The following is a 56,209-nucleotide window of genomic DNA, read 5'->3' as shown; positions in this document are numbered from 1 at the left end:
CGCAGTACATCTTTATTTGTTTGTCAATACAATCTACCACTTTCAAGCCGGGTATAAATTTCTTTAACCATAATTCCTGCCCCGTGGCTTCATAACATGCTATAAATTTTGCATACATCGTGGATGATGCAACTATGGTCTGTTTGGAGCTTCTCCACGAAATAGCTCCCCCTGCAAGGGTGAATACATATCCAGATGTGGATTTTCTATCATCTTTATCTCCCGCAAAATCTGCATCTGAATACCCTCTTATCTCTAGGGAATCAGATCTTCTGTATGTTAGCATGTAGTTCTTTGTGCCTTTCACATAATGCAATGTCTTCTTTACCATTTTCCAGTGTTCAAAACCTGGATTTTCTTGATATCTACCGAGTACTCCGGTGATAAATGCTAAGTCAGGGCGAGTGCACACTTGTGCATACTGTAGGCTTCCAATGGCCGAAGCATATGGAACCGCTTTCATTTGATCGAGCTCGTATTGATTTTGGGGACTTTGATGTTTCCCAAAACTGTCGCCCTTGACTATAGGGGCAGGTGTGGCACTACACTTATGCATATTATACTTACTTAGAATCTTTTCTAAATAAGCCTTTTGTGATAGTCCTAATACTCCATTGTTCCTATCTCGGTGAATTTCTATACCCAAAACATATGACGCTTCACCAAGATCTTTCATATTAAAATTTGAGGACAAGAACTTCTCTGTCTCTTGCAGTAGACTAACATCACTGCTGGCAAGCAGAATATCATCCACATACAAGATTAGGAAAATATATTTCCCACTTTTAAACTTTGCATAAACGCAATTGTCCTCAATATTTTCTTTAATCTCTTAATTGTCTCATTGAACTTTAGATACCACTGTCTGGAGGCTTGCTTTAATCCATAAATGGATTTCTTTAGGCGGCATCCCATTTCTTCCTTGCCTTCCATGATAAAACCCTTGGGTTGTTTCATGTAGACATTTTCTTCTAAATCCCCGTTTAGAAATGCCATCTTTACATCCATTTGATGCAACTCTAAATCAAAATGTGCAACTAATGCCATTATGATTCTGAAGGAATCCTTACATGAGACCGGAGAAAATGTCTCATTGTAATCTATCCCTTCTCTTTGTGTAAATCCTCTTGCCACAATACGTGCTTTATAATTTTCGACATTCCCATTGGAATCATATTTTATTTTGTAGACCCATTTGCAGCCCATTGTTTTGGCTCCTTTAGGAATATTCTCTAAGTCCCAAACATTGTTGGTACTCATCGATCTCATTTCGTCTTCCATGGCCTCCACCCACTTTGATGAATCTGGGTTTCTCATGGTTTCTTCATATGAAGTAGGATCACCTTCCATATGAACTGTTTCTGTGTTGTAAACTTTGTAATCAGTCGAAATGGCTGATTTTCTAGCTCTTGTAGACCTTCTAGGGGCCTCAATCTCTGCAGCATTCTGTTCCTCAACTTGTGGCTCAGCTTCAGGAGGTGGCTGTTGTTGCTTCCTTTCATGCTCAACAAATGGTTCATTCGGCTCCTGACGGATAGGTTCCGAATTTTCACTCATCGTTGTCATGGGTGGAGTCACAACAGGCGCTTGCACCACAATCGCAGGGATCGTTGGTACAGGTGCACATGGTAGCGCAAAAAATGGCTCCTGAGTCATCGGATTAGGTGCATGCACCCTCTTCTCCTCAAGATCAATTTCCCGAGCTACCATGCTCCCCCTCATCATTGTCTTCTAAGAAGACAGCATGTCTCGTTTCCACAAACTTTGTGTATTTCTCTGGACAGTAGAAACGATAACCTTTTGACTTTTCAGGATAGCCAATAAAATGGCAGCTGACTGTTTTGGTATCTAACTTTGCGATATTTGGATTGAATACTTTGGCCTCAGCAGGGCTCCCCCACACTTTCGGGTGGTTTAGAGAAGGCACTCTCCCTGTCTATAGCTCATACGGTGTTTTGGGCACCGATTTTCTTGGTACTCTGTTTAGAATGTGAATATAGCGGTTTTTAACGCCTCAATCCACAATCCCAATGGTAGGGTGGAATAGCTCATCATACTGCGCACCATATCCATAAGGGTACGGTTGCGCCTTTCAGCTACCCCATTCTGCTGAGGTTCGCCCGGCATCGAGTACTAGGCGACTATTCCAGTCTCCTGTAGGAACCTTGTAAAAGGTCCAGGGACTTGGCCATATGGAGTGTGTCGACCGTAGTACTCCCCTCCACGATCAGACCTGACTATCTTTATTCTTTTATCATGCGCGCAGTACGAGGTTCACCGCGTTTGCCGTACGCCCCACCGACATACCAATCCGATCAAGGGTTAGCGCTGAGCCGACGGGAAGCTCCACCGCCGCCACCGCTCATCCACGCCAACGCCGTCGCCACCATGTCGACCTCATCCGGTTCCTCCTCGAAGGGAGAAGGTATGTCTCCCACTCCCTCTCGACCTCTCTCAGATCTTGCAGTACACATACAGATATTGTATCTACCCGCACGGATGCTACTCTAGTTGATCCATAGAAGCTAACAGCATAATCACATAGCCAAACAATTTTCGAGATTCGGACGGGGCATGTGCCCCAGTTTGCTTTCCTATGGGGTGCCTCCAAATGCACAAAAAATGTTGAAAACTAAACAGTTTACCACGTTCGCCATAAAATGCCAAATCCATTTCTCATATCGTTAATATATATCTCCGCGGTATTTCTCAATGAGGGCTTTAAAGATAAATCCCCCGTGATTCATTTGGACGAAGCTTTTTTTTTTGCATCGATAGTTATCACATTATAATATTTCTAGTCTTGAAGTGCAGAATGAGGCTTTACTTCTGAAATAAGTGCAGAATGAGGCTTTACTTCTCAAATATCGTCAGAAGTGTTACTACCTCCGTGTTTACTAAAACGGCTTATATTATGGAATAGAGTGATATATATGGTCTTTAGGTACACCTAATGTGGAATTCTTACAATATAGTGGTAGAATCCCTTCAAGCTATGGATGCTTGTGGTGGTGGAAGGATGCTTTCAAGTTATCTCTAATTTATAGATTACACAATGTGAGGTCATTTCTAGACTTTCAGTTTTGCTATGGATAAAGAACTCTGCCTCTCATTTATATCCCCAAGCTATTTCCCTTTTGCTAGAGCTGAGGATGTCTTTGCACAACACTTTCTTGACCTCCGTTGAGCTATCTACAAACTTAGATTCGTCTCTCTCCTCAGGCTTTGGATGAGCTGAGGGATCTTCAGTCCCACGTGGCTCACATTTCTCTGAACACTCAGGAGCATGATAAGTGGGCATATGTGTGGGGCTCTGAAAAATTATAATGCCAGAACTGTTGCGGTGTCAGACTGATGAACCTTTCGCATCCATCCATCCACGATGAACAAAAATGGCCGGTGAACTTTCTTCTGCAGCCAAGGTGTTGGGCTGCGCTGCAACTGGGTATTCTGGCAGTGTTGCTGCAGGAACCAGGAGCTGAGGAAGATGGACATGCATGGCAATGTGAGAAACCAGAAGGAAGAAGGTTCATCAGGGCAGGATTACAAGTGGCAACCAGGCAGGCAGGAGACCATAATGGCAGCACTTCCGAAACAGAAAGGCCTCCCCTCGTTTCTGAAACACCTCATGCACCTTGATGAACATCCATGATTATGATATCTAACTACCTGAACTGATAGTAGCATTGAAAGAAGCGACGGTCGATGCGTACTGTAGCCTGATGGAGGGCCTTCAAAGAAGCTGGATCTGCTACAGTCGCCCTGGAATGCAACGGGTACTGGCATCTAAAACGGGACAGACAGCTTGGAGGGCCATTTGGGTGTTGTTCCTCCTGCATGGACACTGTAGCCTGATGGAACTGGTCCGGATGAAAGATTGAATGCTGCAGCTACCGTTTGTCACTGTCATCGTCGACGTGATGCAAAAATAATCGCATGTCCATGTGCGAGCAGGTGAAGGATTGAGAATTCAGATTTGCGTGCGTGTGTGGTACAGGAGGAAGAGGTTATCATCGGTGAGATGTTTGAAGAAAACCCGTGTTATTAATCACAAAAAAGAAGGCCAAGGCATGTTTGGAGGGCCATTTGGGTGTTGTTCCTCCTGCATGGACACTGTAGCCTGATGGAACTGGTCCGGATGAAAGATTGAATGCTGCAGCTACCGTTTGTCACTGTCATCGTCGACGTGATGCAAAAATAATCGCATGTCCATGTGCGAGCAGGTGAAGGATTGAGAATTCAGATTTGCGTGCGTGTGTGGTACAGGAGGAAGAGGTTATCATCGGTGAGATGTTTGAAGAAAACCCGTGTTATTAATTAAGCACAAAAAAGAAGGCCAAGGCATGTTTGTTCAGCCAAAAATTAAGACGCCGTTGCCGGGGATCGAACCCGGGTCACCCGCGTGACAGGCGGGAATACTTACCACTATACTACAACGACTCAATTTGATTGAAGTTTAAATGTTTCTAATATATATTTGAACTTCTTATCTGGCAGTGAGGAAAGTCTCACTAACAAGGGATATAGGCAATCATCAGGTGGAAACATCAAGAATTGTGATTCCCTGTTTGGACCTTGAGAAGTTTCCTTTTTCCTATTTGCCATTCGGTCTAATTTTGTTCTTAATAGATAGGGTTGTTGTTAGTTGACTCGTTGCACTATAGAGACACAAGTGGGTCATCTTTGGGTACCCTCTATCCTTCTTCTTTTTTTGGTTTTTTAATGAACTAACCTTTCCTAATTGATAATGTCATTGAAAAAGTCATTTCATTTTTCTCTATCTAAATACGGTAGAGTGTACCCTAAAGATGACATACTTGCTTTTTTTTTTTTAACTCGCACTTGCATCTTGCTGATATGCTGCCGAAATGGCAGAGGACTATGCCCCGATGGCCAAAGCACACTACAGCTAGGCTTGGGAAGCCATGACCACATGACTAGATGACTACAAGAGCGCCACCTTGCACCGCCAATTACAATTATTACACTATATTAATATGCAATATTTGTGATACAAAATTGTTTAACATACTCCCTCAGGTACTGTTCAACATACTCCCTTGTTAGTGAGACTATGCAGACAATGCACACTATTAATATGCAATGCAGACAACATCTAGGCTTTGGGAGTCATGAACACATGAGTGCCACCTGCACCACCCGTTACAATTATTACACTATTAATATGCAATATTTGTGATACAAAATTGTTTAACATACTCCCTCAGGTATAGTTTACAGTGCATGCAGTTAGTTTAAAAAACTTCGCCCATTAGTTTGATCAACAAAATATAAATTATATATCCCAAAATTATGACATTGGATACTTCTTTTGAATATGAATCCAGCAGTATATATGGCATATATCTTACATTTTGGTGATAAAATTAGTGATCACAAAGTGTCATTGAAGAAGTGTGGTTTCAAGCCCGTACGGCAATTGTTACAGACTGGAGTTTCATTGTTCCATTTAAACTTCTATAAATGTGAGCACAGCTCCAACATCCGCAAATTTGCGTGGAAGCAAACTCAAACCAAAAAAATGGTCAGTTCAAAATTAATAGAAACAGACAGCCGACTTCAAACATTGCCAGTTTCACAAATCTAGTTTCTTCTCAGCTTCACCGATGACCTGCAGTTGCTCGAGGAAAGCAGTGAGTTTTCTCATGTCCTCCTCTTGGACATTCGGTGGAGCCTTCTCTCTGTAACCAGATGCGTCCATCTTCTGGGAAAGGGCATGCTGCAGCCTGCGTGCATGGATAAGAAACAAAGTTATTACCACCTTAGCGCTGAATATTTACTGTCGAAAACGGTCTGACATAAGGTATGAAGGCTTTACTTTTGAATTTCATCTCTCTTTTTCCTTAGTTTTTCGAGCTCCACTTCTGCATTCAGAGCCCCTTGAAGCTGAAGGTATACAGTCAGATCCTTGTTCACAACAGCAGTTGAACAGTCCGGTGGAGTTTCATCACTCTCTGTCAGAATCTGAAAAATTTCCAACATCAGATCAGTACTTTTCGTCAACACATGAAAAGGCTGAAATCAACTAGGTGAACTGATTATCTGGCAATAATCAAGTTATTTGAGATAATATTTAACATAAATTTAAATCCATAAAGGAGAAACTGGTTGCAGATTGTAAGAAAAGAATGCCCAGACATTACACTAATAAAACAGAAACAAAACAATTAAATTAAGAAATGTAAGGTAAAAACCTTGAGCGATGATACAGAAGAAAGAGACACGGCTAGAGATTGATAGCATTGAACAGTGGCAGCAATATCTTGTCCTCGGCAAAGTGCAAAAGCAGGTCGCCTGCTCATGAGAAAATAAGCAATAAGACAATATTTTTTGCAAGCACTGGCATATATCATGCATAGTATAGAATAAATATAAATCCCAGTTAGACGACCATATATACACACCTTTCATTTGTATCTGTTGGTGGCTTCAGAGATCTAAGTTTGTTCACAGTATCCAAGACAACGTCAATTTCACTTTCAAGTTTATCATCTGCCCATTCCTGTCAGAAACAACAATAGTTTTCCACTGGTAAATAGGTATTCAAATGTGACGTCGTATGTATTTACAGTAAGGCATGCAAAATTACCGTAATAACAGATGGATATTCCGTTATCATAATGGAATTTTTCCTGCAAGATTCTTTGGGCTGAGGAAGACGCTGCCAGAGTTCTTCTGTTACATAAGGCATGAATGGGTGGAGCAGGCGCAAACCAGTGTCGAGGCAAACCCATAGGGCATCTCTACAAGCAGCTCTTGCTGAATCGAACTCTTGAGAGTCATTGAAGAAGTACGGTTTCACAGCTTCTATAAATACATCACATAGCTGGTACTGCCACCATGAGTATATAGCAGACGTTGCATCAGCAAACTTGTATGCTTCTAATGAGGTTACAGTCTTGCCAATAGCCTTATTAAGTACTGAGAGTATCCATTTGCAGATTGGAGGCATTGGAGACACGACAATAGTAGCCGGTGGAGTGTAATGATCACCAAGCTTGCCCATTGCAAATCGAATGGCATTCCACAATTTATTGCACCATTGCCGATATCCAACAACCCTCTTGATATCCAGATTTATCTTGTCAGACTGCAAAACAGAAGAGATCCTATAAAAAGATGAACCAGAAGCTTAACACAACAGAAACTCAAATGGGTTTGACTATAACCTGGGAAGTGTAAGAAATCAGTGCGAAACGTAGCGCATCAGTGCCACATTCAGCAATGCCATCAGGAAAATCTTTCTTCTTCCCTTCTCTTGCAATGATTAGTTCATTTGGATCCAGGTTGCCTTCTTCCAAACGTTTGAGGAGCTCTTCAAGTGTCGCACCATTTATCACCTCGAGGGGGTCAACGACGTTACCAAGTGACTTGGACATTTTGCGGCCATGTGCATCGCGGATCATAGGATGCAAATAGACCTGCGAAAGAGGGTGCAATCATGACCAAGGACGCAAGCCAACTAAAGCATATATTCAACTACAATTTCCCATGTATTCTAGGGTAGTTTAAAACTGAACTGAAGCTTAATTAGGCTGGTTAATAAGTAGTTTCAGAAATAAAAGGTAAAGTTGACGAGTTTATGCATTTAATACAACATGATAGTCTCAATCAAGCATATGGTACCCTCCGCCAAAGGAAGATGATGACAAACTGCGAGTAACTTAGTTGAAAATTAACTAGCTACACAGAGTTCATTCAGGAAGTTTCTTGGTCCATTCAACAAGTATCTGGGGACCTTATAGTGCACTATATTGTTACGCAATTACACTCGTGAAGGTAACCTTGTTTATCACATCCACATACTCATATTGCCAAGAACAAAGGTATTCATATGCATAACTTTTTATAAGCTACAGAGTTCAATCAGAATTAAACTAGAATAACCAGTAGAGACAAATGGTAGAGCAGCAAATAATGCAAAATGGGGTGGTTCGTTAATCCATTCGACAAAATATGTAGAAAATATATGTTACATAATTTTGTCAGGAAATGATGCCTATGAAGTAACTGCAAATATTAAATGTAGTCCCTCCATTGTCTATAGGGTTTGTCAAAATTTAGATGTATCTAGATGCTATTTAGTGTCTACATACATCCGAATCTAGACAAATTTCAGATAACTTTCGTGGGACGGCGGGAGTAGGTTGCTTCAATTTTGGACATTTGAGATTTTAACATAGTTGTACAGTTACACTAAAGCACAGTTTCAGCACGTTGAGGCCTCAAGGGAGCATATAAGGCAGAGATAGCTATCAGCTAAAGAGTATACAGCATGAATCAGATATGGTATATTAGATCACAACAATTGTGTAACACAGTACAGTTTAATTGGCAGAAATAGTTGTGAGATTACCTTCTGAAATGGCACATCGCCACCAAGTTGCATGCCCATCATAACCATCCGTGCCACCCAGAAGAAGAGAATATCAAGTCCAGTTTCAAGTACTGAACCAGGGTAGAAAGCACGAAGATCAGCAGTATCATCTGGCCAACCAAGGACTGTCAATGGAAAAAGACCAGATGAAAACCACGTATCCAGAACATCAGGATCTTGATTTAACTGGAATTTCTTTCCCGGATACTTTTTCTGTGCCTCAAGGATCGCATCACACTCATTTCGTGCGACTATCCAACGGTCATTGTCGGATCCCAGATCATTCAATTGATCATCCTCTAGTGTCACATACCACGCAGGCACACGATGTCCCCACCAGAGTTGCCTTGAAACACACCAATCACGTATATTTTCAAGCCATCTGCAAGGACAATGGTGGACAGATCATGTTTCTTCACATTTTATTACTTTGTTAGGAAATCTGCAAGAGGTGGCACATTCCTGAACTAGGCAAAAGAAGACAAAATATACCTGTACCAGTCTTGTTCATATTGTTGCGGAATTATCTCAATTTTTCCAGACCTTACAGCATCAAGACCTGACTTTGCCATCGTATGGCAATTGACAAACCATTGGGGTTTTAGCATAGGTTCCACTATATCATTACTTCTTGAACAATGGCCCAAACTCATTTCATTCTTCTTTGTTTCCTTGTACAAGCCCTTAATTAGCAGAACAAAACATTGTTACTCCAGAACTCAGAACTACTCAGGTAAATCCAAATTGAAATGAAATAAGATAAGGAAATGCAAGAAAGATAAAGTCTAAAGTGATAAAATATCAAAGATAATAGTTGATCACTGGTTTCCACAGGTATGCAAATTAAATTTCAACGAAATGAGAGCAATTATTATGGATATGCAATCAAAATGGCATAACTGAACAAGTCTTCAAGCAACATATACATAAAGTACCAAAAGACATACTTCTCAGAAAAAGGAATGTTGTACAATCTCCAGTACTGAGGTTATGGACTAAATTAACCAAAACAGTTAAGGAAAATCATGTCAAAAGTAGATGTTTTAATTCAAGAATCAATATAGCTTACATGAGCTGTTCTTTGTAGCAAGTGTTGGCAACATAGAATTGTGAATATTACGCTACAAAGTTCACAATATTTAAATGTAGTGTCCTTGGCATTCCAATAAAGTTTTGTATGCATATTGACATCACACAAAAAAATTATACTAAACCAGCAGTCCACCACAATGATCCAATAACCATTCTTTAAATGCTACTACCTCCGTTCTAAACTACAAGACATTTTGGTAGACATAGGCCAGACTTTGTTTGATTATAGGGCCAAACTGAGGATGTGACGATGGAAACAGCAAATGCGGACCATCGGATGATTAGAATCAAATGGCTGAGAATAAGTGATGATGTGGATAGGCTACCATAAATTACTCTTAGTGGGGGTTTACTTTATAAGAAGATATAGATTTGGAACAGAGGTTATAGATCATAAACTTTATGCACTAACTAAATGAAACTGGTAATACCTTTTCCTTCAGTGCATCAATAACAGCAACCCGAGCAGCAAATCTTGGCATTCCTTCAAATTGTACACCTCCATTGCTGTTTATGTTTCCATCGTCTGTGAAGATATTGATGAACTCCAGGTTGTGTCGTTTTCCAACCTCAAAGTCATTTGGATCATGAGCAGGTGTAATCTGCATACGATGCACGCAAGAATAAAAGCTAAGAGGGTAACATATGCACGAGTCCAACTAGGAAAAAAGATATTCTCCCTCCAACCCAAAATAATTTGCTCAACTAAAATGCATCTATATACTTCCGTGTCTAGACAAAGTTGAGAAGTTGAGCAAGTTATTTTGAGACGGATGGAGTAGATAATTAAGTCAGTCCTTGGCATTATAACCTACCTTGACAGCCCCAGTACCAAAAGTGGGATCCACTAACACAGCATCGCAGATTATTTTGAGTTTTCGGCCATTGAAGGGGTGAATTGCATGCTTTCCATGCAGACGAAGGCGCGCCGCTGTCCTTGCCCCTCCATATCCGGAGCCGGGCAAGCTTGTCGTAGTAGAGCTTGTTGTAGTACGAGAAGTCGTCGTGCTAAGGTCCCAAAGAACCAGCGCACCAGAGCAGCAATCGCCGCCAAAGATGACAACTGTTGATCGGAACAGACCGACCTAAAACCACACCAACGAACATGAAAACCGATCGGATCCCGCGAGATCCATCGGGCACATGACTCCGCGCGCCCTCCGTTGATGCTAGACGCACCACTAGAGCGAGGATAGAGCGGGGAGAACCTTATTCTGACATCAAGATGGAGCCGCCGCCTCACTATCTCGAAGAAGACACTGAAAATAACCTAACAAAGAACGAGAACCCTCCCGCCGACGAGAGGCCGTGGTCCGCCACACCTCCAAGACCCTAAGGCCACCTGAGACGAAGCGGATCAGCAGCGTCGCCGGCAGGGGACAGAACCCTAGATGGGTTTAACCTCTTCCTCCTGTACACACCCACACAAATCTGAATTCTCAATCCTTCACCTACTCGCACCGATTATTTTGCACGTGGACGATGACAATGACAAATGTTAAAGCATCCCAGCGTTGGGGCTCCCCAGGCCGAAATCCGGCCATATTTAGCGTCGGATGGATGTAATTTTTGGCCTGGGAAGTCCATTTTCCCAGCGGCGAGCCTAGGATGGATGAACTTTTTTGATAAATAACGGTGAATTCGGACAAAACAAAGCGAAATTCGTTTAAACATAAGCGAAATTTAAAGATTTAACATACGTAGGCGAGTTTGTACATATATAGGCCGAATCCGTACATATATTTGAATTCGGCCAGATGGAAACATAAACTAAAAGTAATAAACTACTACATGTCGTCGTTGCTCGAGTTCCCGGCGTTCGACGTTGCCGGCGGCATCCCCAGGGGGGAGTTGCCGCCTTCGATGTGCGCGAGCACACGGGCGAGCGTGCGGCCCGGCGCACCCCACCAGCAGCGGCAACCGGCGGCGTTGTTCGCTGGAGGAGGGGGAGGACCGTCGTACGCTGCGAGTTCCCGTTCGTGCCGGAGACGGAAGAACTCGTTCCAGGCGTCGTAGTTGTTGGCGCGGTATCGCTCCTCCGCGCGCTGCTCGTCGGTGAAGGTGACCAGCACAGCATCGATAGCGGCGTCGAGCTCGTCGCCTCCCACCGGAAGTGGCGGGATCGGGACGCCCTCCGGGCACGCGGAAGTCCGGCGGAGCCGGGTAGCTCGCCATGTGCAGGAGTCCCGCCTCCCACTGGTGTAGGGAACGGCGGCCAAAGCCGTTGTTCGCCACCGTGGCCCGCCATTGCTCGCTGGTGGAGGTGGATTGGGAAGAGAAGACAGGGCTGGGGAGAGGAGGGAGACGGCGGTGGTGAATGCGGCGAGACACGGTAGGTTCCGCGATAAATAGAGGGAGTCGCGCGTGAATCCGAGGCGACGGCGCGTGGAAGCAACGCGTCCGATGAAGTCTGACCGGCGGCAGGCTTTTGAAGCGCGCGGAAGACGATTGGCCTCTGTCGCCAACAAGTCGGGGCCACCATCCGCGCGGGAAGTTTTCTCGACGTTTCTCGCGCTTTCGTTTCGTCCGGAATCCCCGAGGGCTCCCCGGGGGCCGGGATGACCTGGGCTCGCCGGACGGATGAAAGCCCAAATTTTGGCGAAAACGAGGTTCCAGGGGCACGGCTGAACCGTTTTCGTCCATCCAGATGAAAAAAAAAAGATCCAAATTGAAAGCCCAAATTACTTCTTGAACAATGGCCCAAACTCATTTCATTCTTCTTCGTTTCCTTGTACAAACCCTTAATTAGCAGAACAAAACATTGTCATTCCAGAACTCAGAACTACTCAGGTAAATCCAAATTGAAATGAAATAAAATAAAATTAGGAAAGGCAAGAAAGACAAAGCTGCATTATAGCCTGACATTCTCCGCCAGCGTATCATAGCATCCTGCATTGTTAAGAAGTGCAAGGAGATTAAAATCATTGTGTCCTGAACGGGCAGTGTTAAGATGGCATATAGGTATCTCATCTCTGAAAGTGTGACCATGAATACCTCTGCTTCCGCTCCCGTTCCAGCTCCAGCTCCTTGTCGTCAAGCTGCTGCTCGCATCAGCAACACGAGTCAGAGAGAGAAATCGGATGATGGCGGGGTTACCTTCTCCATGGCGAGGGGTCGGGGCGGACTGCGCGGTGGGCGGCGAACTGGCGGTTGCCGGCGTGGGGGGTGCGGCGGCGGCGGCGCTGTGCCTTGCGCTTGCGGGCTTGCGCGCGGCTGCCGGCGCCCGAGGTCGACGATGCGGCGGGGTTGGCCGGGTGGGGTGGAGCCGACGCGCGGTGGTTTGGCGGCGGCGCTGGTGCCGGCCGGCGCCTTGGGTTGGAGATGTGGCGGAGGTAGCGAACTATGGCCAGCCATTCCATCTGGACAAATCGACATACGCCGTGCCGAACTGTCCACAATTATAAAAAAAAAACTCTGGTTTTTCAAAAAAAAAAGGATAGATTATATGCGCTAGTCGGCGCCGTCGCCAAGCGTCCAAAGTCTTAAGTCGCGAATATTCACGCGAGCGCACGCGCTATGTGTACCACAGCCCTATGTGTGTTTGTAGCACTTTACATGTCTACAAGAGCCTCCCTTATAAGTGGCTCTAAACTTTCATCCCTTGGCGATGTGGGACTAAAAGTCCTCTTCTCAGCTCCTTTCCTGATCTGCTGTGCAATTTTGTGTTGGGTAAAACAAAGGCCATCGCAGCATGTGCGTTGTCTGGGCCTTATGTAGGCCTTGTTGTCTCTGTGTGGCCAGCCAGTGAACAAGTGGTAGCTGTTATAATGCAGCCCGCTGGTAAAACTGTTTGGAGTTGGACATGTATGTGACGGCGGGAAAAAAAGGAGAAGTACTAAAACCATGCATGCATTTGTTGCATATGGAGCAGCAGGCATGCCTTGTTTACTCTCTCCCTCCATGATTATGTATCTCGCACGTTCTTCTGAACTAGCATTACGTTGCCGGTTGTCTCAGACATCTGGTCTAAGGTGAGATGTCCAACCCGCACCGCACCACATATGGGGTTTATTCCGGGCTCACCGAACTTAACCATCCAAACTACAATAAAAGGTGTTGAGCTAGTTTGATACGGGTTAAACCGAGATAGTTTGATACGGGCGATCGCTGGAGGCTGAGACTAGTCACAGTAGAAGTATCATAAGTAGTAACCATGTTGGCAAAAATCTGATGTGGCGCACTAATTAATGAGGTAAAAGATGGGAGTGGTATCATAATATGATATCGTATCATAGCACGTAAAACTAGAAAATTTAATGGCAAACACATCATGTACACCAATTTGCATTGAGATTCTACAAAATATGAAATATGATGATACTATGATACTATTTTATGATACAATGCATTGTGGGGGTAATATCATAAACTAGTATCATGTGTATGATACTTACCATTGTGACTAGTCTGAGGGCACCGACGCCAGCGCCGAGGCTGTACTGGACATGGGAAACACGAGAGCTGGGGGTTGCTGCAGGCTGGGGGAGCGACGGAAGCGTAAGGAGCCACCGACGGTCAGGGATGACTGCCCCGCAGCGCGGCATCAGCGACAGCAAGGTAGCAAGGGCTAGCGATCGGCGACATCGAGTCGTATCCACCGTCCTTCTTCGGATCTCTGCATAATTCTCTCATTATCACTCCGCCAAGCCATCCGCATAATTTCTTACCTGCACTAGAAGCAGGCATGCCTCATTCACTCTCGCCCTCACGTGCTTTTGAACTCACACGCGTCCGGTTAGCCCACTGGCAACTCGCCCTAGTTTTTGATCTAGCAACGCGTTGCCACGCTCTTTGATGACGAACACGCTGACCCCACCTTTGCCATTGAGCGACGGAGAGGTAGGCCCTCGTCAATGCCTTCGATCGCTCGTACGTACTATCATGCACAAATGAAACGGCACAAGTGGTGGAGGTAGGCCCTCGTCAATGCCTTCGATCGCTCATACTCGTCTGGTTAGCCCACCGACGAGGAGCGCGCCGCCCCCACCTTTTCCATCGACAACGGCGAGGGCTTCAAGCTGCATCTCGCGGTAGAGAGTCAGGCCCTTGTCAACACCATCGAGCGCATGTACTGCCTGGAAAAAAGAAATGGCACAGGCGGTGGAGTTGGCGAGGGGGTGGGATTTCGAGGAGGTACAAATGTACATCCGCACCGGCCTACCTCCGTTGAAACAAGCGCCGACGACCACACTGCCAATTCCAACCACCCCATCGGTGTCCTCGTCCTCCCGCTGCCCAGGCTGATGTCTACACTCCCAAGGTGGAGGCAGGCATCATCATTCGTGATTCCGAGGCAGCCACAGGGGCGCCTCTTCCTTCATCGGCCCAAGTTGGAGAAGATCCCGAAGTTGGCTTTGGTCGTCCGGAGCTGGAGCCCCTCGCCCTGCCAGCATGGATGCGCAAGTATGCCACCCCAACTGATTGCTGCCACTCCAACGACCCGGAGGAGTCAGCGGGGTTCCCCTCCGCCGTCCTCAAGTCCTAAAATACCATCTTGTCAGCCTCCCTTTGGACCACCGACCAGTGGTCGGCGTTGGATTGGTGGATTATAACCATGCATCCATGGCGATGACAAAGATGGAGGCGACGGCGGTGGAGGTGGCAACGGCAGTGGAGGCGGCATCGACGGTGACGACGAAGGATTGGAGGATTATCACAACCGATCGATGGAAGCTAGTTATTAGCTAGCTAGCTTTTTCCTAGCGTGGCATGGATTATCTAGGTACGTGATTGCTATGTGCTTTATGCATGCTTTTGGCAGCAAAGAAGCCACCGTGAAGATGAGCAAAAAATGGAGAGTTGGAATTGTGCAAAATAACATGTGCGTATATGGTGCTGGTGTTGCCGCCGCCACGAGAAATCCTCCGGCTACACCTGACCATCCAAACTGCAATAAAAGGTGTTGAGCTTAGTTTGATACAGGTTAAACCCAGCAAACCCGTCCAAACCGGCAACTCCCGTATTGAACGCATCTCACGCTTTGCATCTGGGGCATGGCGGTCGCCGTACGCCGAGGGAGCCGGCGCCAGCGCCGAGGCTGTACCGGACATGGGAAACACGAGAGCTGGGGGTTGCTGGAGGCTAGGGGAGCGACGGAAGCGGAAGGAGCCACCGACGGTCAGGGTTGAGTGCCCCGCAGCGTGGCATCGATGACAACTAGCAATGTAGCGGCGGCCGGCGATCGACAACAGCGAGTCGTCTCCTTCGGGTATGTGCACCTGCCTCTGCTCCACCGTCTCCGTGGCTCATCACCACCAACAGTTCATGGGCGACGATGTGGCAATGGCAGCACATCGAGGGAGAGCACGGACTCGGCACGCGACTGCTGCGGTACGGACGCACACGGTCCGTGTGGTAGCATAGTACACGGCGGCTGCGTCAGCGAGCGTGGCGAAGCCGGACGGGTCGTACCCGGCCCCCGCTGTGACAGCGGGCAGGCACGGCAGCAATTGCAGCGGTGAAGCGGTGATGCGGCTCCGGCGACGAGCCAGCCAGCAGGGGGATTCATGACCGGTGTGGGTCGGCGGCGTAGGAACTGTCCTGAACATCAGTTCAGTGCCTGTGATGTTCACGCAGCCGGATTGGCGGGAGGCCGGGAGCAGAGGGCTCGCTCGACCGCTGCTGGCTTTGGGTGTCCTCGCGCGCGGCCGCACGGCCAGCACGGCGTTGCAGCAACTCGGCCCTGCTGCATGAACTGGCCCACATGCGCAAGCTCAACATCATCTACTTCGTGCAGAACCAGCGATGTTTATGCACAAAATAGCGATTGAAATTGGCCTCAAACTGCTCACACAGCCTAATCCAGCCCAGACCATACCGTCACTTCTTCTCGTTTGGGAATAGTCGTCAGAACCAGACCAACCCAGAAAGAACCGTGCGAAATGGTGTTGACCGATAAAACTGCACAAACCGTGCTAAACCGGGAATGCCCAGGGTGAACGGAAGCTACTACAGTTGACCGATGAAAGCTACTACCTTTGTCCAAAAATAAGTACTCCCTCTAGATTAAATTCATTGTCAAAATTAGATGTGTCTAGATATATTTTAGCGTGTAGATATATCTAATTTGGGCAATAATTTTGAACCGGAGGGAGTATCTTAGTTTTGGCTAGATACATGAATTGTCTGAAGCAAAATGTGGCCGGTGCATAAACGTGGCGAAATGCTGCTAGCTCCAATATATCCGCACCGATGTATGTAGGATATGCTCGTGTAGAAGCTTTTAAGCGGCCATGGTGAGGTTGGAGATGGCGGCGGGCGATCGACGCTGCCGCCAACGCGGTGCGCGAACTTCGTGACTCCATGGCGCACAGGGAGGTGGCGGCGCATGAGAAGGCCGATTGCGCCACCAACGATGCAGATGAGGAGTACCGCGTGGCGCTCCATGTTCGTTTGCGCATGCATAGTTACATTAATAACAGATTAACATGTTGGCATGTTGTGTGTGCGTTGCCATCTCCAGTGGCCTCGTTCACACCATTAGTTTCCCTCATCTCGCTCACGACGACCTCGGCGGCTCGGTGTTTCAAAGGAAGCACGGATAACAGCGCGAACGCGCAAAACTCAACAAGGTTTGCCAGTTGGGATTCCATCCATCCAACATGATGAGCGAATGTTAAAAAAAAAAACATGGCGGGATATATGCCGAGGTGAGTTATTTGAACCTGGCAAGAAAATTCTACACGCAAAAATAAAAGGTTTCATAAATTCGATGTTGAAAGTAAAAAAATTGGTTTTTACCATGTTTGTTATGTACTAATACATAACATGAGTAGGGCGTGGATTTTTGGCATAGGTGCTATGCACCCCATAAACTCCAACATTTATGGTAATTTCCTATATTTAAAAAAATCTTAATCTTTCTGGAAACAAAAGATGATCAAGCATTGTACTCGTATAAAAATGTTTAGGCTCGAAATAATTTCCATGGTATCATGGGCAAAAAAATACAAATTTATGACAAACATAATGTGAATAGTACAAGGACATGGGGCTTGTTCGATTTTGTCTTTTTTTTTGTCTAGGATACCATGGAAATCATTTCGAGCCCAAATATTTTTGTACGAGTACAGTACTTGGTTATCTTCGGTTTACAAAAGGATTCGGATATTTTTGCCCTTTTATTGAATTACTAATTTTCTTTTAGAATGTCAAGGGGTGCTTGGCACCTGCGAGCATGGATGCATTACTCTTAAAAAAATGCAATGAAACTCGTTTCGGCGTCCAATGTGTTGTATAGGCCATTGAAATCCATTAATTTGGGATAGCCAAAGGGAAAAAATGTACTCGTCCGATTCCATAAAAGTTGCCTGAGAATTGTCAAAATTTAGATGTATATAGATGCTATTTAATTTAGATGATAATTTTTATGGGACTGAGCGGATGGTTTAAATCTGGTTAAGTAATAGTAAATACATCTTTTTTTAGAGGGAGGGTAATAGTAGTAAAGAAGTAGAAAAAAGAAGAAGAGTAGGAGGGAAATGTTTTGGGTGGCCCACAAACTAGTGGTTGGCTGGTTGCCAATCGCAGCCCAGCTAGCCGAAGCGAGGCCCTCTCACAGACGGGTGCGCGTCCCGGGCCAAGGAATGGTGGCGTTGTGGTTCAGAAACTTTAAAGTGCAGGCGCTGGTTTGGTCAGCCGAGCTAGTCACGTGATGATTAATTAAGGTTTTAAGCCACATGGAGGCAGCCAGCACGCCAGCACGTCAACGTGAACCAACAATCACACTAAACAAAAAAATGACTTTTGTTTCGAGCTAATCACGAGGCAAAAACAGAGAGAGAAAAGACGACGTGATTTTATTTGCTCCATATCGGACAAAGTTTTACCGTTACCAAAGCGTGAACAAATCGGGTGATTCTGTTCTAGCTAGTCGATGTATGCATCCGTGAAAACACGAAAATAAATGAGCCGGACATTCCTATGTTCGCCAAATGAATTTCCTTGTCTCCCCTATCCTCCTTTCCTTGTCCGGCGACATTGCTCCTCTTTGATTACGCCCTGCTCATGTCCACATTGGCGATGAAGTCCTCCAACCCAATATTGACATTGTGGACATGCAATGATAGGTCACGCGCGACTCCGGGCTCCGGAAGCTAGGGTCGATTCATCGATTAGTGTTGCACTAGCACCCGATTAAACCATGCATTTTCCGTGTGAGTCTAGCTAGTGGAGAAGATAAAGCCTATACGCGCCGCGAGACCTAACTTTGCAACGTCGCCGTGCAAATCACGTTGCAATTTGCGGGCTCCAACTAAAATCGCTTGGCCGTTTAAAACAAAACACCACCAATTTAGGTATATCCTAATTCGTGGAAGCGCCATTCATGATGTTAGAGCATCTCCATCGGCGGTCCCGATAGCGGCCCCGATAGCAATTTGGGGGCTGGGAGGGACAATGGGCTCACACCGGCGCGTCCCAAACAGCGCCGGCTAATTTTCGAGCCCAATAGAATCGCCGGCAACCCCGTGCAGGCCCCTTGACCAAGGCGCGAATTGGGCGCGCCGGCGCCTCGCGGAACGACGGTTTTCGCGGGTGGGGGCGCCTTGTCAGTGACAGGACGCGGCGGTTCGCATCGGCTGCGACGCGGGAAGGTTGATCGTCGGCGTTTAATGGTCTCTCGCGCGCAAACCGAAGCGGCCACGAGGGCAGCGACTGGCCACACGACGTCCAGTCGCGTACGTCGCCGTTAATGCGGGCAGTTATGGCCGCTATATAGTACGGACGCCGTCCACCACCGCGGTGCTATCCTCTCCTCTCCACCACCGTTGCCGCGCCATTCTCTCCTCTCCACCTCAAAATGCCGCGGCATCTAAAGATGATGTACTCAATGCTGGGCCTCAACGGCCGTGCGCTGCCACCACCACTACCACCGCAGCCGGAGCCGGAGCTCGACGCGGATAACAGCTCCGACGACGATGTAGACCCAAGGTTCGCGGTGTGGCGCGAGGCCTACTTCGCCGATGCGGAAGCTGAGGCGGCGGAGGAGGCGGCACAGTGGGGTGAGCAGCCGCAGGCACCCCCCGACCCGGAGCAGGCGGCGATCCTGACGTCGTTGAACGCGCAGCGGTTCCGAACGTTGAAGGAGGAGCATCGGGAGTTCATCAACGACGCTAATCTCGAGCACGCCCTCGAGCGGCCATGGAGGAGGCGGGATGCCTACTGATGGAGGCGGAGCGACAGAAGCTCACCTCCCTCAACGCTCATCGCCACTACGACGCGTTCGCCCGCGAGCAAGCGGCAAAGGAGGGAAGCACGGGGGCGGTGCTGCAGGCAAGCTCCTGCGACGCCAGCCGCCATGCTCTACGCCAGATGTGCGAAGGAAGGGCCAAGAGGCGGGCACGGATGCAGGCGGCAAAGGCGAAGAACGACGACGAGGCAGGCCCGTCGCGCGCGCCAACCGACGGCCAGTAGATTGATTAAGTTTAAGTTTTTAAATTCGGTTTTTAAATGTCGATTGAATTTCGTTTTGTATCAATTCGACGTACTTTTGTATAAATTTCGTATGAATTTCATTTAAATTCGGTGTTTAAATGTCAATTAAAATTTAAATTTCTATTGGGCCTGCCGTTTTGGGGCGCCGGTGTGGGAGCAGCCCCCAAATGGAGGATGTTGTGCCGGCATCCCCCAAACAGAGGTGCCGGCGTCTATTTGGGGGCTACCGGTGGAGATGCTCTTAGTTGCATAAGATACGGACGTAGCAGCGTAAATATAACCATGAGAATTTTCTCGGATTCTTGTTTTCGATTTGGCGTTTATTTTTACTTGTAGATAAATCTGGAATTTGATCTTGAGACTCTTCACGTAAATAAAGAGGGAAGAAAGGGCAAAGAAGAAATATATGAATGTGCTACGTACTAGATATCGTACCACGTGCCAGGTTTCGTGGAGGTTTCACCGGTAGACTTGGTGGGCGGGAGTTGGATCAGGTTCGTGGAGGATTTAATTAACGGCCAGAGTAGTACTCCCTCCGTTCCTTTTTAATTGACTCAAATTTAGTACAAAATTGTACTAAATCTGAGTCAATTAAAAAAGAATGGAGGGAGTAGTAGACGTGGTGACCATGCATGATTCGATGGGTTTGGCTGGAGCCAGCCATTCCATGGGGCCAAACCAACACGTACACGCCCGTGACACGTACACGTACACGGAGGAGTCCTCATCCTCTCAAGACGACCACTACAATGCGACGTAGGTCGAGGGTTCGGCCGAGGAGGAGTAATTCATGGATGCAGCCATTACCTAGTACTCCTAGCTAGGTGTCTATCCTATCCCAGTGTCAAGTACGTGCAACCTGACAAAATGGATACGTACTTTAAAGATGGAAACACCAAGATCACAGCTTTTGTACAGTGCGACTCATCTCCAATGGCAAGAAAAAGGCGATAGATTATTTCACGCGTGCTTGCTAATTTCAATCTAGATAGGCATGCGTTCATGGTTCGACGAGATGGCATGGTGACAAAACGGATTCAGTTCTTTCTCACACTAGTTGTTAGGATGACGTGGTATTATTATGGACAATATTAAAAATAGCTAGTCCCAAAAGTAGTGATTTATGCTACAATTGTTTTTTTTTTGGAAGAGTGTGGTGCTGGTTTCTCGACAAAGCGGTTGCCCACCGTTTCTATCCCGGCCTCAACCACCAAAGGACTTTGTTTAACTGGTAATATGGCACACGACGAAACCTTTGCCAAGTTTTGGGAGGTTATTTGATGACTGGATGGTTGGTGTAATTTGCGGCAGTGACGTGGCAAGTTTTGATACGCGTTGACCCTTTAATCACTACGACAACCTCCGTTTCATAGAATAAGACCTGTATTTTTTTTAAAAAAGTTCAAACTAAGTTAAGTTTGAATTGTACGCATTAACATTTTTTCCTGAAATCCTGATCAAATTTATGTAGTTTAACTTTTTGGAAACAAATATAATCTTTATTCTTTAAAATGGAGGTAATAGTGAAGATGTGGACATGTCAATGGGCCGCCAGCATAGTCTCCCCATTACAAAGCAATGAAAAATATCTATAAAAACAGTCCAATTATTTCACACGGGGTTAAATAATATCTATGAAAGTCACATGATTAATAGGATTAACAAGTAAAACTAAATATGTAATCTCATTTAAATAATATCTAGATTAGCACCCTTTGTCTTGGACATGGGTACTCAGCTGCCGGCGAATCCACGGTGCCGTATGTACGTTGTTGAGCTGATCTGCAGACTTTTTCTCCCTAGTACACACGTCTACCAGATGGGTCAGAACTCCTAGAGAAAGCTCCGGGCCAAAAAAACAAAGACTGTTTGGTATTTATTTCAGTTTCCGCAACATCAAATCAAAAAAGTGGTCGCAAGTTTTTTCCAGCATTTTCTGGGATTTTTAGGGCCCAGCGATTAGATTAATGCTAGTTGTTCCATGCGTTGCCTCCCCCTGTCATGTGTGCGTCATTATTTCGTGGAATCCCTTACTTCATGTAAGAAGCTGGCTACTCACCGAGATAACATGCACGGGACTCTGTGCGTTGACTCGGTGTCGTGGCGGCATGCTTGGGTTAATTACTAGATGTAGGAAGACTCCAGGGTCTTTGGTCTTCCCATGCTCTTCATGTGGGATTACGAAACGGAGTACAAGTTTTGGGACAATTTCCCGCCCAAAAGGATTAGACTTGTTAACCGCAAATCTGATAGCCAGGGCCCACAATGAGTGATGATGTGGCATACACGTGTCATCAACTATTCTTTTTTAAACCTTAAAAATTATAAAAATTCCAATAAATGGAACAATATAAACTAAAAAATCTAGGAAAGTTTAAAATACTTCAAAATATTTATCACTTTTTGTGAGATATGACCAAAACTTGGGTTCAAACTTTTCAAAAGTTCTGAAAAAATTATAGTATTTGAAACAATATGACATACGTAATCTCGAAAAGTTTGACATAATTTAAAGCCATCAAGCTTGCCATCTTCCTATCACCGCCTCCAGTGCTCGATTTATATTGTTTCGTTTATTTGAAAATTTTCAAACTTCTAAAAATTCTTGAAAAATCTAGTTTATGATACTCGGTGCCACATCATCACTAGTTGTGGACCCAGCCGTCAGATTTGCTGTTAACTAGCCTAATCTCAGATTTGGACCTCTGTGCAACCAACTACACGTAAAGTTGGTGTTTTCTGCAAAAGACGTGAATAGTGAGTAGTTTGTGCAACAGAGACAGCAAAAGTGAGTGGTTTATGCAATTTCCTCCATTTTTTAAGCACAGGGCAGCAGTCCCTTATCATGACTAGGGGCATCTTGGTTGCTATGAAGGGCGCTTGCACTATTAGGATGTCAAGTGAGATCCCACCTAAATACTACTTATAGTTCATTTTTATTTTTTAGTGTTAAGTTCAAAATAAAAAATTAAATTCAAAAAACAAAATGCCCTACCGAGTATTATGGCTGGCTTCAGTGAGCGCGACGAAGAGCACGAGGCGCGGCCGGGCGTCCCAGCTGCCTTGGTCACATGACAGAGTTGTAGGGTTCTGAACATACGTAGTGCAGGAGTACAGACTAATGAGCTAGTTCTTTCTTAATTTCCTTGATGAGCTAGCTACTGGTGCGGTACGGCAGGTTGATCGATAGATGAATCCATCGATTGAATGGAGGCCACGCTGGCAAACTAAGCTACGTGACAAAGTTTTGAGCTCCGTTCGTAACAAAAGAGTGTCTAGATGCATTAAATTTTATATACAAAATTGTGACTTTTTAATAGACAAAGAAAGTATTAGTTGTCTACCCTATCCTACTATACTAGTGGGTGCATGCTAAAAAATCATCTACAATTGATGCATAAAAGAGCACGTGACTAGTTTAGACATTGACCGGAATGGATTACTACCAGTAAGAGCATCTCCACCGATGGCCCCTATAGCATTTTGGTGGGCGGTATCGAAAATAGGCTCGCACCAGCGCGCCCCAAAAAATGTCGGCGCTTCTTCGAGCCCAATAGAACCACCGGCAAACCCGTGCCGGCCCCTTCACGAAGGACGCGAATCGCGGCGACGCCTTGCGGCACGACGGTTTTCACGGGTGGAGGTGCCTTGTCACCCAGAGAATGCAACGGTTCGCATCGGAAACGATGCGGGAAGAGGGCAGCGACTGGCCAAGCAGCGCCGCCCACCATGTCCGCCGCCTCCCTTAAAACCCCACCGGCGCGCACTTCTCTTCTTCCCCATCTTTCAACCCTAGCCGCCATTGTCGCAGGCTCCGCGCAAACAACCAACTCTCCCACACACCCCATCGACGCCATGGCGCACAACGACGAGGCCGGCGGCAGCGGCATGCTCCGCTCGCTGAAACTTACTTGTGGCGAGGCGGATGTATTGTACTAGCAGCGCATCCCCGTGCTAGTACAATACAAGCTTCCGCACGGGTGGCACGTCTCCAATGCAGGCTTCGTCGTGCCACCGCCGCCACCGGTAGGACCAAAGATGTGCTCCCTCATCAAGGAGCGGTGGAATCATATGACACCAGCAGATAGGAACATGCCGCCGCTCCGTCGCTCAATAGCATGGCGTGGCTGTGGCGATTCGAAGATAATCGCGCCATCAAACTCGCGCGAGCGGCCGGCCGCACGAACGGCCGCTTCAACAACGTCGGACGCCGTGCCTGGTGGCACGGCCGCGACGTCGATGCCACGCTGCAGCAGTATGTCTTTTGCCAGCGCGCCCGCGGCGACCCGTCGCGCGTCCCATTGTACTTCCTGCATGCGGAGTGCATGGCACCGGAGGAGCCGCCTCTGCAGAGCGCGCCGGCAAGGACTACGGCGTCCGGGAGCTCGCGCACCGGATCGTCAGCAGCTGGTGACCGCACGCGCTCGGATGCGCACGTGCCTCCGTTGGGAGGCATCGTCATTCGCGACGGGGCGAGGCGCGCGTCTTCGCCTCCGGCCCGTCAGACTACGGGGCCGGGCCAACACCGCCGCCTCAAGGACAACGACGCTACGACCTCGCCAGCACTTCCGCCGGCGAAGAAGCAATGGTGGGAGAAGGAGGCGGAGGCGGCCCTCCGTGGAGGCGATGACCCAGAGGAGTTCCCCGGCTAGAACTTCATCATCGGCCGCTCAGTAGAGGAGGATTACCGGCAGATGACGATGGACCACGGCAGGTGGCGGTGTCGTCCGCCAGGGACCACGGCACCAACTTCGTTGACCTCGCCGGACCTTCCGAGCCGCTTGCCCCAAAGGAGGAGGAGGAGGAGGACGACGACGACTGGTCCTTCGGGACATCCAGCGACGACGGCGACGACGGCAACAACCTCGACTTCAGCGCCTTCGATGCACGCCGCTAGATTTTTTAAATTTTTAGTTTAAATTCGAGTAGCTTTTGTATAAATTTCGTTTAACTTTCGTATGAATATCGTTTTCAAAATGTAATTTTATGTTTAAATATCTATTGGGGGCTGCCGTATGGGACGCTGGTGTGGGAACAACATCCCGAAATAGAGGATGTTGTGCTAGCGCCCCATACGGCACTGTCAGCGTCCATGCCGGTGCTTATTTAGGGGCCGCCGGTGGAGATGCTCTAAATCCCAACGAATTGTTAGGTACCGTATCTAGTACCGATGGAGTTAATATTTCATGTGTACGTACATATTGCCGCACGGGTCTACTATCTGCTATTAATTTGAACTACACAAGAATACATACATTAACTCATATTTATACTTGTGTTTGCACGTGTCAGGCATTTCTTTCTTCCGGTGAGATCAAATCAATGTAAACTATCGATAAAAGTAGCTCGATTATTTTAGAAAACCTTAAATAATATCTGCAAGTTCCACATGATTAACAAGATTAACAAATAGCATTAAAAATGTATGCTCATTTAATTAGTTAATGAACACGAGTACATGTAGCTATTTACCATGAAAAAAATAACGCGCTATTTCAACGCTAATAGGACGCTATAGCATATCTGAAGAGCCGACGCTACGCTATTTCGGCGCTATAGCGCGCTATTCGCGTTAATAGCACGCTATAACATGCTAATAGCGCATTTTTAGACCCACGCTATTTTGTTATAGCGCGCTATTTTTTTCCCTTGATTTAGACTTCTTTGTCCCGATTTCGTCTGATCCCTCACAGTGCCATCAAACACATATGTGATTTGTCCGAATTTTAACGTATCTAACTACTATTTTAGTGTCCAGATACATCCAAATTTAGATAAATCTTCGACATGTTTTGCGGGATGGAGGGAGTAACATGATTGACGCACACCGTCGCCACCACCCGAAGGTTTTCCTTGCTATCACCCATTTGCCGGTGCCGGAGAAGCTAAGGCCATACAACAGTGGAGATGGGGTGACTCCACCCGTCCCTCATATGGCCTCCATGGATCCATCTTCTACCCCCATTCGCATCCAAATATCACATGTTTCCCATGGATGGTGAGTACTCTAGAGGGACACAGGTACTTGGACGACGGCGAATCCAGGCCGCACGGATGCCATTTAGCTCGGTTGAGGTGATTGTAGCCGTAGTGAGAGCATAGGTGTTGGCGGACATTTAGACGACTTTGTTTCCTAGTACAAGAGTACTAGATGGGTCGTGGCTCCCATAGAAAGCTCTAGGCCAAAAAAAAGGTTGCCTTGTATTTGTTTCGGAGTCCACAAATTTGAATGCTCTTTGATTCCATGTGCCTTACTTGTGTTGCGTGTTGTTATTTTATGCGGGCATGGCCCACGTCCTCCCATGTGCCACCTCGTCGCCACGCCTTCTTGGGTCCCTATTTCATGCACGGGGGAACCATCGCCATAGCTTCCACGTTTTCCCGCACTTCCACTTTTGGTTTCCCGCCAATTAGGGTTTCCTGAAAAAACTATGCTGATGGTTATAACGTCGGCATAGCCTCAATTCTTGCTTATTCCCTCCCACCATGTTTTCCTGTCCATTCTCTCCCGCCATGTTTCCCCACCCATTCTCCCGCCATGTTTCCCCACCCATTCTCCCGCCATGTTCTCCCGCCATTTCTCTCCCACCATGTTTTCCCGTTGTTTCACCCCTCACCTCCCTACATATATCTAGCCATGTCTCGAGCAGTTTTCCTCTAACACCACCACCAATAGTTCCTCCAACACCACCAGCAACAGTTCTCCTCCAACTCCACCACTGAATCCTCTCAGCTCCACTGCTGTTGAGATGGATCCTCGTCGTCGTAGCAACACGGGCTTCATTGGCGTTTGCTTGCGCACTGGGGGCCATTTCGCGACTGAAATCACTGCCACTGGAGTGCATGTGTGGCTCGGCACCTTCAACACTAAGCAGGAGGCTGCCCGTGCATACGATGTTGCGGCGAGGAGGTTGCTCGGTCGTGCCACCAAATGAACTTCCCGGAGGTCGGGTCTGTGATGGAAGCCGAGAGTCTCGCTCCTGAGCCGCCACTTTGCTCAGAGGGGGATGCGTGGCGCTACCGCCAAGGGCAGCAGCGAATTGCCATCACCAAGGCTGACGAGCGGTTCATGGCGCATTGGTGCAGAGACCATCCCAAAGACGTGGCAACCGTGTGTGCATTCTGGAAGGAGAAACAGGTGGAATGGAGAGCGAAGAGGGGGGAAGCGGCGGAGGAGGGGCGAAATTGAAGCAGAGTACGCCAAAGGAGATGTGTCGACACTTGACCCCAATGATGATCGGTGGGTGGACATCGTGTCAACTACCTCTTCAGAGGACACCCCAGCGATGCCGAAGATTTCAACTATTGGTAAGTATTTGTGTGTGTCTAGTAATTTCAGTGTCGAGTTCGGGTGTCTATCTAATACGTGTCTAGATCATCGTGTGTCGATCGAGTGTTCATTTCGTGTGTGTGCCTGGCTACTATTATTAATTCAGAGTCTAGTTTTTGCATGGGTCTAGTTCTTTAAGTTTATTGTGTGGGCCTAGCTACGGTATTTGGCCCTATGCCGACGGCAATAACCGTTGGCACATAACCGTTTTCATTTAGTGTTCGTGTGTGGGTTTAGGTCTTAAGTGTATCGCTCTTGTATGTCTAGTTCTTTAATATGAGTATGATCCTTATTTTATATATTATGTGTGCTTTTCTATCAGTATCGTATGTTGGTTAGTCGTGTGCTTTAATATGGGCTAATAGTTGTTATTATATGTTCCTATGACCTAACACAGCACAAAGTAAAAGAAAAGTCCATGGGTCAGCTGTCATTGGAGGCAGATCAGAGGGGTAGACCTGTGGGGCTCCCGGATTAGAGTTTCGTCTAGCGGAGGGAATCTTGAGGTAATATGGGCTAATAGTTGTTCTTACATGTTCCTATGACCTAGCAGAACACAAAGGAAGAAAAAAGTCCATGGGTCAACTATCATTGGAGGCCGGTCAAAAGGGTAGATCTACGGGGCTCCCAAATTAGGGTTTCATCTTGCGGAGGGAATCTTGAGGTAAGATGGGCTAATAGTTGTTATTACATGTTCCTATGACCTAACACAACACAAAGGAAGAGAAAAATCCATGGGTAAACTATCATTGGAGGCCAGTCAAAGGGGTAGATCTACGGTGCTCCTGGATTAGGGTTAGTTACCGATTGTCCCGAGGGCCCCGTTTTTGCCAAAATAGTATCTGAAAAAGTCAGAAAAATGTGTGGTGTCGTGTGGCGTCATTTTATGTGGCCTAGGTTCTAGAACAGTTGTCAAACTTGGGATGCAACTGTTATTTCGAAAAACCTTTCAGGAAAAGAGCTATCACGTCTGGAGTCTATGGCTTTTAGGGAAAACGGCCTAAGAATCGGACTTGGGTAGGGCATAGTTTGCCGGAATGAGGACATATTGGGAACGTGCGCGCGCCCTAGGATGAGAAGCAAGGCCCGAGCTCGGATTTCACATCCAACCCATGGGCAACCCATTTTTCATTTTCCGGGTGCCGAAACGAGCTTTTTTTGTGAAGCAGCTATAGGGGGCGCATTAAAGGTTTGGGCGAGACCCGTACGTAGTGGTAGGTGACCCCTACACACCACCTATCACATGCCATATGCGCTTGCTACCTTTCTCGGAATGCATGCGGCTTCCTGCGGTGTCCCGCTGGAACCATTGGAAACTGGCCGGAATTGAACTAGGAGACAACTTTTCGTCGCTCTAGAATTTGCTGGAGAAATGTTTTTAGGTCCAGGATGTGTCATTTTATATGTTGTTTTTCCTGGATTCGCGTGTTGGCGAACTGGTGCACCCCCGCTCCCGTAACGGCCATACTGCATGTCTCGAGGGGGGGGGGCATTTTGGCTAGATGGGTATCTGAAGGAAGTGAGAAAAATGTGTGGCGTTGCGTGGCATCATTTTATGTGTCCTAATAGCTAGATAGTTGTCAAACTTGGGATACGGCTATTATTTTGGAAAAGCCTTCAAGAAAAGAGCTATCACGTCCGGAGTTCGATGGCTTTTAGGGCAATTGGCGTAGGAAACGGCCTCGGGCATGGCATAGTTTGCCGGAACGAGGCCATATTGGGCAGATGCGTGGCCCTGTGATGTGAAGAAAGGCTCCGGGGTGGGATTTCCAATCCGACTCACGTGCGACCGTTTTTCATTTTTTGGGTGCCGAAACAGGTTTTTTGTGAGCTACAAGGGGCACATTATAGGTTTGAGCGAGACCCCTGCGCACTGGTAGGAGACCGTCTACGCACCATCTATCACATGTCATATGCGCGCGTTATCTTTCATAGAATGGATGCAGCTTCTTGCGGTGTCCCGCCGAATCCGTTGGAAACTGACCGGATTTGAACTAGGAGTCAACTTTCCGTCGCTCCAAAATTTCTTGGAAAAATGTGTTTAGGCCCAGGACACGTCATTTTATGTGTTTTTTCCCGGACTCGCGCGTTGGCGTTGGCGCACCCCCGCTCCTGTAACGGCCATACCGCATGTCCTAGGGGACCCGTTTTGGCGAGATGAGTGAACAACCATAGCAGAGCTATTTCATTGTTTGTCATGGTCACTGAATGATATTTGTATTTTCCTCCAGAGATACAGTCCAAGATATACATTTAGCTAGCTCATAGAGCTAATGTGGCAAGTCATGAGTAAGCTTTCTACCCCCACTTAATCTGCGCTTACATTAAGAGTTGATTTTTATGCAATGTAACAATATCTCTATGTGGTTCTATTATTTCCTACATGGTTCCTTCATAGAGCTGCTGATCTGACTTTGGTACCATCTGCTACTATCAGCAGGATTTTGAGAGTGCTCATGTCATTTCAGGTTGGTTAATATCTAATACATGTATATTACTACATTTCCTGGCGTGATATTGTTTCTCATGTTAAAGGTGTGCTTTTACATCCTTATTTCATGTGTATCCGTCATCTATCTCCTTTTCCGAAAAAATACTATCTTTGACCCATATATCTCCAATAGAACCTTCCACCATCTCTCATATGTCTTCCGAAAGTCTCATATCATCGATGTGGCCTCCCATCACCACAACAATCTTCCTCATCCCGTTAGACCACCAATTGACCACCGACCTCGAAACGTACCCTCCACCACCGAGCCTTTGGTGTTGTGTGGTCCTAAGTGGAGCTCCTAGAGTCTAGCATTTCATCTCAAGGGTTTCTCAAGGCACCGTCTCGGTTTACGCAAGACTTGGCATTGCCTTTAGGCGAGCGACATGGACATCACACTATGACGTTGCGCATTCTCGAGTGCATAGGTCCTCTACCACCGAGATGCCACGATTGCTCTCATCGAGGTTTCCGCGCCAACTTGTGTTATCTCTAACTTGTTGTTGTGATTCAACAAACTTTACTCATCAGAACCCTCTCCCAAAAACGATGTCTCGGAAGTTATACCCAACGTGTCTAGTTTTTTTTTTTGCGGGTCTAGTTCAATGACGTGTGCATATATGTGACACATGTGCAAGTCGTTTGTGACACCGGAAAACACGTGTGTGGAGCTAGCTACTACATGCATTCACATCCATGGGTTGATTGGTAGGTTATATGCAGCGTACACACATGGAGCTATACATCTCCAAACACATACTGTACTACGAAAAGTCTGAGCAAAACGTGTGCGCGCGACGTGCTCATTTGATTTTGGCACCGGACGAAGTGCTCATGTTTTGGGTGAGAGGGAAAGTGTATCTACTTGGCGCCGGCCGAGAGAATTGAACGGTTGAGATGTTAATTTGAAGCAGTGCCGCGGATGGATGAGTTGGCCCCAAAATTTGAGTCCAATGGGCGCGACGCGAGACGAAAATTGGGTGAAGCGAGCCCAAACAAACCCACCGACCGGGCCAAGGACGAATTCACCACTCCCCACCCTCGCGACCTCACCCAACCTCCTTCGATCTCCTCGCCGTCCCAGCGCCGCCTCCCTCACCCAACCTTGGCCGCAGAGCTCCGCCTCACCTCCGACGAGGTCGAGAAAAGGATAGCGAAGAACGAGCGCGTCCAACCGCGGGTCTTTCCCCCCCGCGCGGGCCGCGGCTGCATCCGTCCAAGCTCGCTGCAAGGCCGGCCGGCGAGGCCGCCCCCGCGACCGCGGTCTTCACCGTCCGTCGGCTGGCCTCTAGATCCGGCGACCACGGCCTCTATCAGCCACCTACTCGCGCGCATCGGAGTTGGGGACGAAGGCGACGGCGGCCGTCGCGGTTCCGCCGGGTCGGCGCCTACCGCATCAGCGCCAAGCCGCGGAAGGGGAGCCACCAGGAGGGCGCCGTCGAGCTCGGCAAGTTCGCTCGCAGCTTTCCCACCACCTTGGTCAGACTGCGCCGCCTCCTCCCTCACCCACCCCTGCGACGCCTTCTCCCTCACCCAACCTTGGCCGCAGAGCTCCGCTGCACCTCCGGCGAGGTCCAGAACAGGAAGGAGAAGAACCAGCGCGTCCAAGCGCGGGCCTTTTCCCCCGCGCTGGCCGCGGCTGCTGAATATCCGATCTGCATCGCTGCAAGGCGTGCCAGCGACGTGCGCCCCGTCCCCGGCGACCGCGGCCTTCTCTGTCCGTCGGCTGGGCCTCTAGATCCGGCGACGGCTGTCGCGGTTCCGCCGGGTCGTCTCTTGCATCATCAGCGCCAAGCCACGGGAGGGGAGCCACCAGGAGGACGCCGTCGAGCTCGGCAAGTTCGCTCGCTGCTTCCCCACGACCAAGGTCAGACGCTCCTCCTATCACCTTCACTAGCTTCTCTGCTGCAAGGATACATCGCTGCACTGCTCATGCCGTTCCTGTTCTTTGATGTGTCGACAGTTGAGACGAGGCTGTGCTGATGTCTGCTGGGCTGCTGCCACCTACCGAAGCTGCTGCCAGAGGCCACCTTTCCGTGCTCCCTCCTGTCGCAAACGACCACCTCCCCTATAAGCTGCTGCTGGTGAGCCCCTCTTCTCCGTGTAATCTTGCTAAACGAAAATTCTTTCTTGATGTTCAACTGGTAGGCAGTATAGGAATCTTGCGTGTATGGATGCCAACACATTTGAGTAAACGAAAAATGGTTGTGTGCATAGGCACTAGTATATGTGCCAAGTTGCTTTGACCTTTTGATGTTTGTGATGCGTACACGGCAGTACTGAGAATCTTGCATATTCTTCAGGTTCAAATCATACTGGAAGATGAGATGCGGGGTGTGAAGGGTGCGTACCAGGAGGCGGTGCCGGTGGCGAACACCATCGGCAACATCCTCAAGTGCAACCTGAAGGAAGGCACTCAGGTGGCTTAGAATCGACTAGTATATACTGATTACGATTGATCTAGATTAAATGGAGTGCGTGAGCTTCCATTTGCTCACCCCAGAATTAATGCATGAATCTGTTCTAGATTAAATCCATGACTTGGACAGGAATTTGCCATGTTCCCTAGCATTGCTTCCTGTTCATGGACATCAAGTTGTTCTTATGTGAAGATTAAGATAGATCTGATGCACATACTGTTTGATCATACTTGAACTGTTGTGTGCAATATCATCGCCTTATTATTTTACAGTGTTTGCAAAATATCTGTAATTGTTTTGCTGATAAGATAATGCTCTCTTTTTTGTGCGAGGATAACGAGGAGGACTGAACGACCATGGTTGCCCCTTCTTCTTCAACTCCATGTGTTTTATGTGGGGAAGTTTCTAGCTCCTCTCTGTGATTTTCTAAGCCTTTTGTAGTGCTTAGACCTCAGATATATATGCGTGCAGTTTGAATTGCGTTCTTGGATATAGTGGTGGCTGTACTTGCTTCTGTCAAATGAAGCTTGTATTTGTGGCATATTTTCTTGATCTGTGTGTATATTTGGATGTCAAATGGGTTGGTCTTGTGTGGCTCTCTCGCTGTATTTTTGTTGGTTTGTTATCAATGTGGATATCCGAGAATTTAGAGGAGTCCATGCTGAATTTTGTCTTAACCTGATTTAGTAGCTGAATGAACCTGTGTCATTGCTGTGTTATCGACCGTGGTTTGTTTTGAGTAAGTAACTAGTAGAGTCTTGTACTATTGAAGAAGCTAGAGCCCAGGAAGGTGTCAAGTTTAGAATGATTTGATTTAAGCCTCCATATACATACATGCAATAGTTACCTGTGTTTAGGCCAGGCTGCAGTTTTTCAATGTATTAGTGCTTGTTTATCAGTATACTGTCAAATGCAGTTTGTTGCAAATGCAGAGATTTGGTCCGTTCTTGTTTGTTTGAGTTTGCGTAGGTCCGTAGCTGTTTGTTGTATATCCGGTCTTGACCATTTTGAAGGAAGGAAGGGTGGGGCGTCAGCTGGGCAGATGCTTTTGGTCCCGTCTCGTCTGTTTTGTGTGTGGTTGCTGGTGGTGCGGCAGCAGCCACGTATTGTTGTAATGTAATACTAGTAATGTAATGATGATGGTTAGAGCATTGTGCGGTGATTGAGGTTTGGTTGGTGAGTTGCAAGGGTGGCCTGATTCGAGTGAATATTATTTGGTGTTTGACGTACAGTACAAGTGTAGTAGGGAATGTGGAAAGGTGATGTCAGAAATTAGCTAGGACGAATGGAACTGAAAATGGAGCGGAGATGCTCCAGCAAGGAAGAAATGGAGAGTTTACGTGAGTGAGTGAATATGGATTCGTGGGCTAGCGAGCAGTAGTAGTACATCCCAGGCTAGCTGTTTGGAATTAATTAAATAAATGTTGTTGAGTAAGCAGAGGGAGGAGGAGGCAGCCAGGCTGGCAGTCACGTCGCTGTCAGAGGAGGATGTCCTGCTCCTGCCCATGTGAAAAAGGACGGCGTCTTGTGTCGACATGCCCATGTGAGAGAAAAGATTTAAAAGCGCATGCCCGGCTCTCTTTGCCTTGACCTCGCCGTGCTGGGCCGTGGACCGAGGAGGAGCACAAGTCTGGTGAACTTTCTGCTGCAGCCAAGGTGTTGCGGTGCGCTGCAACTGAGTATTTTCTGGCAGTGCTGGGGGAACCACGATCTGAGGAAGATGGACATGCATGGCAATGTGAGAAACCATAAGGAAGAAAGCTCATCCGGACAGGACTACAAGTGGCAACCAGGCAGGCAGGACTCAGGACACCATAATGGTAGCACTCCCGGAACAGAAAGTCCTCCCCTCGTTTCTGAAACACCTCGTGTACCTTGATGAACAGCCATGATCACCCTGGCCATGAGTATGATGTCTAACTACCTGAATTGATAGTAGCATTGAAAGAAGCGACGATCGATGCGTACTGTAGCCTGATGGAGGGCCTTCAAAGAAGCTGGATCTGCTACAGTCGCCCTGGAATGCAACGGGTACGGGCATCTAAAACGGGGCAGGCAGCTTGGAGGGCCATTTGGGTGTTGTTCCTCCTGCAAACAGCATCGGGCATGGACACTGTAGCCTGATGGAACTGGTCCGGATGAAAGATTGAAAGCTGCAGCTAGTCTATTTTTTCTCATGCCCATGTGCGAGCAGGTGAAGGATTGAGAATTCAGATTTGCGTGCGTGTGTAGTACAGGAGGAAGAGGTTATCATCGGTGAGATGTTTGAAGAAAACCCGTGTTATTAATTAAGCACAAAAAAGAAGGGCAAGGCATGTTTGTTCAGCCAAAAAATAAGACGCCGTTGCCGGGGATCGAACCCGGGTCACCCGCGTGACAGGCGGGAATACTTACCACTATACTACAACGACTCAGCTTGAAATAATTGCAAAAGGAAAATATATATAAGTTTGACTTGACATCCAGCTGTGAGGATAATATCAGGAAGGAGAAGGATTATATGCAATCAGGTGGAAAGCTCACATGCATGCCTGAGGACTACCAGGACATGGTTCATCAAGGTTTCAAGGACAACGATGAGTCGATGGAGATGGATGTGCTCTGCGGATAGGGGTCTAGATAAATTGTGTGGTCTGTGTGATTTAACATGTGTGCATTGGAAAGAGAATACTAATCAATTGAAGAGATAATCCCTTATTACCACATGGAAAATGTGGAACAGCAACATATTTATGAAAATATCAGAAAGAGATAAACCCTTATTAAACACTAGTACTTATTGTGATCCCTATTTGGTACGTGAATATATTTTTTCCTATTTAGCACCTAGTCTATTTTTTCTCCTAACAACACAAATCTTACAATTGGTGCTGGTACTTCATACTCCCAGAGCAACGCTCCATTTTGTTTTCTCCTAACAAAACACAACATCGCATAAAGAAAAGTTTGTTCTAATTTGAAATTTGAGGTCGTCAATGATCATTGCCTGCGGGGAAGCATCAGCCTCTCGCTTGTTCAGTGCCAACATCAAAAGTTCCGCGTATGTTTCAAGAACAACACGGATGGCTCCTAGGTGCTAGAACAACACGGATGGCTCCTAGGTGCTCTGCTAGGCGTAAAGCTTGCACTGCAACCATGAGCTCGGCATGCTTCAGTAGATATACAAGTGGGTCACCTTTAGGGCACCCTCTTCCAGTCTTAGTTTTTTTTAAAAACGAACTAGCTTTTTCAAATTGATAATGTCATTGTAAATTAGTTCATTTTTCTCCATCACTACGCCAGGCTGGTGCCGGAATGACAGAGTACGTCCTGAAGACCGATTTTGCACTTGCTGTGCTAGGCTTGGCCAGCCGTGGCCACACGAGGGCCACCCGCGCCACCCAGGACAATTACACTATTACTATGCAATACTTGTGATACAAAATTATAAAAAATAATTAACTTATAATAATGACATCAAATTTATTTTAACAATAGTTTAAGACCTGCATATAGTATCAGAAAAAAATTTAAACATAAATTTGATAAACAAAATATAAATTAAGTATCCCAAAAATTATACCATTGTGATTTACATATGAGTAGAGTAACTATTAGTCACAGGCTAGTCGATCAATGTCAACTCGCAGATCAACACCAAATCTGCATGAGCGAGCAACATATTACGGCAATTGTTAGAGACTGCAGTTTCATTGCTCCGTTTAAACTTCTCTAAATTTGAGCACAGCTCCAGCATCAACAAATTTGCGTGAAAGCAAAAAACTCAAAACCAAAAAGTTAGAAACAGACAATGCCAGTTTCATAGATCTAGTTTCTTCTCAGCTTCACTGATGACCTGCAGTTGCTCGAGGAAAGCAGTGAGTTTTCTCATGTCCTCCTCTTGGACACTCGGTGGAGCCTTTTCTCTGTAACCGGATGCGTCCATCTTCTGGGACAGGGCATTCTGCAGCCTGCGTGCATGGATAAGAAACAAAGTTATTACCAATACGGCAGAATTCACGCTGCCACCTTAGTGCTGATGAATATTTATTGTCGAAAACAGTCGGACAAGATAAGGTATGAAGGCTTTACTTTTGAATTTCATCTCTCTTTTTCCTTAGTTTTTCGAGCTCCACTTCTGCATTTAGAGCCCCTTGAAGCTGAAGGTATACGGTCAGATCTTTGTTCACAACAGCAGTTGAACAGTCCGGTGGAGTTTCATCACTCTCTGTCAGAATCTGAAAATTTTCCAACATCAGATCAGTACTGTTCGTCCAACACATGAATGAAAAGGATGAAGCCAACTAGGTGAGCTGATTATTTGGCAATAATCAAGTTACTTGAGATAATATGCTCCACGGCTGATTTCAGCAGAAATTAAAATCCATAAAGGAGAAACTGGTTGAAGGTTGCAAGAAAAGAATGCCCAGACATTACACTAATAAAACAGAAACAACGCGACTAAATTAAGAAATGTAAGGTAAAAACCTTGAGCGATGATACAGAAGAAAGAGACACAGCTAGAGATTGATAGCATTGAACAGTGGCAGCAATATCTTGTCCTCGACAAAGTGCAAAAGCAGGTCGCCTGCTCATGAGAAAATAAGCAATAAGACAATGTTTTTTGCAAGCACTGGCATATATCATGCATAGTATAGAATAAATATAAATCCCAGTTAGACGACCATATATACACACCTTTCATTTGTATCTGTTGGTGGCTTCAGAGATCTAAGTTTGTTCACAGTATCCAAGACAACGTCAATTTCACTTTCAAGTTTATCATCTGCCCATTCCTGTCATAAACAACAATGGTTTTCCACTGGTAAATAGGTATTCAAATGTGACGTCGTCTGTATTTACAGTCAGACATGAAAAATTACCGTAACAACAGATGGATATTCTGTTATCATAATGGAATTTTTCCTGCAAGATTCTTTGGGCTGAGGAAGACGCTGCCAGAGTTCTTCTGTTACATAAGGCATGAATGGGTGGAGCAGGCGCAAACCAGTGTCGAGGCAAACCCATAGGGCATCTCTACAAGCAGCTCTTGCTGAATCGAACTCTTGAGAGTCATTGAAGAAGTACGGTTTCACAGCTTCTATAAATACATCACATAGCTGGTACTGCCACCATGAGTATATAGCAGACGTTGCATCAGCAAACTTGTATGCTTCTAATGAGGTTACAGTCTTGCCAATAGCCTTATTAAGTACTGAGAGTATCCATTTGCAGATTGGAGGCATTGGAGACACAACAATAGTAGCCGGTGGAGTGTAATGATCACCAAGCTTGCCCATTGCAAATCGAATGGCATTCCACAATTTATTGCACCATTGCCGATATCCAACAACCCTCTTGATATCCAGATTTATCTTGTCAGACTGCAAAACAAAAGAGGTTCGATAAAAAGATGAACCAGAAGCTTAACACAACAGAAACTCAAATGGGTTTCACTATAACCTGGGAAGTGTAAGAAATCAGTGCGAAACGTAGCGCATCAGTGCCACATTCAGCAATGCCATCAGGAAAATCTTTCTTCTTCCCTTCTCTTGCAATGACTAGTTCATTTGGATCCAGGTTGCCTTCTTCCAAACGTTTGAGGAGCTCTTCAAGTGTCGCACCATTTATCACCTCGAGGGGGTCAACGACGTTACCAAGTGACTTGGACATTTTGCGGCCATGTGCATCGCGGATCATAGGATGCAAATAGACCTGCGAAAGAGGGTGCAATCATGACCAAGGACGCAAGCCAACTAAAGCATATATTCAACTACAATTTCCAATGTATTCTAGGGTAGTTTAAAACTGAACTGAAGCTTAATTAGGCTGGTTAATAAGTAGTTTCAGAAATAAAAGGTAAAGTTGACGAGTTTATGCATTTAATACAACATGATAGTCTCAATCAAGCATATGATACCCTCCGCCAAAGAAGATGATGACAAACTGCGAGTAACTTAGTTGAAAATTAACTAGCTACACAGAGTTCATTCAGGAAGTTTCTTGGTCCATTCAACAAGTATCTGGGGACCTTATAGTGCACTATATTGTTACGCAATTACACTCGTGAAGGTAACCTTGTTTATCACATCCACATACTCATATTGGCAAGAACAAAGGTATTCATATGCATAACTTTTTATAAGCTACAGGGTTCAATCAGAATTAAACTAGAATAACCAGTAGAGACAAATGGTAGAGCAGCAAATAATGCAAAATGGGGTGGTTCGTTAATCCATTCGACAAAATATGTAGAAAATATATGTTACATAATTTTGTCAGAAAATGATGCCTATGAAGTAACTGCAAATATTAAATGTAGTCCCTCCGTCCCATGGAACTTGTCTATAGGGTTTGTCAAAATTTAGATGTATCTAGATGCTATTTAGTGTCTACGTACATCCGAATCTAGACAAATTTCAGATAACTTTCGTGGGACGGCGGGAGTAGGTTGCTTCAATTTTGGACATTTCAGATTTTAACATAGTTGTACAGTTACACTAAAGCACAGTTTCAGCATGTTGAGGCCTCAAGGGAGCATATAAGACAGAGATAGCCATCAGCTAAAGAGTATACAGCATGAATCAGATATGGTATATTAGATCACAACAATTGTGTAACACGGTACAGTTTAATTGGCAGAAATAGCATTTGTGAGATTACCTTCTGAAAGGGCACATCGCCACCAAGTTGCATGCCCATCATAACCATCCGTGCCACCCAGAAGAAGAGAATATCAAGTCCAGTTTCAAGTACTGAACCAGGGTAGAAAGCACGAAGATCAGCAGTATCATCTGGCCAACCAAGGACTGTCAATGGAAAAAGACCAGATGAAAACCACGTATCCAGAACATCAGGGTCTTGATTTAACTGGAATTTCTTTCCTGGATACTTTTTCTGTGCCTCAAGGATCGCATCACACTCATTTCGTGCGACTATCCAACGGTCATTGTCGGATCCCAGATCATTCAATTGATCATCCTCTAGTGTCACATACCACGCAGGCACACGATGTCCCCACCAGAGTTGCCTTGAAACACACCAATCACGTATATTTTCAAGCCATCTGCAAGGACAATGGTGGACAGATCATGTTTCTTCACATTTTATTACTTTGTTAGGAAATCTGCAAGAGGTGGCACATTCCTGAACTAGGCAAAAGAAGACAAAATATACCTGTACCAGTCTTGTTCATATTGTTGCGGAATTATCTCAATTTTTCCAGACCTTACAGCATCAAGACCTGACTTTGCCATCGTATGGCAATTGACAAACCATTGGGGTTTTAGCATAGGTTCCACTATATCATTACTTCTTGAACAATGGCCCAAACTCATTTCATTCTTCTTCGTTTCCTTGTACAAGCCCTTAATTAGCAGAACAAAACATTGTTACTCCAGAACTCAGAACTACTCAGGTAAATCCAAATTGAAATGAAATAAAATAAGGAAAGGCAAGAAAGATAAAGTCTAAAGTGATAAAATATCAAAGATAATAGTTGATCACTGGTTTCCACAGGTATGCAAATTATATTTCAACGAAATGAGAGCAATTATTATGGATATGCAATCAAAATGGCATAACTGAACAAGTCTTCAAGCAACATATACATAAAGTACCAAAAGACATACTTCTCAGAAAAAGGAATGCTGCACAATCTCCAGTACTGAGGTTATGGACTAAATTAACCAAAACAGTTAAGGAAAATCATGTCAAAAGTAGATGTGTTTATTCAAGAATCAATATAGCTTACATGAGCTGTTCTTTGTAGCAAGTGTTGGCAACATAGAATTGTGAATATTACGCTACAAAGTTCACGATATTTAAATGTAGTGTCCTTGGCATTCCAATGAAGTTTTGTATGGCATATTGACATCACATAAAAAAATTATACTAAACCAGCAGCCCACCACAATGATCCAATAACCATTCTTTAAATGCTACTACCTCCGTTCTAAACTACAAGACATTTTGGTAGACATGGGCCAGACTTTGTTTGATTATAGGGCCAGACTGAGGATGTGATGATGGAAACAGCAAATGCGGACCATCGGATGATTAGAATCAAATGGCTGAGAATAAGTGATGATGTGGATAGGCTACCATAAATTACTCTTAGTGGGGGTTTACTTTATAAGAAGATATAGATTTGGAACAGAGGTTATAGATCATAAACTTTATGAAACACTAACTAAATGAAACTGGTAATACCTTTTCCTTCAGTGCATCAATAACAGCAACCCGAGCAGCAAATCTTGGCATTCCTTCAAATTGTACACCTCCATTGCTGTTTATGTTTCCATCGTCTGTGAAGATATTGATGAACTCCAGGTTGTGTCGTTTTCCAACCTCAAAGTCATTTGGATCATGGGCAGGTGTAATCTGCATACGATGCACGCAAGAATAAAAGCTAAGAGGGTAACATATGCACGAGTCCAACAAGGAAAAAAGATATTCTCCCTCCAACCCAAAATAATTTGCTCAACTAAAATGCATCTATATACTTCCGTGTCTAGACAAAGTTGAGAAGTTGAGCAAGTTATTTTGAGACGGAGGGAGTAGATAATTAAGTCAGTCCTTGGCATTATAACCTACCTTGACAGCCCCAGTACCAAAAGTGGGATCCACTAACACAGCATCGCAGATTATTTTGAGTTTTCGGCCATTGAAGGGGTGAATTGCATGCTTTCCATGCAGATGCTTATACCTTTTATCCTCAGGATGAACAGCAATTGCGGTATCACCAAGCATTGTTTCAATTCTTGTTGTTGCAACAATAATCTCACCGAGTCCTTCAAGAGGATAGGCAAAAGATATCAACACACCAAACTGTACAGGAGTGGCATAACCAGGGACCTTCAGCATAGTTTCGTCTTTAAGCTCTAAATGATCAACCTGAGAAAACAGCATTTTTAAATTAAGAGGTCAATCTCAGTCGAGTGTGTGATATCAATCTGATATTTTATAGACAAAAATACAATAGGCTTCAGCAACCTCTATGTCAGATATTGCTGTTCGAAGTGTGCAATCCCAATTCACAAGGCGATAATCTCTGCAAAGGACCAAATCATATATAAGAGGTTAAAAAACCATGGTTGGCTATTGAATGGCATGGAGATGATAGTAAAAAAACACTAACACTTACAGCAACAGAAAGGAGAGGAAACTAACCTATAAATTAGGCCATCTTTGTGCAACCTGACAAAAGCCTCAGTTACAGCTTTTGATCTTTGCTCATCCATTGTGAAACACTGACGCACAGGTTAAGATCAAGTTGTAATTTCAGAGTAACAAACAAAAGAGTATAGACGATGTGCTACTCATGTACATTTGTTTAAGTACAAAACATAGGACTATACCTCATGGGACCAATCAAGCGAGGCCCCAAGCCTACGTAATTGACCCAATATGGTACCGCCATACTGATCTTTCCATTTCAGAACCTGTTCAGAAGATGGTAACAACAAATTAAATAGACAAGAAAGAATACATCCAATTGGAATCAAATTAAGATCACTATGATTTTCACATCATTATGGGTGAAGGGTACTCACTATCGATTTTCATTTTTTCGATAAAGACTATTGATTTTCATAATTACATCAGATGTTGCACCCATTGCCATTAATAGTATTTCATAGTATAAAGGCGATAGTTAAAAACTTACGAACTAAAGCACAAACGAGACAGGATGCCAACAAAATTAACCATGTCTTCAGGGAAAAAGCGCTTACTTCAGATATGAATTTGTCACGACCTAAGTCATGCCTTGTCAGTTCCTTTTCACGCATTAGCTTCTTTTCTACTACAACCTGGCTTAAGAGAACAGATCGTTAAATCAAATTCATTACTCCAAACACATGTGAAATGTAAAGAAAGCAAAACATGAAGGTACAGGGTCTAGAGTGCTAGCTTAGTTCAGAGGGGATAATGTAAGTTGGAGTCAATACAAAATAATTACATCTGTTCAACGTCATAAACGATATAATTTGATTTGCTAAAAAGAAAAAGTCTGATAAATCATTCTGCCAATATCTTTATAGAAACTAAAATATCCATGTGGCCATTTCTTTTATTTTGATGCATGCAAAATTGGTCTACTACTAAGGTAAGGCAGTAACACAGTATGAAGCATCTAGTAGGTGGAAAAGGTGTTGCAAATAGTAGGGTAAAATTATTTGCTCAGATTGCAAACGTAGCATACACTAACAGGACCTAAATCCACTGTTGAAAGATTTCTTTCCGTGGTGGCACATCAACAACTAACACTGCCAGCATGGTGTGTGGGCGTATGTTTCATAAGTTGAATGACAGCAAGTGCCACCAAAGAAGTTATAAGGAACTCAATTGTACTACTCCATATCAGTATGTCCTCCAAAGGATGAAATTCGGCTGATAGTGAACCAAGGCTAAAATACAGACCTGTGTAGCAATGCCAGCATGGTCCACTCCTGGGACCCACAGAGCATTATAGCCTGACATTCTCCGCCAGCGTATCATAGCATCCTGCATTGTTAAGAAGAGCGAGGAGATTAAAATCAGTGTGTCCTGAATGGGCAGTGTTAAGATGGCATATAGGTCTCTCATATCTGAAAGCATGACTATGAATACCTCTATAGCCACTGTAAGTGCATGGCCTATGTGAAGCGCTCCAGTCACATTCGGAGGTGGTAGAACCTGAAATTGAAACAACTTAGAACTTCCGCTGGCAGGAATTCCAAATATTTCTGCTATATTTTTTGGTAGAGAGACGCTAGTGATTCCATAAGACACAGTTTGCTAACTCGGGTCAGCAGATGCTACTGACTTACTATAACAAAGGGTGGTTTTGAGCTTGCAGGGTCTGCCCCGAAATATCCTGCTGATTCCCACCAGGCATACCACCTACATCATGAAAAAAGAAGGTACGGAGCCCAGCCAAGATGCTACGAATCCAAAGTCGGAGAGGAGCGAACCAGCAGCTTACGATTTCTCAACTGCACTCGGGCTATATTGCTTGGCCATTTGAGGCGCGAGCGACTTCTTCTCCCCGCTTGGGGTCTCAGGGTCAACGAAATCCTCAGGGTTCTCATCCTCCGCAGCTTTCTTCTTCTGCTTCTTCTCGCTTTTCTTGGGCCCGTCCGAAGCAGCCTGAGCCTGCAGAGAGAAGCACCAAAATCATCAGCATTAAACCATCTCAACTAAGCGGGGAAGTACCAAACTGGTTTGGTGGCGAAGTCGCAGCAACCTGGAGCCTGGCCGCCTCCTTTTGCTTTGCCTTGAGTTTCTTCTCCTCCTTCTCTCTTGCCTGCAGGTAGAAGTAGAACACCCAACCCCATGAGCAAATGATTTTCATCCTAGGGTTGACACTAGCTCCTAGCAATGGCCAAAACCACCACAGGTGGGGATGGCTACGTTTTGAACAGCCGATTCGGGGGATTTGAGTAGCAGTTAACAATGCACGGCACCGGCACGAGAATGGATGGAATTCGCAGAAGCAGTCGACACGCAGGCATGGCATACCTTCTGCTCCTTCTTCTGCTTCCGCTCCCGCTCCAGCTCCAGCTCCTTGTCGCCAGGCTGCTGCTCGCATCAGCAGCACGAGTCAGAGAGAGAGAAGTCGGATGGTCACGGGGATCCGTCGGCGGGAGCGCGGGGTTACCTTCTCCATGGCGAGGGGTCGGGTCGGCGGCGAACTGGCGATTGCCGACGTGGGGGGTGCCGCGGCGGCGCTGCCGGCTGCCGGCGCCCGGGGTGGGAGATGCGGCGGGGTTGGCTGGGCGGGTGGAGCCGAGGCGTGGCGTGGTGGTTTGGCGGCGCCGCTTGTGCCTGCCGGCGGCCGGCGTTGGAGATGCGGCGGCGGCAGGTCAGGGGATAGGGAAAGGTACGAGAAGAAAGGTTAGGGTTCTGCTTGTGTTTGAATTGCTACAAAAGTGTACCTACCAAAAATATTGTTGGTTATTTTTATATATTATTACTATATATAATTCCAATTTGCTGACATGCCATACTTTACTTCCAACTCTAGTTTATTTTTGACACTGCAAAATGCTTCTAATATTCTGCGGATTTTGTTACAGCACAAGGAATTTGGCCTGCGGGTGAGCATTCTCGGCGGCAAACAAAGCCCGCACATAGATATTCATCATTTTTTGAATAAAAACATCCATCATGGTGGATCCCATACCGAAAAATAATTAAGCCGTGATAGGTGGCAAGCAAGCTCGACGTCAGCTAATGTCGCGGTAGATTAAGGAAGGCGCATAGTAGTGCGTCGGGAATTATGAGAGATGTAAATTGTGGGTCCCATACTAGAGAATGGTCAACCGGATCCCGCTGATTGGTCAGGCATGTCTCAGTGTAGTTATAGAATTAAAATTTGAAACTCGCAAGATAAATGAGTAACTCGTGACTTGACTTGAACTCGATGTATAATGAGTTGAGCTGAGTTTCAAAAATAGATTCTTCCTAAACGATTCAAGTAGAGCTAACTCGCTAGTTGACCGAGATTTAACGAGTCAAGCCGAGCCCGCTTGGTTCGGCTCGAATTCCAAGCCTGATTGTGATGTTTAGCGCCTACTCCTCTCCGACTTAGGATATGAAAAACATAGTATTAAGATGTCATGTGTCTTGCGGGCTTGCGGTTGCCGGCGCCCGGGATCGGAGATACGGGGGTTGGCCGGGTGGTGGAGCCGAGGCGTGGTGGTTTGGCGGCGGCGCTTGTGCCTGTCGGCGCCCGAGGTTGGAGATGTGGCGGCGGCAGCGAGCTACGGCAGGTCAGGGAGAGAAGCTAGACGTGGGGGATAGGGAAAGGTACGAGGAGAATATAGCGGGTATGGGCTACGGCAGGTTAGGGTTCTGTGGGATTATGGGTAGCACGGCGCCAATTAGCGGTAGATTAAGAAAGGCACGTAGTAGTGTGTAGTGAATTGTAAAATAAATAAATTATTAGCTCCATGTTATAAAATGATCAACCCCATCTCAGTGATTAATTAGACACGTCTCACTGACTAGTATGACCCATCACCTCCTGGCTCAGTCTTTTATTACCTTATAAATTTAAATCTCATGCTTCACTCCGAAATCTGTGGAGACTGCCCCGGCTACCGGTGGTGACACCAAGATGGAACATCGCACGGACGAGGGATATGTAAGTTACTTGTTTCGTCTTGATCCATTTTGGTTCTTCGATCTCATGAACAATAATTTGGGGTTTTTTCATGAAGACGTAGTAACAAGTGGATCTATGATCTACGCTGAAACGGTGTCCCTATGGATTATCGCTACAAAAGAATATATTTGTGTAACAGATTTCTATGCGGACTAGTTGCATTCAAGGGCGAGCCTCATGTTGTACGTCTGCCACTTCTTAACCTTGTAGTGCACGTGCTTGTTATGGATTGATCGACCGCACTATAATCAATTAAAATGGACGTTGGTCCAAATTTGGAAGAAAACCCTCGATGAAGAAGTTAGCGATTCTCCGATCATGAGAAGTTGTAGATGGAAGCAAGGGAGAAAGCTAGAGTAGATCTTGCCCCTTCATTAGGAAAATTAAGGGAACTTGCGAGAGTGTGTCTGAATCTATGGAGGCAATTAGGGATATGTTAGATGGAATATATCTTGCATTTGATGATTAAGGATCATACTCTTTTAATAAGTAACTAGCATTTTGTCATTTTAAGTAACATCATTTTGTTAAAAAAAACATATGTTTAATTGGGTGCACCTTTATGGGTCACCTGTACAGACGCAATCACTTTTTCAAGAGAGTCTCTTCTTAGTCCCAAATCCACATGTCTATTATCTCCAAATGGACGAAAAGTTTTAACCATATGATCTTTTCTAGATGGCTCATCTTTATCTCGACTTTGACTTGGTCAACTCAAATAATTTCTTCTTCTTCATAATGATAATGCCTTGAAGATAACCATGAATGCTCACACAACTATATTCTTCAAGGCATGTTTCAATAGGCTAAACTCATATGGCCATTCTTTGGATTACACTCTGAATATCACCTTGGTCATCACTTCATTAACTTTAGACAAATCCTTCAAATATAACTCGATGCAAACAATATTTTATATGGACGGCCATCAATTGCAAACCACACATGGGGCTTCATGCTATATCACCTAGAGTTTCCTAGAATTTCATTTGTTCTTACACATGAGATAGAAGATTCTCCACTATAAAGCTCTACCATGATATTTGTTACTCTGCCTTTAAAGCTTTCTACCAAGATATTTAAGCATATAAAAAATAGGATAGAACGCAAACACACTCATAGACATATACACATGATATAATTCATCCATTTTGCATTAATTTAATAAAGTATACATCTGTATCTTCATGTTTGTTTCACATGCATGCCAATCAACTATAATGTATGCCCTCTTAATGGACAATGTCTCAAAAACGGTTAACTTATCTTTTGCTGGAAACTATAACTTAAATCTAGTGATTGCATTCCCATCCAAAATATTAGAACTGCCTAACAAAGAATATATTGCATATAAAAATTGAGTGTCACTTTTATGTGCTAATTACCTAATTGTAATAGAGAAATATATAAAGAATAGAAACACAAATCATATACTTAATCATATCAATCATATTTCCTATCCGTGTCATTATTAGGATTTGTTCCTAATTTTTTTTTCCAATTATGCATGGTATCTAGATAAAATATATATGAACTCTTGTTGTATTGTTCATTGACTTGAGATCAACATCGATGCTTCGAAGATGGTGATGATACCACGATCATGCATTGTAGCATGACCTGGCAACGTACCTGTGTATGACAAATATATGTTAATTGCCCAAATATAATGGAAAAAATATGCGTGTACAAAAACTAACCAATGATATATTTTATCACATAAAACTAGCTATTTACAAATAAAACTATTTTATAAACTTTATATTGTTCTAGAGTGTGAGCCATAGTGTGTGTATTCATCTAATTTTCCTTTTTCTGAATGGTTGTATTCCACCATTTCCCTTTGTAACCTCATATGGAGATTATAACAGTTTTCCATACATTCCTCGCGGTGTAGGATGTTTTAAGGCATTCTTTTGTTGTATAATAGATAGATGATATGTCGTGGCAGCAGTTTACCAATAGGTGTACTCCCACTATCCATAATTACGCGGCATTCTCGGTTTTGTCAAAGCCAAACTTTGTAAACTTTAACTAAACATATAAAAAATAAACCTCTACAAATATAAAATAAAATTTATTATAATCACTATAAAATATATTTTCATATTCTATATATTTGATATTATAGGTGTTGATACTCTTTTATGTATGTTTGGTCAAATTTGACTTTTTGCAGGGTATTATGGACATATGGGTATAAATATTGTGGTGACATTTGGTATATTGTTGTTATATGACTAGATCAATGGCAGTTGCAACAGAAAATTGACAAAAGCAGAATTCTTGCAACTAACTGAACCTAATTGGATCGTTCTTTTGAATGTAATGTGCATAGCCTTATGATGTAATGAACAACATATTGATGCCAGCAAAACTTGTTGAAGATTCTCACTCAGAAACTTGGCTTAATTTGGCGAGTTTAGAGGTACATCGTGTTTTGGAGCAGAGGAGGAGGTCAGGTCATAGGAGTTTTCCGGATTCTTCCCCATCCTTCTCCATCAGTCCTCTCTAATATCTGCTCCTTTTTTCACCTTGTAGGATTATCTAATTACACCAAACTACCAACACTTGTTAACCTTTCGTATTATTAAGACTTCCTTTTACTCATTTTTCCTTCCCTACTCCATGCAATGAAGCTATCATTTTTTGATATTTCTTGATCTGATATTGATTCTACTCGTATCCACAAGAACGATGGGTCATGCTCACCACCAAAAATCTTACTATTACAATACAACCAATCACAATATCCCATTTTCACACAAACACAAAACAGAAAATATATCTCACCTATTGACACTGGACTATAGATCAGGAATGTACAAGGAGTGCATGGAATTGTCCATCTATCTAGAGGCATCAGCATTGGGCGATGCGGCTGACGTGGTTCGTTGTTGGTATGAACATCTGCGCCAGCCACTGCAACGGTTGGAAGAGTTCTGCGCGCTTCTTCCGCCAGTAGAAGATGGCTGCGTTATAGAACTCGTTGCGGATTGTCTTGGAAGCCGCCCTCCAGTCGCACTTCTCCATCTCGGCCCTGGCAGTCGTCCCCATTTCATCTCTGAATGCCCTGTCTGTCAGTAGCAGCTCAATCTTGCCAACACAATCGTCGAGGTCGCCCGGGGCAAATAGGAAGCTGGTCTTGCCCTCCACATCTTCTGGAATTATATCAGGGATCCCACCGGCACGGACCGCCACTACGGGGACTCCAGATGACATGGACTCCAGGACTACTTGGCCGAGTGTCTCGGACTCCGAGGGCATCACGAAAACATCGCCGCTTGCGTATGCCTGCGAGAGCTCCTCGCCTTGCATCATTCCGGTGAACACCACTGGCATCCCCTCAAACATCTCCTCTAGCTCAGTCCTATTAGGTAATTGCAGGAATATGTCAGGGTCAGCTGGTGGTAAAAGCTCGAGAAGATCGATTTGCGGGACAACAAAATGAATGCGAAAACTTCCTTTAAACTGATATTACATGCTTGTACAAAAAACTTTCGGAAACTCAAAACTGAATCCGGGTGCATATGCACCCGGTATATACAAAATATATTTCAAAAAGTTAAAAAAATTAGGAAAATGATGTAGCATGTAGAGGAACATGTTTTATGTGCGCACGTAAAGTTTCACATAAAACCGACATTTTTTGCGCCATGTACAAAAAAGACAAAAAGATGTCTCGAGAAATGGATTATTTTATCACCAATTTTTTCTTTTTGACACATGGCACAAAACATTTTGGTTTTTGCTGAAACAACTTTGTAAGCATGTAACATGTCAAGATATACATGAGCCATTTTATCGTATTTTTTTACATTTTAAACTATGTTCGAAATGCATTTCAAATAAAGGATGCATATGCACCCGGGTGTAGAAACACTGTCCAAAAAATTTGATGTACTTAACAAAGAATATAGCATGACTGAAGAAAAAGGACAAATGAATTGGATGAGAACATTCTGAGTTTGAGAAATTACGAGGGTGTCATAGGAAATACCTATATGGTCCATCCCCGATAAATGCAATCCTTACTCCGGGCAACCGATCCATTACCCTGTCAATTATAAAGCAGAATCAGTGCCAAGAAGCTTTATAATGTACTCACAAAAAAAAATGATATATGTAAAAGATAATATTAGCCACAAAGTGCAAAGTACGAGTATTACTCACATTTTCAGAAAATCCAAGTTTTTCTCGCGCCCAAAGCGTCCGACGTGAATTATCAATGGTCTTTCGGGCTCACCATTACTGAAAATAATGGATACCACAGTACAGGTGTGAACAGTTAATCTCAATCGATTATGTACAGAACATTCCTGAAGAAACAAAATAGGATGTCACCTTAGCCTAACTCGCATCTCATGGCTGCGGAATCTGGGATGGAAGCTGGCAGAATCAACACCTTTGTTCCAAAGGCGTATTCTGTTAGCTGAATAAGGGTGTAAAAGCACATCTTTAACATGAGAAACAATAGCACGTCAGAAAATGTAATAATATACATGTATTGGATATTGACCAACCTGAAATGACATGGGCAGTCTCAAAATCCTTGCTGATAGCAGCAGATGGTACCAAAGTCAGATCAGCAGCTCTATGAAGGAACCCTGTAGGAAATAACATGATCAAATATTGTTTTCATCTCGTGAAAGTTGACTCTTGACATAAGCACGGATTAAGTGGGAGGTTTAGATAGCTTACTGATGACTTGCCACATTGGCTCTACGAGCCAGCTAAATGTATATCTTGGAATGTATCTGTGGAGGAAAATACAAATATCATTAAGCGACTATGACAAACAGATGAAATAGTCTGCTAAGGTTGTTCAGTAACAATGTCTTATTTCTCGAACAGCTTTGCTTTGTATCGCGATGGTACTTGCATATGTCATTTCTTAAATACTGGCAATCTGAAATGTTAACCGTCTATGTTATACATAAAGCTTAACAGTAAATTGCTTGATATTGTTGTAGGCACCACCAGGTTATTTACGTTTCGACACAATAACTAAGCTAACCACGTTGGTAGTTTATTCTTGGCATTCTGAATATCACAAGACATTCTAAATTATTTTCGAATGTGCTGGATATGCTTATCAAATTATGTGGAAAACAAAATAATCTTGCAGCATTAACTTACACAAATACCAGCATTATTAATAGAAAAATCTCAAAAATGGAATACGTCAAGCTAAGTACTGAACCAAAAGCAAAAGTCAAAACAAACAACTTACACTGGGACATGGGTGTGGTAGGACATCACTAGAGGCACACTGAGCAGTTTAGCGATAGCAAGAGCCCCAAAAACCTGATAACGTAACAGATTCTCAACATACTCTTTAGCAGCTAGTCACCAGAGAACTCATGATCGACGAAATGATTGTAGAAATAAAATTTACCATAATTCCAGGTGAGGACGCATGAATGATGTCAGGCTTGAACTTGGCAACCTCAGAAATGATCCTGGGACTGAGCGCAAGGGACAGAGGAACTTTTCCATACAGCGGACATGGAAAGCTGGAAAAGGATGACAAAACAGAGTATTTAGTCACAAGAATGGATTGATGTACTACAATAAGAGGTCTCTTGAGAATTTACCTCCATGAACCGATAACTTTGGCACCGTGGAACTCCTGTGGAACCCCCTCGTGGTTGGTCACAACGATGACCTGCAAAACACACCAGAAACCCAAATTAATTCTCATCTTCTAGTAACCTATAATATCCTCAAGTCCAGAAACTTTGTGCTAAAACCACCACATGACAAGTAAAAAAAACTGCACCTCGTCGCCCATTTCACGCAGGTGCTTGATGAAGTTCTGGAAGCGGTTCTTGTACCCGGAGATGTAGCTGCAAACACAAAGCGCGGAATAGGCCTAAAATGTGAAAGGCTTGCATGCAAACTCGTCTTAATCACTATCAGCAGTAACCCAATTTCTCCATTTGGAGGCAACCAAAAAAATGCTTTCATTCTCCAAAGACACAGCCGCAGTTCACAATTTGTATGTTCCCCAAGAGGCCTTATTAGCTACACTGAACTAGGCAAGTATCACCCGAGACTTGAACAATGCACAGTACACTACCATCGATCCAGCCAAGAATTTAGCACAAGGGCGAGCTCTTACGCGAAGGGCGACGGTTCGACGAAGAGCGCGACGCGGCGCGGGCGCCCCGCAGCCTCGCCGTCGAGGACCACCGTCTCCCCTTCCAGGTCGTCCTTGATCTCCGAGTCACCGATCGCCATTGCCACCACCACCGAACAAGAATATTTCCCTTTGCTCCGAACCTATAGTTGTTGCGTGTGTGTGGGAGCAAGAAAGACGGCGCTGAGTATATATATGAGAGGAGAGACGGGGAATTGGAGTTTCGGGGTGGGGGATATTCCATCGGGGAAAAACAGGATAATTCAGAGAATTTTGAGAGCATATGCTGCTTTGCCTCCAAGATCTGCTCTCTCGTCACTCTTGCTGAACTGTAATATATTCTCTCTCATTTTTGCAATTATTGGATGGGGGTTCTGGGTAGCTAAAAGACTAAAACCCATATTTTTCGCCACCCAATCCAATATCTGGTGATGTGCAAGTGTGCAGCTGGGTTTGTGTTGTGTGCCTGGATTTGGTGCTGCGTGCCAAGCTAAATATAGGCAGGGAATAACTTTCTTCAGAAACAGATCTTGGAACCAGATACCTTTGCAGAGGAAAAAGGTCAATGGAGTGGCAAATCCGCAAATGGTAGTAGTAATAGCTAAGAGAGCGACTCTGAAAATAATGCATGGCCTTGAAAAAAAATACTTTAATGGAGCCCCCTACAATAACGTATTAGAATTTGTTTTGGATGATCTGGCTAAGAGCTCAGATCTCATCTCAGTCCTTTGCTAACCATTCATTCATGTGGCCGATGATTGTTGTGCTGGGTATATTCCTAGGAAGATTTTGCTGTCCATGGAGCATCTACTAAACAAATAACCAGATCTTGTTGTCTAGCTGACATGAGCAGTAAGAACTAACACTACCAAACAGAACAGAACACGGTTAAACATGAACAGCGCAGCTCTGAAAAGATAAGAGGTAGTAACATCAAGGAAAAACAGTGCGAGACTCAGTCTGGGCAAAAGGACTTGTAGGAAATCCATGTAAAATTTGCAGGAAACAGTTTAGGCTATGCTCACAAACTGGCACGATGTAGGAACATTGTCCTGTTCATACTTCGTTTTGACACAACACAGGGAGACATGAGTACATATATGGCGACAGGTAGACATCATTACCGGTGGTAACCCACCATATTACGTGCATAAATCCATGAAACAAGTGAACCTAGGTCACAAATCTTGCACAGATTATTGCACGAAATTCCATACCAATATTAAACTGTTGCTACAACACCCAGCACTACATGCAATTAGTATACGCTCCATTAAGTTCAAGCTTGAAACAACCCGCCGTAGGCAACTTTGAAGGAGAGGTGCAACTGTTGCGGTGTTCATCGGGAGAATTCAACTGTGCTGCTGCAAAAAGTCTTCTGTCCGCTGTCGATTAAGACCTCAGAGGGCGTCTCGAGCAGCAATCCTGCACACGATTGCCTCTGGTACTGTGGAAATTGATAGTTCTTGGGGTGTTATTTTGTATTGCTGCCAGTAGAAAAATGCCGGCCAAGGAAAAAATTATGATCATCAGAATCACATAAAGGAAAAAAATAATAATAAATAAAAGATCCATATATTATCATATAACAAGAGTCAAGTTCAGCTAAACACCTTCAGAATCTTTGGCTGGTCTGCTCTTGTTTCCAGTTCTGATAGATCAATCTCAGTTCCGCTTATGAGTTTTTCCACTGCTTTCATCTGCGATGTTACAAATTAAATTCAGTGGTTGAATTCCTACATTCAGAAGGATAATGACTCAAACAAATGCACAAGGAATACAAGCGGCATGAAGTGATAAAACTGAGGGTGCATGTAGAAAGCACATTTTTTTAGAGAGTGCTACATACAGTTAAACTATTTTTTCGGTTCATCTCATATTACTTCCAAGACATTTAGAGTGGTCTGCAATGGGAAGGAGAATGAGATGTGCCCCATCAACTCTTCAGAAAGAGTTTGCAGGCTATGTTCCGCGGTTCTTACACACAGCTATGCATATAACTACCATAGGTACTTTTCCATACCAACACGGATTTTCTACCTTGGTGGCTAGCTACTGGTCGTTGGATATAGAGAGAATCTGTTCCCTTAGTAATCCATACCAGAACAGAGACTTTAACGTGTGTGGCGATTGTTCACCCTCCGTCAGCTCTTCTCTTTTCCTTGGCCGGGTGTTGAAAAACTGCCCCGGAAGATTAATTTTGTCGCCAACCGTGCCTACTGTTTCCAGATGTTTCCACAAATCTCTACGGATGGTGCTCGCGTGCAGACGCTGCATGTGTTAATATTATGGGCATTGCAATTTTTCGGCCCGGGTGTGGCTGTTTTCCCACGCTTTTTCCTCCATCCGCGTCTTTTTGGTAACTGAAGTAGTTCGTAAAAGTTTTGTGTGCAGACTGACCCTGCGCGGCATAGGCGGGCGGAGATGTATTTTCATTCATGTTGTACAGCTGGGGTTGGCTCCGGTTTCTGCGCGTGCTTGATTGGCTAACTGACTGTGCAATGGCATTACTGGGCTAGTGTGCTACGGTGAGCTGGTGGCAACTTGGTTCCGTGGAAATTAAAGGCGCAGCATGAAGCCTGATCGCTGTTGATCGAGTGGTCCGTTGTATTTTTGTCCATGTGTGTGCAGTGGTGGTACACAGTTGTTGGCTGGCTCTTTTCCATCAATCTGATGTGACAGTAGTTTATCTACCGTAAGTCAAAAAGGCAAAACAAAAATAGCAGGGACATTTTGTTTTGGCAGCAGTCTCCAAGAATTGCCGTCTGGGGGTGAAAAATGCATACGGCTGCGTCACCCGTCCAACTAACATGGCACGGTGGGGGAAAAACATCATGCGGGTCCGTAGTGCCATGGCTAGCGTTTTTTTTTTTGACAATGTTGATTTACCTAGAAAACTGAGCAATCTGGAACGCAAAAAAAAAACCCACCCCAGGCAGCACAGGTGCTCTTGGTATAATGCCGTTTGCTCATACCGTTTAGACTTCATGTAACTACCTTACAACCATGTGCACGCTTTATATGATCCAGCAGTTAGCTGCCCATGCGTCTATGCCCGTCGGTAGCCCACTATTTTCCTTTTGTAATTATGACCAGAAATCTGTGGGGAACACTTGGTCACTCAGATATCTCAAACTGGTCATTTTCAATTATTTATGAGATAACTACAAAAACTCAAAGATGCAATTACGGAAAGCAGCCTACCATGAGAACTAGAGGTAAAATGTCAGTTTTTGCAGATATCCCAATAGTTGGTACTTGGTAGTGGAAATCAAACTGTGGCACACGTAACATGATTGAAGCTAGTTACTAAAATCTCGAATCGTTACAAGAAGCTCTTGATTCAGGTTCATAAAGAGAGCACTGACATAGGTGTCCAAAGCTAGAAAATTTCAGCAAGGTTTCAAAATAATTTCCTGTTTTTACAGGAACCATCAGGACAGGAAAGTGTAAGACTTCAGATTTGGGGGTCAGGCTAAGGCAATTAGCATGTTGCAAATCTAACAAATATTTGAACCACAGACATTTCACATAATTAACCAGATCAAGAACGCAAGTTATCAAAGGAGATACCGGCCAATTCTTTCAGGGTTATCTAGCAAGAATCATACCTCCTCATCCGAAGCATCGAACCGAGCTGCAAGGACATACTGCATGTCATCAGCGATACCGCATCGCTTAAGGGACTCCGTGATCTGGTACCCAAAACCCACACAAAAACGTCACCACACCACATCAAGCCAACACCATCACCTAATAATGGAACAAGGGAAGGAAGAAGAGCCCACACACATGCTTGGAGCCGGAGTAGTTGTAGACGAGCTCCGAGTGCAGGGTCCTGGTGGTGAGCGCCTCCCTCGACTTGGAGAGCAGCGCCTTGTGCGCCGCCGCGAGGACCGGGAACACGTCCGGCACCTGAAATTACACCGCCGGGTCATGAAATGCAATGAAAGGGTTGTGGTGTAACTGGTGTCCGGAATGGCAGCAATTTGTCCACTACCAAGTACAGGAGAGTGCAGAGCGGGGTTACCAGCGAGGCGTTGATGAAGGCGGCCTCCGGCTCCAGCGTCCCCGACTGCATCAGCTCCAGGAGCTCCCTGCGCGCGCCAGAAATCGTGAGCCAGGCAAGGGCCGGATAACAGAAGCAATGGTGAGGGGAGGAGAGCGGCGCACCGGCTGTTGGAGACATCGGAGAAGAGGGCGAGGGAGACGCTGCGGCCGCCGGCCACCGGAAAGCTCTTCATTGCCGCGCGCTGCGGGGGACGGGGTTCGGTCTCCTCCTCTTGTTCTTCTTCTTGGGTAAGGCGGCGAGCTGGGGCGGCAGCGGTCACGGAGGCGGGGCGGCGCGAGCTGGGAGGCCGCCCGCGAACGCACGGAGGTGTCCTCTTGCACAGCGGAATCGACGCCTATCAGCAGCGCGGCGGCGGGTGGAGGGGCTGCAGCGCGGCGGCGGATGGGAGCAGCGGAGGAGCCGGCGGCGTGGTAGGGACGTGGGAGCTAGGGTTGGGGATTTCTTTTGGGTCTAATTCGATCCTAGTCAGTCCACAAAATTGAGAGAAAGTCTGTCAAAACAAAATTTGGTTTTCTCGTTATTCTTTAGATCTGATGAGATTAGTTTCTCGGTGTGTCGCGGGCGTTTGTTGCTATCCGCGTTGATGGTGGCGGTCGAGGCGAGGTGGTTTTTCTCGAGCGAAGATGTCGGTCCGGAGGGGGACGCCCCTCGGTCCACGTGCCATATGGATATGTACCTCGCTGTTCATCGACTCACAAAGT

General features: G+C 45.2%; 3 protein-coding genes and 2 non-coding genes across 6 annotated transcripts; all 5 read right to left on the bottom strand.

Annotated features, from left to right (window-relative positions):
• Positions 1-4,368: 4,368 nt before the first annotated feature.
• TRNAD-GUC lies at positions 4,369-4,440 on the bottom strand. The gene has a single exon. It is a non-coding gene; the product is annotated as a tRNA-Asp (tRNA).
• A 967-nt stretch (positions 4,441-5,407) lies between these two features.
• LOC124659985 (valine--tRNA ligase, mitochondrial 1-like) lies at positions 5,408-43,840 on the bottom strand. 2 transcript variants are annotated; one of them, XM_047197789.1, is made up of 22 exons: positions 43,786-43,840; positions 43,647-43,706; positions 43,372-43,431; positions 43,111-43,280; positions 42,956-43,028; positions 42,756-42,821; positions 42,567-42,650; positions 41,879-41,956; positions 41,504-41,587; positions 41,316-41,395; positions 41,139-41,196; positions 40,794-41,039; positions 10,306-10,359; positions 9,922-10,092; positions 8,891-9,081; positions 8,378-8,780; positions 7,191-7,442; positions 6,611-7,111; positions 6,426-6,523; positions 6,216-6,315; positions 5,840-5,985; positions 5,408-5,747 (listed from the first exon to the last, which is right to left on the bottom strand). In XM_047197789.1, the coding sequence occupies exons 1-22, from the start codon at positions 43,792-43,794 to the stop codon at positions 5,597-5,599; spliced, it is 3,135 nt and encodes a 1,044-aa protein (XP_047053745.1). In that variant the 5' UTR covers positions 43,795-43,840; the 3' UTR covers positions 5,408-5,596. The 2 variants fall into 2 exon arrangements, with proteins under 2 accessions (XP_047053745.1, XP_047053744.1); XM_047197788.1 differs by lacking the exons at positions 5,408-5,747; positions 5,840-5,985; positions 6,216-6,315; ... (5 more) ...; positions 9,922-10,092; positions 10,306-10,359 and adding exons at positions 35,684-36,115; positions 36,237-36,382; positions 36,633-36,732; ... (4 more) ...; positions 39,321-39,511; positions 40,356-40,526 and having other exon boundaries at positions 40,740-41,039; positions 43,786-43,838.
• TRNAD-GUC lies at positions 34,505-34,576 on the bottom strand. Its single transcript has one exon. It is a non-coding gene; the product is annotated as a tRNA-Asp (tRNA).
• A 4,088-nt stretch (positions 43,841-47,928) lies between the features above and the next one.
• Positions 47,929-51,595, bottom strand: LOC124666140 (sulfoquinovosyl transferase SQD2-like). Its single transcript, XM_047203493.1, has 11 exons — positions 51,419-51,595; positions 51,077-51,143; positions 50,892-50,962; positions 50,693-50,810; positions 50,528-50,601; positions 49,996-50,051; positions 49,818-49,901; positions 49,639-49,726; positions 49,468-49,545; positions 49,295-49,351; positions 47,929-48,664 (listed from the first exon to the last, which is right to left on the bottom strand). Exons 1-11 carry the CDS (start codon positions 51,535-51,537, stop codon positions 48,157-48,159), a joined length of 1,320 nt encoding a protein of 439 aa, XP_047059449.1. The 5' UTR covers positions 51,538-51,595; the 3' UTR covers positions 47,929-48,156.
• A 1,191-nt stretch (positions 51,596-52,786) lies between these two features.
• On the bottom strand, positions 52,787-55,793 carry LOC124666139 (EKC/KEOPS complex subunit TPRKB). Its single transcript, XM_047203492.1, has 6 exons — positions 55,610-55,793; positions 55,467-55,533; positions 55,229-55,351; positions 55,048-55,131; positions 53,050-53,136; positions 52,787-52,923 (listed from the first exon to the last, which is right to left on the bottom strand). The coding sequence occupies exons 1-6, from the start codon at positions 55,678-55,680 to the stop codon at positions 52,837-52,839; spliced, it is 519 nt and encodes a 172-aa protein (XP_047059448.1). The 5' UTR covers positions 55,681-55,793; the 3' UTR covers positions 52,787-52,836.
• Between the last annotated feature and the right edge of the window lie 416 nt (positions 55,794-56,209).

This window comes from Lolium rigidum, chromosome 6 (assembly GCF_022539505.1).
Source record: "Lolium rigidum isolate FL_2022 chromosome 6, APGP_CSIRO_Lrig_0.1, whole genome shotgun sequence".
NCBI classification, from domain to species: domain Eukaryota; kingdom Viridiplantae; phylum Streptophyta; class Magnoliopsida; order Poales; family Poaceae; genus Lolium; species Lolium rigidum.
Note: the sequence above shows the minus strand (reverse complement) of the source record. Positions and strands in the feature narration are given on the sequence as shown.

What these genes read in the sequence shown, in the direction of transcription:
- LOC124666139 (XM_047203492.1), bottom strand. Translation starts at nt 55,680, where the DNA reads ATGAAGAGCTTTCCGGTGGCCGGCGGCCGCAGCGTCTCCCTCGCCCTC. An exon ending in CCTTCATCAACGCCTCGCTG is followed by an intron (nt 55,352 to 55,466) that starts GTAACCCCGCTC and finishes GTGTAATTTCAG; the next exon opens with GTGCCGGACGTGTTCCCGGT. An exon ending in ACTACTCCGGCTCCAAGCAT is followed by an intron (nt 55,132 to 55,228) that starts GTGTGTGGGCTC and finishes TTTGGGTACCAG; the next exon opens with ATCACGGAGTCCCTTAAGCG.
- LOC124666140 (XM_047203493.1), bottom strand. Translation starts at nt 51,537, where the DNA reads ATGGCGATCGGTGACTCGGAGATCAAGGACGACCTGGAAGGGGAGACG. An exon ending in AAAGTTATCGGTTCATGGAG is followed by an intron (nt 50,811 to 50,891) that starts GTAAATTCTCAA and finishes ATCCTTTTCCAG; the next exon opens with CTTTCCATGTCCGCTGTATG. An exon ending in CGTCCTCACCTGGAATTATG is followed by an intron (nt 50,602 to 50,692) that starts GTAAATTTTATT and finishes TTACGTTATCAG; the next exon opens with GTTTTTGGGGCTCTTGCTAT.
- LOC124659985 (XM_047197789.1), bottom strand. An exon ending in GTGACAAATTCATATCTGAA is followed by an intron (nt 41,588 to 41,878) that starts GTAAGCGCTTTT and finishes TCTTCTGAACAG; the next exon opens with GTTCTGAAATGGAAAGATCA. An exon ending in TGATTTCTTACACTTCCCAG is followed by an intron (nt 7,112 to 7,190) that starts GTTATAGTCAAA and finishes TCTGTTTTGCAG; the next exon opens with TCTGACAAGATAAATCTGGA.